The sequence below is a fragment of the Grus americana genome, chromosome 1 (genome assembly GCF_028858705.1).
Source record: "Grus americana isolate bGruAme1 chromosome 1, bGruAme1.mat, whole genome shotgun sequence".
Lineage (NCBI taxonomy): Eukaryota > Metazoa > Chordata > Aves > Gruiformes > Gruidae > Grus > Grus americana.
In genome coordinates this window covers 188977278-189039443 of record NC_072852.1, presented here as the reverse complement: position 1 = coordinate 189039443, position 62166 = coordinate 188977278, and the positions used below count along the sequence as shown (strand labels likewise).

Below are 62166 nucleotides of genomic sequence, written 5' to 3'. Positions count from 1 at the left end.
AATGCATCAACATCTGACAAAACAGTCTTTAGAAGCTGGGAAAAGAGGTGGGAGGAGTTAGTCTTATTCAATTTTATTTTTAAGCTAGAGTTGATAATAAAATATACTGATAATGTACTAAAATATACATTGATAATATTTGTGTGCTATATCAGCTTCCCTTAGTTATGCTTTTTTAGCTAGCAAGCTATAAAAACTGTTTGACGTTCTGTACTTGTGCAAGTCAGGACTACCTTTAGTTTCTTGCCTTCCACATAAATTCACTGTATTTTAGATGCTATTCATCGCTCCAATAGAAGCATCAATATTGCAGTACCAAATAACTGTCTTCACTTTGGTTTGTTTTCATGACTGCAGTGAGGGGAGGGGGGGAAACAAAAAAAAACCCCAAACCAAAAGCGCACCTCATGCACTAGGTTGTCTCACATATTCCTTTGTAAGCAGTGGCTGGAGTGCTGGGATGAAGTAAAAAGGACATAAAACTGAATTTGATGCTGATAGACCATAACTGCACTTCCAAATTTCCAGGTATTTTTATACTACTGATTTTTTTTAATGTTTTGCTTCCTGGTGTTTTTTTTATTTTTATTTTTAGCTGGCTTTGTAATTTTATGTTGGTCTTATGCAGTAGTTCTCCAGCTAGTCTAAATATGTTTGTTCATGATCCTTGGAGAGATAGCTGGACACATGATATAGATTCTCCAAATTTAATAACAGTAGATTTCAGTAATCAGCAGTTATCTGCTTAACTTTCATTATTAATATTTTACATTGCAAACAACTTCTGTAGTTTCCTCAATCTTTTGCCATGGTTATATGGGGAAAATTGTTGACATGATTGGGAAATAGTTAACAGACAATCCCTTTTTTGTCAAAGTTTGTGTGCTTGACCTTACCCATAATTTACAACCAAAACTCCAGATCAGCGCTAGTCATCTCTGCTCAAATATTCATCTTTGTGTTCAGAAAATTATCCAAAGCATTAATTGTGACTTTTTAATACAAATTGATAGTAGTCTTAGAAATACTCTACTGCTTGGTAGAAAGTATGGGAAGATCTATTATACATGGAGAGTGTGTATATAAGCTTGATCCTGAATGACCACTCCTTTTTGAGGTGAAGTGAGGCTAATTTATTGCTGGATTACAGTCATTTAATTTAAAAACAAACAAACAACACCCAACCCTAGCACAGAATTGCTAGGTTAGAGACAGATTTTTTTTTTAGAACTGCAGCCTTAAACGTGAGTTCAGAATCTTACTGTTACTTCAGAATAATAGCAATTAAAGTGTATAGTTTATTCTTGTAATTCTTTTTCCTCTATAACCACAGAATAGCCTCAATTAAGTTGAGTGAATTAACTGAATATCATAGGTTATACCTAAACTAAACAGTAATGCAATAATAGCCAAAAGGACACTGATACCTTTTTAAAGTAATATTTTGAAATAGTTCAATGGAATATTTTTTTTTTAAATATATACATACCATTCTAAAGGACTTTTAGAATTAGGAGGAAAGAGAATTCCTTAACAAAAGCAACCAGAAGGCAGAGGTAAAAGAATATTAAACTTGCATTTACTTCTAAATGTAAGTTTTAAGGATGAGCAAGAGTTATAAATTCCAATGTGTTTGCAGTATAAATATTGCAGTGTTGAGTAAGCATATGACAAAAATAAAGTGAAACTACTATTGTTTAAACTGGTGGGGGCGGGGGGGGAAGTAAACAGTGTATTATCAAGGCACAGCTACATATACTTCTAGATCTTACAGTTTTGATGTTTGAGAATAAAGTGTTTAGATTTCTTGAGAGTGAAATGAGATTATATCTTTAATTCTGTCTTTTGTCCAGATGAATTTAGTGTAAAAAAAAAAAAAAAGTATCTGCAGCAAGAGTTAAACTGTCAGCATGTTTATTCATACTGAATGGTGTATTAGTGGCACTGAACTGCGAGCTCCAAGAGGAGAGCTTTGCAAATCCAACAGCAGTTGTCAAAAAAGCTATCACTGCAAAGTGTCCTGTCTGCCATATGAGTAAGTTACTCTCTTCATGGAATGCACGGAACAGGACATGCTTGTCAAAACTGCCCCACTTCATACTGTGTCATCTGAGTGCAAACCCTGTCTCATTTCTAGTTTAAACTAAGCTAAACTGGGAAAACTGAGCTATGGACATGTACTTTCTGATGCCTGTGCTATGGGGAAGAGTAGCACTGGTGGACAAATAATAGGTTTTAGACTGGAACACTTAAGAGTCTTTCAGTATCTTTCACCTTCAGATTTCTAGTTTTAAACTGAAATAAGGTTGGGAAAGGGTCATAATGAACAGTGAAGTAATAACCTTCCTTTCATAGTGGGTCTGCGTTGCTTTGCATTAATGAGCAAGTAACACGAGCAATGGAATATGGTTGTGTGCAAATGGTGTACAACACTATCAATGGGGAAGATGTTTTGGCCAAGAAATATCAAGAGTACTGCTGGTTTATGATAAATGTTTAATCTTATGTTCTTGGACCTCTGAGACAATACACAATAGAAAGGCTGTGATTTGTTTTACTCCAAATCACTGAACTGTCAGATTGCTGGCTAGTGGTACCTTTTTGGATACAATATATTACATAGAATTTAAGGAGGTTATTAGTAGTTATAATAGCATTTAAGGAGCTTAGTAGTAGTTATAGTAGCCAGAAATTCACTTGCAGCTGGTTTTCATGGGGTCAGAAAGAGATTGAATTGGGCTTGGTGGTGTTGTAAACTCTTAACTATAAACCAATGAAAACTGAGTGTGATATTTTATGTTAGGCTTGGTCTCTGATAAATCAACTAAGAAATACTGAAATCAAGGAAAGGCTCCTTCCTTGATTGGGAACACCCCGATTGCACAAACATATGCACTTTTTTTTAAAAACAGTGTAATTGCTTTTTCTAACATCATTTCTGACTTTAATGTATATGTAGAGAGCCTGCTTCTATGGAGTTTCAGTTCTGCTTCTTCAGAATCCTTCCTTCTTCCATCTTCCTCAGCAGGCTCTTGCTTTCAGGGGCTGGGGGGAATCTAATGGAGCTGCCTGCATACATGATTCCCAGCTTTTATTAAGGTCTCCCCTGGCTGTCTCTCTCACCCACAGACCCCCATCTTAATACACAAGGATAGAGGTAGGAGAAGCACTTTGGTTAGCATGACTGAATTAGCTTTATGACCAAAACATAGGGGTACAGAGCTTTGTGCAGACACTTCTGGATTTCAGTAGATTTCTGACTTAGTACACTTTTTATCTTAGTCTTCCTTCTTTCATCCTTCTCCTGTTCTTCAACCCCTTCTCTCACATACAATGTCTTCAATTTTATTGGAAAACTTGTTTATTATCCTTACAGAGATAATATATTTTTAATAGCAATGTAGAAAATGTACAGTCATGTTGTGTTTGATTTTTTTGTTTGTTTTGTTTTGGGGCATTTTTGGTAGTAAAGTTTAAAAAAAAACCACGAAACCGACAACCCACAATCCTCTAATGCATGTAAGGTGTTGGGTGGGTGGAATTACCTGCGGGTTCTCTAACTACTATACTTACTGTAGAAAATACCATAATAATTCTGCCAAGTCTTCATTTCATGGTGTGTGTAGTTTAATTTTAGAGGGATTTACTTATGCAACAGAAAAAAAACCCTCCATGCTTAAGCTAGAAGCTAAAAACAGCTAGGCAATTGAAACAACAGTATCTAGTTAAACACACACAGTTTACAAATGAAGAATTTGGCCTGAACATACAAATGAGAAATGTACTTACAAAAGTATTAAATGTTGCAGCTGTCTTTTTAAAATAATTTCCTTTCAGTCTTTCAAGGTAAATTTACAAGTAAGAAGCAATATTTTCTTTTGCTGGAAAACATCTTCATATTCTTTTCCCAGAAAAGTTTAAGTAAATCTCTTGCTGCTGGCTAGCATTTTTGCTTGCATCTATCTTTTTCTTTATCTTTGCCTTCCACGTTATGTATATATGGTGGAGATTTTTCTTTACCTCTTCCTCTCTTGGAAACTGTCACAGCATACCTTTACAGTTAGGTTTATTTTGACTTTGCATTCAGGTATTACTTCAACAAGGTACTGGGTAAATTGTGCCTATATAATCTAGGCTGCCTATTTTAGCTGTCCAATTTAAAAAACAAACATAGGTAGTAAGGGGGGGGGAGAAGTGTAAATATATTTGTGCATGTATAAAATATACCAGAAATGGCTCTTTTATACAGTTCCCAAAGTAGCATTCATACCTAGATAGCTATATAAGAACCTCAGCGTTGCTGCAGCTACCTGTAAACTTACACTGGCAAATCTCAAGTAACTGGCTCATCTGTAGCAACAGACCCTTCTAGCAGAGATCATCCTGCTGTATTGTAGGAGCAAAAATAGGAAAGGAGGAAAGGAAAACTCACCAAACTTTACCCCTTTGTGGCCTGCCAGACTTTTTTTGTGCTTACAGATAGCCCTGTTAATTTACAGAAATTGTTTTATCATGAACTGACTAGAAGGCTCATTACAATGGAATGGAGTGTTTGGGTCTGGTCTGTGTGAGTAGCTTTTGTCTTAATAATTTGGTATAAAAACATTAAAGAAAGCATAAATCATGTTATCTAGGGAACCAGTAAAAGTACTGTATACAATTAAAATGCTGACATCATTGGGTTTTTTTAATATATTTTTTCTCTGAAATGAATTAATGCACTTGTAAATCTGTCTGCCCAAAAATTGTTGCAAGGGTAACCTGTAGAGGTAACAAACAGCTTGAGGACTGATACAGTACGTAACAGAAGTTTGTTTTTAAATTAGTTCTTATTGTCTTATATATGATAGCTGTCTTTTTCACATCAGAGGTTTCCAGATGACCAAAAGTTAGATTAGAAAATAACCCATACTTTTTTTTTTTGTTTTGAAGTAAACATCTGCATGATCTTTAGTTCCTCTAACCAGACGCACAATTGTCTGGTTCCCAGTTCATGTCCCATTAAGGTATTATGCATGGTTGACAATAAAGTCTAGAGCTTCACTGTAAATAAACAGTCAGCTTGGCAATGGACAAATGTTTTGTAAACATTTTGTAGTTTATTAATACAGCCCATGTCATACATGGAAAAAACCTAATGCTCAATAAGAGAAATCTATGTTCTGCTTTCAGCATATGTTTCTATTTCCTTGAAGTATGGTAGACACCTTGGCATAACGTAGCAGCACATAATGGTTTGTGGGTTTTGAAAAGGTGCAGGCCATATTGTGCTGCCTCAAAAATACAAGGATTTCATCATCCTGAAGAGAAATATCACTTATTAATTAATCTTGTGATGCTGATGTCTGTCATACTTTAGCAGCACGTAAATATTGGTGTTAAGACTGTAAATATCTCCAGTATTAACTGTGCTGCTGAAGTAAGGCTAGCCACTTCTGCATGCGAGTCATGAAAAAGGACATGTCATGTATTTCCTTATTGTTGTTATAATTTATACATTGATTGTTTATGAACATTTTCTTGGCTTTTGTTTGTATTTTCATCTATTCAGAAATATTTAGGACTTCATAGTGTGTGATGGTAAACATAGAACAGACATATATATAACTTTGAATGCTTTGGTTTACATGAAAGCTGAATTTATTAAAGGACCCATCTCAAGCTATACCTGTCTAACAAAGCTTTGGTAAGTGTGTTTATTTATATACATAAATTATAAAAATGGTGTTACTTTAAATATCAGTATTTCTTTATTAAAACTCTTTAAACTGTGTGTTCATTTTTACAGCTTTTTCTTAATGAATGGAACTGGGAAATGTTTTGTTATGTTTTTAGCAAAGCGAGCACATAAAGTATGTTCCAAAATTTTTAACAAAACTTACTAAATGCTTCATTTCTTATATCACTGTGTCTATAGACAGGTAACATTTTTATGGTTAGAAGTTTAAACTGTGTATCTGAGAATTTACTAATTTTTTTTCCTCATCTTCTGCTAAGATATTTCTCTTGCAGGGGAATCTTTCATTGAGATGATTGAAATCGCTGCAGTGAGAATGGAAATTACTCAGGCTCCTTTCCTTTTAAAAGCTGCATGCAAGAACTGTGTGGTGAGTCAAATGTAGACTAATGGTTATGTAAATGTCACTAATTTTAGATACAGTCAAGATCTGAAAGTGTGTTTCCTTTTAAGATTTTATTTTCTTCACTATCATGACTCAGTATCACTTGCTAATCTCATTTTATTAGTCCTGTTATATTTTACCATTAAAATACACATGCCTTCTTCAAGTAAGTGCTCACAGCTTCAACTTTATACATCATATAGATGTTTTGAAAGCTTATCTGCACTGGAGATTTGTTTTGACTTCAGGCTTCACATGTCTGCTACTGGTGCAGTTGCACAGGTACAAACATGACGTAGATGAATATGAATCCAAGTTGTTATAATTCATAAATCTGCATTATTTTACCATATAGAATTTCAGCCTGGTGTATGCACTGATAAAAATCACACTATTCTTGTCTGCCCTGCTATGGATTTGAACTAGTGAAGTTACTGATGGCTAAAATTTCCAATTTATTTCAGACCTGAGCAGTTCTCAACAATAAAATTATGAAAAGCTGTAGGCTATCTAATACTGCATAAATGAAACACTTCTGTGTATACATTTACCTACTACAGGTCTCTTAACATATGTGGCCTAAATGAGGCTGACTACTCAGAAAGAAGATGCTGTTTGGCTCAAAGTTGGATAGCTTTCTTGCTGAGGCTTCTTTAAGTAGCACTATGTTATATTTGCTTACCTGTAACTGCTTAATACTAAAAACCTACACATACATTTCAGCCATTTGAAAACTTAAAAATGCTTGGAAAGACCAGGCTCTGTGGGTTATAAAAGAAAAAAACATTATTTTTCCACTATTCCCCTGCCTTTAAAGGTCATTGATTTTTGTTAGCGTACTGTAGGCTGTGGTGCTTGCAGAGGGCCATCCATCCTGTTACTCTTGTAGATGCAGTATCTTAATGTATCTAGGCTTTTTCTCCAGGACTCGTATGACTAGATATGAATCTAAAGAGCTGGTCAGAAGGATTTGAGAGCATGCAACAAATAAGTCTATTTGCATGGCTTTGTTAAAGTCCAGTGGCCAAACCATTTGTTCCTGACTAACTGCATTGTGCCAGTGCAGGCCTTTGTGTGAATACTGAGACAGATTGCTTCCTTCTGGCTCACTGTGCAAACCCCTATAACTGGTACGAGGCAGGGGATGGCAGGGAGTGGGAAGAAGCAGAAGGGGAAGGGTTGGACTGCCTTGTTTGGTGGCCCTAGCAGCTTGTAACAGTTTAGTGAGGTGATGAAATACTATTTGAGCATTTACAGAACCAGAGCTCAACTGAGGAACCAAAGTTCTTGTCTGGATTAGGAAAATTATTTCAAGTGCTTATGAAGGCCTACTCAAATTACTCCATTCCTAAACCTTTGAAAATAATGCCATATTTCTTGCATGGTTCACAGTTGCCTTAAATAATATTAGCAATTGTATTTTCCAGAGGTTTACCTGCATGGGGGTGCCATAGCCGGTGGCTGAATGGAACTCCCTCTGCATTGCAGATGTGGGGTCCTAAGGATTGTGCCTGACGTAAGAAAGGAAGGCTAGCTGTCTTCAGTCCAGGTGCTTGTTTTCTGCTAGGCTTAGGAACAATATGGGAAAAAGATGCTTAATTCACATAAAAGGGAAAGAAAAGATAGGCCTGCTTGAAAATAAACTGAGACTAGTAGCTGTATAGGAGTGAAGACAACTAGTGAGAGAGGCATGTCTAAAAATCTAATGTTGAAAGGTTGGAGCTGTGAACTGATAGGGGAAGGATGGATCTGATGAGCTGGAAAATTGGAAGGATTGGAAGATTTGGGGGTTTTGTTTGTTTCTTGAAATTGGAAGAAGCAGCAGCCTGACAGAAGGGGTCTGGCCTGAGGCAAAGAGAACATGAGTCAGGCTTGGGGAAAGGGACTTGCACACCTCAGATCATTTCTAACATTCACTAGAGTGCTCTGCACTTCAGATCCAGAAAGGAATGCAGACTGCTAAGTAGTAGCTTTTGCTGTCATCTCTGAAATTGCTGACAATTTCATCCCCCTCACTGTATTCCACACAGAAGAGGGCAACCTTATTAGTGCTCTCAGCTACTTCATGAATTTTGGTCCTGAAAAGGAATCCCAAAATAACATAGTAGTGGAGGCTGGGACCTCTGGAGATCATCTAGTCCAAGCAGGGTCAGGCAGAGCAGGCTTTTTAGGGCTGTGTCCAGTCAGGTTTTGAATATCTTCAAGGATGGAGACTGCAACCTGTCCTGTTCAGACAGAACTTCGTGCATTTCATTTTGCACCTCTTGCCTCCTGTCCTGTCACTGGACACAACTGCGAAGAGCCTGGCTATGTCTGCTTTACTCTCCCTGACCCCCATCAGCAGGCATTTATGAACTTTGATAAGATCACACACACAAGCCTTTTCTTCTCAAGGCTGGAGTCCCAGCTCTCTTGGCCTTTTCTCCTCAAAGATGCTTCAGTTCTCTCATCGTCTTTGTGGCCCTTTGTGGAAGTAAATAAAACATTTCGGCTAATATGGGAATTGGAACTCAAAAGGGCAAATGCTTTTTTGGGAAAAAAACCCCAAAACAAAACACAATCTAATAACTTAAGTACTGTAAAAAGAATGTGAAGATCACAAAGTGTAACACTGAGAAGTTAATAATTCCTGCTTTAAGATTCTTCAATCTTTGTTTGCCCCCTTGTGTTAGTGTACTGTGAAGCAATCTTCATGATCATACAGAATATTTAATCTAATGATAGGATTGGCCTGGTGTGGTGCTGAGCCAGGTAAGATGTTTGTGGGCTGTGCAAGCAAGAAGCCTGGTGCTGCTGTAGGTGCTGCAGAAATTGGTAGCAAATTCTGTAGTCAATGGAACAAGACTGCAAGTAGAGGAAACCATGTCTTCATGGTTATGTCAAATGACAGTTCCTCAGAATTGGATGTGATGTTTATTCTTCTACCTTTATTCCGATATGATGCTAAACATGTTACCAGGCTGTTGTTTTCATAGGATTTGTATTCTTCTCTTCAGAGGTGTCTGACTTAAGACCCTCATGTCTGATGGAAATGCTGGCTCTTCACATTTGCAGCTGAGCTGCTTAGGAGTTGTCATTTGAATTAACAGACATAACAGTATTTTATGTCTCCTATCTTCTTAAACAGAGTACCTCCAACTGTTGCATACTACTACAGTTTCTACACCTACTTAAAATAAGGGTAATAGACTCTCATCTTGAAGGGCTGTTTGGGGTTTTTTTGGGGGGGGGTTGGTTTTGGGTTGGGTTTTTTTAAGTAGCTGTACTACAGTAATGCATTTCCTTATGGAATTTTCTATGGCACTTATTAATCCTGATCTCAGAGGAAGAGGTGAGAAATGTGCATCTTGTAAAGACCAGTCTGCAATCAACTTTTCGTGTTAGCAGCTCAAGCTGAGAAACCAAGAGTTTCCATGTTGTTGATTCATGGTCTGTTCATGCAGTCTTGTGAACTTCAAAATATTCTGATTTGTGTCCTGTCTTGTCAGTGATGCATTGTGGATATATAACTATTATAATTAAACACTTGTTTGTCCCATTTTTGGAATGTGGTTTCATGAGTAACACCTTCAATAGTCTGCAAAATCTTTTATACACTAAAAGTAATGATCATGTTTGAACTTTAGCACATTTTACAATAAATTTACCTATAAAGATCTATGCAGAAAGAATGAACTAGTTAAATTGTAACAATTAATTTCTTATGTCCATTGGCAAACAGCACATCTTTAAAAATGTAACGTGACTTACACCTGTGTATTTAGGACTTCTACAGGCCATTGTTCTTCAAATTTCAAAAGCGTTTTTCTTGGTGCTGCATATGGCACACTTTACTGAGTGAGAGTGGGTCTGTACTTGATATTCAGATATAGTGATCTGAAAATGTTTCAGCTTTTCTCTTAATCGTGGTATCTCATTAAGTATTGGGGGAAATCTCTCCTAATTAGGTAGCAATATGAGCAATAATGATTGGAATTTGAAATGTTTAGACTCTCTTTATGTTCTTCATCACCACATCCTGTCATAGAAGTCACAAGAAATGATTGATAGAAATATATCCAAAGTGGTGATCTACTATTTTACCACAATTTAACTTGAAGCAGAGCAGCAATTCTTCATATCAAAATCAACAAACAGAAGTTTTAAATGTATGTGAAGGAAAACTTATGTCTGACATATATGTGAATCTCCTTTCTAAGGTGGCAGTTGTGTGTATCAGAAGAAAATATTTAACTATAAACAGAAATATGAAAAAATTATGGCAAAAATGCAATGGCATGAGTGACACTGTTCATCTTTCTGTTAGGGGGCTAATAACACGGGGCTATTAATTTTTCCACTTTAAACAGTTTATTTCTGTTGGAAGTTATGTAATGGCTCTCAGGTGCAACAACTCAATACTTCTTTCCAAATTTGATTCAGTTATAATAGCTCTGTGTTAATGCATCAAATGAATTTTATCTAATATTGCTTCTGTCTTAATGTAAAATTTGAACCCTGTGTTCAAAAGTTCTGAAATTAACTAATTCATGATAGCAGCATTTATCCAGTTTGAATTTTCAATCTCAAGTATACAGTCCTCAGTAGCTAGAGGCTGGCTGACTTAGCTTCTGTTGAGAGATGGGAATAATATATATCCATAATGTTTTCTTCTGCTGTTTATAGTCATAGGAAACAGCTGTAGATAGAAAGCTTCACATTTCCCTATGGGTTTTTGCTGGGCAAGCATGTGGCTTTATTACCTATAAAGGAACCTTCTGTCAGCAGCTTTTACACTTTTAAGTGGATTTAAAAGTAAAACATTTTTGAATCTCTCATAAAACACTCCAAAAAAACTTAATAATTATAAAATTTGAACTATATAAGGCATAAATTATAGAATATAAAGTATCAAATGTATACATTGTTAGTATTTTATTGAAATAAAGGAAAAGCTTCAGGGATTATATGATTTGGACCAGCTAGAATAGTCCACAATAATATATGACTGTGGTTCTACAGTCCTGTGATTCTCAATCCAGACAAGTCTGAGACTGGCAGAGTCTTCCTGTTTCCTTCAGTATTAGCCTGGCTCTGATATTTCCATGGTGGTTTCACTGAATGACTTTGGGATAGTTTTTGGTAAGCTCCCACAGCTGGATGTCCTTGCTGTGTGAGCAGCAGCAAGGAAAAGTTCCCTCCACTCTTGAGGATGGCAGTCTGGTATTAAAGTTCATTTCTGTTGCTTAAACAAATGTAAGGAATATTCAGGGCATTCTTTCTTTCTTGATAGTCCTACAGACAGACTTTGCCTAGCTGCTCTTTAAATCAGTATCAAAGGGGATAACATCTTTGTCTACCTCATCTACAGAAGATTGGTATCTACATACGAAACTAACACAAACATGCTTGTATAGATACAGGTTCTTAGCATATGGAAACAGCTGTGCCACACCTTTCCTGTCATCAAGACAATGTGAGTCTCCCACTTTTCCAATAAGCAATATCTGTTATTTTCAGTGATATCAATAAATATGTAAACTATATTATCCATCTATGTGTAATGGAATGTCAGACATAAAAATAAGAAATTTCTAGTAGTATCAGACAAAGATGAACAAGAACTTTAGTGTTTTGGAGGTATGAAATCTGTTAAATGACCTCTGTGACAACCAGTTTTAGGAAGGGTGTGTGGATGGTAGATTATACAGTCAGAAAAAGGAGATTTTGCTGCAGATTTGATAACATCGTGTAGCCAGACAGCCCCCTGTTGGTTGTATTGTTGTGGAGGTTCCAGAAATTTATTGTGCTTGAATTCAGCAATTCATTGCACTCAACAAGCTATTTTTTTTATTCCCATATGACAAAGAGAAAATGGGGGGGAGGGGGGAATTGTGTGCATCTGTAAAAATTACCTTTGAGTCAAGTTTTATCCTTCTTGTGTATAAGATACATGTCAAAGCTTGATTAAATAGAGTATCTGCACTCAGTTTCTTAATGTCTTTATAGAAGCTTATTTTTAAAGAGCAGTGAAAATGTAGAACAGTACTTTGTCCTTGTGATCAAAATTTAAGACTAGCATACTTTAATGTCACATTTACAGCCTGGCTAATGCAAAGTATTTAGATAAACTTCTGCCAATAATGCAGGTAATAGATTTTAAAACATAAAAGTTTGTAAGCTAACAGTGAACTAGCCAGACATAGGCTCCAGCCTTATTTAATGACTGGGACTCTCCTGCAGGAGTGTCTGAGAGCTGCTGTTATTTAACAAGGTACGGTTTCACCAGGAGGCTTGGGAGTTTTTTTATTCATGTTTGCTTTGCTTTAATCTCTTCTTTTGTATGTGGCTTAAGCTGCTACCAGTGCAACTAGCTGCTTACTTCCAGTTTGTGTTTTCCCATGTGTAAAGACACCAAAAACCTCGTTCTTAAAAAGAAATGGGTGTCTAAAATACTGGAAAACTGAAGGATGCATATTAGGTACTTTGACTTTTTTTTAAGTGTTTGTAAAGGGAACCTAAAATCTGCCTCGTACTGGTCACTCTATATCCATGTGGTGACGGAGTGCTGTAGGTACTGTATTAAAGTATGCAAGCACTTATTTTCTAGAACCTGATGATGTATCCATGCTTAAAAGGCACTATTTGTGGTGGAAGTAGCTGACCCAAGGAAAGTTTCCAGGAAGAACTCTTATCTCAGAAGCACAGGATCTTCTGCTCTGAGATAAACAATACAGAGGTGATCGCTTTCTGCATCAAGTATGGCCTAGGTTATAAAAGCTCATCTTCATTTGAAGAATTTGATTTGTGGCTAAAAATCCATAGCTGTAACAGTAGTAGGGGAAACTGATGTGAGAATTAGTTTTCTACTACAACACAGAACAGAAGACTAGCATGATGTTTAGAAAGCCAAAGTGCTAAGACCTCCTTCTCTTTCTCATTTTCCCCTTTGGTACACGTTAAAAGATCGATTGTAATCAGGTGTCTTATAACAGTTGGCAAAAACAACAGAGGGTAAGAATATATGCTGTGATTGAGGGGGAATGGGAAGGACAGGGGCAGACCAAATTGCTGCTTAAAAATTGTGACCTACTAAATGACTACTAAAATCCATCAGAAGAGTTTGAGACTGGCTGAAGCAATCAGATGAGGGGACTCTCCCAAGAAACAGAAAACCTGAATTTCAGGTCCTTCAGAAGTCCAAGGGGATTCAAGGTCACATCTCCTGTTTCCAAAAAAAGTGCCCAGGGGAAGCTGCCAACAGATGCTCCCCATATTTCTTGTTAAATCAAGGCTATGTGCAAAAAAGAATAGAAGTCACAAAACAGTTTTGTCCAAAGATTGTTGGCAGTGATAACTATTACCGTTAGCAGATGAAAGCAAGCTGCAGGTAGGATTTCAAAGGGTAGTGGAATTTGCTTTTATTGGACTCACTGTGCAGTTCCTTGCAAGTTCCATATTCTTTTCCTAAGATGTTTCCTGAAGTAACAGTAAAATGAGCATACAATAAATATAAGTATCCATTAAAGCTCACTAAAGGAATACCTTATGTTTCCAGTAGATGAACACTGAGATAACTGAATATTTGTGAATTGCATCACAGACCTCTATTATGCCTGGGGTTTATTGCTAAAGAGAGCACCAATAAAGGGTGGCTTTAAACTGCTTTATGCTCCTACATCCTCTAAAGCTGCTGAAGAAGGAAAGCAGGGAGCAACTAGCAGCGTTAAAGAAATTCATGACTGTTCAACAACCAGCAAGGGGATTCACATCTTCCCGCCTTTACTGTCAATTATTTTCTTTTTTTTTTTATGTTTGAAGAGGCTTTTTCCCTTGTCTTGAGTTGGCATGTTTGTTTTTTGACAGGAAGGTTTACAATCTCCCTCCCAAGTTAGCATAGATAAGAGCCTGTTCCGGATGGAAGATTCAAATACTTACCCTCATCAGAAAAATTACATTTTTCCTCCTCTGAAGAAAGGTTGGTTACTTTGTTTCTAAATTAGGATTAAACTGTAGGACTGAGGCTCTTGAAGTATCTGTAACTTTTATTTTGTTCAAACAATTCTAGTAGCTTAGAACTTAAAAGTTACTTGCAGAGCTGTGATATTGTGATCCCGTTATTTTGTGCTTATTCAGGCATCAAGTAGCCTGAAAAAGGCACTACCTTACGCTGTGGAAGTATCCTCAGTCAGTTACCTCTAAAACTGCACCTTTTCCTCTTTAGCTCTGAGTAGTTGTCCAGAGCAATGGATATTTTTAATGGCAACTGACAAATTCTTAACTGCATCTCTACTTTTCACATTTATTTCAGAGTTCTTTTCAAAATAGCATCTGGTCCTGGTGATTTACAGTGTTTGAGTCTCTCGGGCTGCCAACAGGCTTTTCCTTTGAGACGTCTAGGCCTGGTGAAACTACTCCAGTTCCTCATAAAGCATGTCCTTGGGATAGGAATTTCTCTGTCACCCTCTACATTAAAACCAAATAATTTATATTGAGCTTCTTTTCCTTTGCTAATTTCTTTCATCCTCCTCTTTGTACTACATAGACAAACCCAAAAGACCTCCTGGATTTGAATATCTTTAAGAATACTTGGAATTCTTCTTCATGTGTGTGTTTGTGCATTTGTACACAGGCACTGCGTGCAGCCATTGGTACCCATGCATCTGATATTCTTGTATGGGAGAACGTGCAGCAGCATCTGTGGAAGCAATAACTGTGTCTTTGTGCGCAAGCAGCGTCAATCCTGCCATCCTTTTGTTCTACCCAGTGGCTACCAACAGAGCTTTTCATTAGCCAATGATATACCAGGTAGTCTTTTATTATTCACTAATTCATACTTATATTAATGCTTAAATGGCTGTTAAGATTGGGTTTAGTTTCAGAAATTGTAGCATTTCTGTTATTTTTTTTTTCTGTGTGAGAAACTGCTTTAGCCTAGGAGGAATTTGTATCGATGCATACCCCATGCACGAGTACGACCTCCCTAACATTCAGACACTTACTGTATAATGTAATAGTGTCAATTAGAGACTATCCACATAAGATACATTTTACTTGGCTTGATGAGCATCACATGAATCTTCTAAGGCTGAGCAAGCAAAACATCTTGCCTCAAGCTGTCACAAGTGATACAGCACCTGGCCTCTGGTTCTAGTTTGGCCTGAGCAGAAGCACTGAGAAAGACCAGAAAGCTCTTGCTGTTGCCATGTCTTGCCCTAGGCTATCAGCAATTCTCCTAACATGGCCAGACCTTGATTAGAGCGTGACGAGGAACAGGACATTTGCAAATCATCCTGATTTTTCTCCCTATACATAAAGTCTTCTGAAGTTAAGCATAGCTCAAACCTGGGAATATCAGGCTGTCCAATGATGCAGAGTTGGAATTACCTTGGATATCTCACGGTATGTGGTCTGCAGTCCCTGGATCCCTCAGCAGCCATGATGCTAAAGCAGAAATTATCAGTGACAAGGACACCAAAATTAATTTTCACAAGGTCAAATCACCTTTGAATCCTTCAGCTGAAAGCAGACAGAGCAATCCAGCACTCTACTGTTAAACTGGGCTCAGAATCACCCCTTATAAACCTCCATGGATGTGCAGCCTTCAGTATTGATGCAACCATTCTCTACTCCGCTGCTACTCAAAGATCATTTTCTGTATGTTTCTAGCATCATGTAGAACTAGTTCCATAGAAAATATTCCCGTGCTCAGTCAGAACCAGAAGAGGACTGAAAGGTTGTTCTCTTCAGTTGGACAGCCTATGCTAGGTAGAGAGGTCAGGAATGGTTCACACTAGGATTGCTTATAGAGATGGGAACTTCCTGCATTTTTCAGCATCTCTATATTCTCATTGAAGTTTCTGAAATGCCAGGGGTCCTTGGGTGCCATCCAGACCTCCAGCTTCAGCCTTCAAAGAAAGCCCATTGTTGCTGTGTCACCAGCTACCATAATATGGTCCATGTCCACATTCTCAGTTTCTCACCACAAGGCAGCTCCTGACTCATTACCTGCATCCAATGAGCACAAAGCCTTCAAAGATCCAACTGGCAGCTCAGTTTTACCAAATACCAAAACCATTAGTAAATGACTAGAACATTGTTTCAGGATAGCCTTCTCTAGAAGGAAAGCTGTCTCCAGTAGCAGCAAAATTGACACTTAAAACAAAAAAACAAAAAAGACCAAGTTTTACCTCTGCTGCAGAAGGACCTACTTTCTGAAAATGAGGATCCCAGACTACAAAGCCATATGAGCTAAATAGTGTATTATTAACTAACATTTGCAAATGCTATTTTAAAGTTGTAAGACTTGCTACAGACATCTAGGGAGGAATTCAGGTACGGTGTAGTAGAGACCATCAATGGCAATAACAATTTTTCCAGAGATGGACATCTTTATAAAAACAACTTCATGGGTTTTCTGAAGTACAAGCAGCTATTCAATGCTTTGTGTTCTGTTTGTATAGACAAGGTTGTGCTTGCTATTCTTAGGACCCCAAGAGAGTAAACACCAGCTCCCAAGCAGGGGCATCACAGAGCACAGGCTTTCCAACCCTACAGAACTACATGCCCTCCAGCAAAGCAGCACAAGACTTAAAAAGAAAAAAAACCAAACTACTTATGTGTAGCAGCTCACCTGTTTGTTTCATCAGTGTGGTGGAGTGCCTGATCTGGAACATTTGGGAAGTTTTTAAAGTTCTACTTTTTCCTTTCAACCCCCGAAGTGGTTTTACAACAGGTTAGTGCCTGCCAGCTGTCACAGGGACAGACTTGGGTATTGTATTTTAGTCACTCATTGACTCCGTTCTGTCCCAGGGCATTTTAATGACAGCACGTTAGATCATCAGTAACATCACTTTTCCAAAAGAAGAGAAAAGAGATCCCACTCTATCTTTTAAAAAGGGAGGGGGAAAAGTTGTTAATGACTCAATTCCAGTACAGTGTTCACTTTGGCTTGTCCCAGATCTCAAGATATGTAAATACATATGTCTGAAAGATCAGATACGGAGTAATGTTTTGAGCTAGCGGGTCTTCATCACCAGGTTAAAATGAGTTTTCAAAACAGTTATTTCCACATTGTTATCCACCCAGCCTGAAGAAGCAGTGTGGTCTTTGTAGGAAGAGTCATTGCTTCCAGTAGAAGATCTGCATGCTTGTCACCACTTGTTTCAGAAGAACAGAAATCTGCATCTTCATATCCTGAACGCTCCAGATGTGAACTCTTACGAACTGTCATTAGATCCTCCACTTGTGGCTCTTTCTTGGTGCTGAGGCTAGACAAGAAGTCAGTATAGATCCCTCCACAGAATATGGATGATCAAACCCATAGCAGACTCACGTTCCATCAGCCTTGTACAACTTCATGTGATGTTCAGCTTTTCTATTCAATCCTAAAGCCTACCTCAGAAGTCCAGCGAGAGCATGTGTCAGGCTTTCAATATCGAAGTGGAAGAGACTGCCACAGCACAGCTTATAGGGGAAGCTATAGCCAATGGACACACAAGTGTCCCTGTGCCTGTTAGTGCTTTTCCAGCCAAGGTTCTACAGAGTATCTCTGAAACGAAAGATGAGTCTAGCAAAAAGATGATCTGCCCATCATTTTCCACATGTATCCCTAGAGATTTTGGGACTGCATATGAACTCTGGATTGCACTATCACACTTCAGTTATCAAAGATAACTGTTACTGAGTAACAGCAGAAAACATCGTTAGCCTAACCAAAGATGGGAGAAGCATCTCAGCTACATCAGGAGCCATGCAGTTACAATTTTCATTTACAATCTTGACATGGCCATTTTAATCATTTAAACCATTAACATCCTCCAGGGATCCACAGTTTACTGAGCCATCTTCAGAAGATAATGTTTTGAACAGTCATAGGTAGCAAAGGAAAATTATATGGCATAAGAATCGCCTTTCGAAATGGGGAAAACATAACATAAATCAGTCTGGTCCAGAAGAAGATACATTTCCAGTTTATGGAAAATCAGGAACTTACTAATAGTGTTAATGCTCACCATGTTGCAACTGGAATTGAAAGAAAGGCCACCAGCAGGATGTATCCAGTAATGATTCAGGAGGCTTCTAACCCTGGCACTGCCAGAGCAGTGCTGATATTCTCATCTTCAGAGTTTGTCTATTTTGCCACCAAAAGCTTAGCTTCTGTTTCCAGATGTGACGTAGCAACATGATTAACGCATCTTATGTCTGGATCCTGCAACGTTTCACTTCATAGTGCAGGTGCAGAAATGACCTCCAAGAGAGAAATTCTGTTCTTTGGGCATGCAAAATATTCATGTAAGGTGTTCTGCAGATCTCCTTGCCTAACACATTAGAAAAAAATAAAATGTTCCTATAGCCTGATGAATGTCTAAGTCTCCCATCTAAGCCATTCTGTGCCTTTTCCCCATTCCTTGAGCTGCTATTGCCCACCCGTTCATTCACCCCTATACGATCTTCTGCTTTTCCTTGTCTGGTGGTGTTGAAATTTCTGACAGCTCTGTTAACTGTCCTCCCTTCAATACAATAAGTTGTGTCTCTGGTTCCACAAAGGCAGCAACTCTTTCCAGCTAAATTTTCTCCCTTAACTCCCTCTCTGTAATGGGAAAGAAGTGAGTTTGCCGCCTTGTGTGGATCTCTGCCTGCCCTTAACATGTAACCTTTTCCTCTGTTCCACCAGTGACCAGGCTGAGGAGCAAGCTGAAGACATAGTAAAAAGATGCAAAGATTAAAGGATAGAAGGATCAGCATGCCTTCTGTTTATTGTTGAATACAACATTGTAAATAAAATGGTGTGTCAGCAATTATTTTATTACTCAGTTTAGTTATCACTGGGGAACAAAACCAAAACCCATAGACCAGTCTTTTCAGAAGGCCCTCAATAAAAGCTACAAACTGCCTTTGAAACTCAAAGAAAATTGAGTTCCTGACTCCAAAGTACTAGTAAAACCTAGACTTGATGTTTCCAATCTATTGCCTTTTTTTTTTTCCAATGGAGAATCAGGATGGAACAATGTTGTAACGTTTTAATTCTTCACAGTTTCAGCAAGCACTCTGCTAGCTGGTGTAGCAGAAACTTGCTTAGAAAGCAAAGCCCTGAATTCATTCTCTACAGCAGATTTGTACACATTACTGTTTCCAACCTTCAGGGCTACATTCATCATGCTTCTGACCAGAAAGAAGCCACCAATTATTGAACCATTGCATTAGAATGGAAACAGAGCAGGACTGGAGGAAGAATTCTTGGAAAAATTTACACATCAGATTGCACTTAGAGATAAAACTTCCAGGGTTTATTTCAGCAGAAACTACATGATGGTCTAGAAAAACAACATTCCCCCTTTTTTTAAATAGAACTCAGATTTATTTGTATTTTATGCGATGACTAGTATTTACATCTCACCCACCCATTTGAGAATATTCAGGGCTCCAGGCGTATCTCCAGCCAGTTCCAGACTATTCAAATCCTTGTTGGTCCATCCATTTACTAGTCACAACAAGGCCTTCTGTGACTAATTATGGCCTGACTGCAGCAGGAGAGGCAGCTTCAAAGAATGGGAATCTTCAGACCCACTAGCAGTTCCCTTGGTTCCCAAATTCTTTATTTATGTGGATTACATTGAGTTGACAGATTTAACTGGGCTGTTGAAGATACGGTCAAAGAAGCAGAGTCACTCCCTTCCCTTTTATTGTTTTCTGAAGACATAAGAGTCATACGCATCTGTCACTACAGAGAGGAAGTTCCCCATCACTGGACTTGATTTGGGCTTTTATATGCTGTTTCAGTAGCATCTGGGAATAGATCAATATAATATTTGGTAGGGAGTTCTATTTCCTTGTGATGCACTGTAAATCTTTTATTGTAGATACTCCCACTGTTTATTGTTGAAAATCAATAAAAATAAACCTTGTAAAGTTAAAGCCTGGCGATGGTTCAACACAAATCAGAGGGAAGGAGTAAGAGGCAAAGAGTCTCCCTCCCCCTCTTGGATAGCTCCCAGCTTGTTTCCCAATGAATATTCAATAACACTTTCCAGCAATCTGGGAACAAATTTAAAAACAAAATAAATAAATTCCAAGTTATGAACGCTTTGTTGTGATCTCAAACAGAACTTCTGACCCACTTTGGCGGCTTTCTGGTGCTGAATTCAGCTGTGTGTCACCCAGGTTTTGTGCTGGATATACCTTAGACTTGTCCCCTCCAGAGACACATCAGCCTTGTTCAGCTCAGATTAAAGGAGTTATTTTTAAGAATTGGAAAACTGGAAATGAACCAAAATAGGTAAAAAGTGGGAACAGCCCAATGTGGAGAAAAGTTTCTCCAAAGTCAGAACAAAAGTTACTATCCCTGTTTACAAGCCTGTAGAAGCAGGGCAGGATGCAATTACTCCAGCATCATTCTTTCACCCTGTGGCTATTAATTCCTCATATACAGCATCTTAGGATGGAGTCTTCTACTATTTCCATGAGATCCAATTATGCAGGGAAGTGAAAAATTGTTAGGAATTATTTAGTAAAGGGGAAAACTTCCCAGTACTACGGCCAGCACTGACAGATCAGTCTTTTTTGGTCTAAACATAGTATCAATTGCAATAGCTTTATTTAAACACCTGTTCTGGATCAATTATACAATCTTGTGAGCACTGACTGCAGAACCTGTAAGAACGCAATGACTGTACTTCCTAAAAGAACAAAAACCCTCATGAATTGTCATATTGAAATCAATACCCCAAGAACATGAAGGTGTTTCACATCAGACTCTCTTCTTCCTCGTATCAGCAGGTTACTGAACAATTCACCTGTTAAATAAATGACATGTCCCCAGAAGAGATAAGGATGTAAGAGAACTTCCCAGTGTGTGAAGAAGCAGACAAAAAATTACTTAAAAGCACAAAAATGTAATCAATCACTACGAAAGGAAGTCAACACAGTGCAAGAACAGGGGAATGGAAAAAGGGGTGTCTCTATCCTGTTGGCATATCCAACAAGCACCACAAGCCTGTATTGATAAAGCCCTTCATAGTCTTGAATATAGCAATACAGGATGAAATCCAACTATAAAGGAGGGAAAAGTGACTAAAATAAGAAAGAACAGGTAAGACAAATAAGGTGGTGTCTTTCTGAATCATCTGCCTTCTGCAAATCTAGCAAGCTATCACCTTTTTTCAGACGATCTACTTCATCCATGTAAACTCCGGTCCATGGAGGACAGAATGATACTGTTATCCTACTGTTTAGTTTCCTTTCCTTCTAGTCATCTTACTGTTCTGGGATTCCACTCGTGTGTGAAAAAGCAGGAGAGAGCTCACCGCTTGTCGTGAGTGCGGGGCTGCCCCCACCCCCAGCAGTACAGCAGTCAATTTCTAGCATCTCAAGCAGTGGAACAGTTTGCACATTTTTGTTGAATCCAAGGAAGACTAAAAACGCAAATATGGCAGTTAAGTTTACTGAAATCAGCAAATTTTGCACTTCCTAGGAAAAAAGAATTCTCTTGAGAAAGTTGGCAATGACTGGAAGAAGTGGATCGTGTCAGTGATTACAAATTCCAATTTCATTGGGAAAAAAAAGTTAAATATTTCAAAATCCCATTCCTATTAAATCAAAAATAGCGATAGATGTGAGTGATCAGAGCTCCTGGTTCTGTCATATGTGAAAGCATGACCAAGTCACCTACAACACACTTCTAGTCCAGCAGAGATTGTATTGTGAGATACTAGAGTTGACTTGCCTGCCAAGATTTGGGTGAAAGTACTCTGTTTCACTCATAGTGTAGTTTTGACCAGAAGGCTTTTAAAATCACTCAGGCTCGTAGCTAATCTGGGCTCCCATCAGCCAAGTTCACTTCTACTGGTACAGTTGTTATCTCCTGTGGAAATGCACCAGTGCGAACCACTCTGCTGCTGGTACACCACACGGTCAGCTCTCTGCGGCATCCCTGCCTGTTTGGGACCTCAGGAGGTTCTTGTATCCTCAGGAGCTACTTGTAAGTAACTGCCTGTGGGATACACTGCATACCACCCCTAAGAGGGCACAGAAAAATTGTCATCTTGGTTCAGCAACGTTTTACAGTAACATAAATAATCTTGCAAGTTGGAGGGCAGCAGCTACCCCAGCCAGCTGAAGGTCTTCCTAGTAAATTGATGCTACTTCTATATTCATCTGCAAACAAACACATTTTCATAGAATCACAGAACAGCCCAGGCTGGAAGGGACCTCAAAAGACCATCCAGTCCAACCTTTTGTGTGAAAGGGAGCCCAGGTGAGATCATCAAGCACCCTGTCCAATCGCATCGTGAAAACCTTCAGCGATGGGGACTCCACCACGTCCCAGGGAGGTTGTTCCAGTGAATAATGGTTCTCACTGTAAAAAATATCTTATATCAAGACAAATATGAACATATTGACATTATTGTCCAAAAAATCCTGTTCAAACTGAGAGCATCCAGGCTTATGTTCCTCACCATTTATCCTACTATATAACCTGCAGGACATGCAGTCCCATTATCACATTATTCTCAACCCAGAAAGCTCTAGAACAAGCAGAGACAACCTCATTGTTTCTGTTGAACTTCTGAACTTGAAGCTAAAATGCACTAGAGTGGTAGCAAAAGAGATGTCCCATAGTGGCACCACCACTCTGGGAAGATCCGTATCATTGAAACCCCTAAGGGCAAGAAACAGATGGGCGATTCCCACCACCCCATTTTTAAGTCCTCAAATAAAGTAGTAACTTTACATTTTAAAGCTAATGAAAAGCCAGATCTAATTAGTCAGCCAAGAAAGCGCAAATGAGCTCTACTTGGCTGTTTGTAACTCTGGAAAGATGCTGTTTTATCAACAACAAAAGTCAGATTCAGATAACGAATCCTTGAAGTTATTGCTTGCTATCTTCTTTCCCTGCCTTGAAGGGAGGACAAAAGATTCTTAATTTATAAGGCCTCATTAACTTTCCTCTCCTGGCACCTGAGCTAATTTTGGCATCTTTACGAAGCATTGTACAGGGTTAACATTCCAAGGCTTTTAAAGCCACTTCTGCCAAGCCTTCCTCCTAAGTATGTTTTGCGCTTAACAGCCATTAAAAAATCCTTTGTACAGTTTTGTTTAAAATTGCACTAACTCTTCCATCTGAAGGACTGTTTATCACATTTTCATTCTTTTTATAGTTAAAGCTCTAAAAATTAAATGACCCTTTGTTCACAAAGACCTTTGTCATTTAATTCTCAGCACTGAAGAGCAGCTTAATGCCTTTGGAGTGGGAGGAGAGGACAGAGGAGTATTCTGCAAGAGACAGTAACACGTTATTTCATGGTCACTACTGGTGGCTTCACAAAGCCGCTTTCTCACGTCTGGAGCCACACAGCAATACAACCTGGGATGTTTCTGTTACGTTGCTTTCAGCTAATGGCAGGAGAATCAGTCTACGCGTATCTTTTGAAAGTAGAGGCAGTATTTGATCATTGAGGTTTGCACTCCTCCTCCAGCCACTTCTCCAAACTGTTGGGATGACAGTTGTGTCAAGCTGTATTGTCATGTACTTAAAATCTCCTTACAGATTAGCACAGAACATAAAAATTATTTGGTAGGAGGAACGGCTGATCTTTTTGCGAGTCCTAATTTTAGCCACAGAGAAAAACAAACCCCTTGAAAACGCTGGAATCTGGTCCACAAAACCCGTATTGAATCTGTGGCTCTTTTATTTAGAGTTGAAGAGGGTGGAGCAGTAAAAGGCAGGAAAGCAATTTTTTTCCCGAATACTTGGGAGAAAAAAAAGAAATTGTTTGTTTGTTACTTCCCTCAATAGTTGCAGTTTCAAACAACCCAACAAAAAAGGCCACTAGTGCTGACACAGCCCTCTTCCACCTTCAAAAAATGAAAGGAAAAGCCTTTATTTCCCTTTCTGCACTTGGTTTCTCTTTGCCTGTGCTGCCCCGGAGCTCCCTGGGGTTTGGTTCACCATGACGGTAAGGCTTGCTGGCCTCTTCATCCTTTCAAAACCGTAGCATTCGACTTTTTCTTCACTGGAGACTGTCCTGGTGCTTATGAGGCGAAATCCATCTTTGAGTAAAGTGTCAAGCAGCAGGCCTAGCACATTAGTACCGTTAATCAGCTTTCTATTATCGGGCTTTATGGAAACATACCTAAAATAAGAAAAAGGCAATTACAACACACTTTAATTACTTATTGAAGGATGGAAACAATTTTTTTTAAAAACAAACCAGGTCCTCGGACGGTGCCAGTCAGCAGAATTGCAAGGGTTTACAGAAAGCAAGGTTCTGGATTTTTTTTTATCCTTTGAGGACAATTTAACTCTTTCCCTTGTTGTAAGAACAGTAGTTCTCAGTTCATCCAGGTACATGTTGGGGAAGAAGCATTTCTTTCACCCCCACACCAAAACTTACTTTCTTAAGAAATGCTGTGATAACCTACATCTCATTTCATTTCATGGAGCAGAGGTGAATGGCACACTCTATTGTCCTGGTTTCAGGTGGGACAGTTAATTTTCTTTCTAGTAGCCAGTATAGTGCTGTGGTTTGGATTTAGGATGAGAATAATGTTGATAACACACTGGTGTTTTAGTTGTTGCTGGGTAGTTGTAGTGTCTACACCCAGTCAAGGACTTTCCAACTCCCCAGGCCCTGCCAGGTGCACAGGGAGCTGGGAGAGCACAGCCAGGACAGCTGACCCAGCCTGGCCAAAGGGACATTCCCCACCACAGAGCATCATGCTCCGGATAGAACTGGGGAAGCGAGCCGGGGTTGCTGCTTGGAAACAGATGGCATCAGGGGTTTTTATTTTCCTTTCACATGCAGTGAGCAGTTGCATTTGTGCATCACTTATATTATTGTTATTATTGTTGTATTATTATCATCATCTTCCTTTGTTATCCTATTAAACTGTCTTTATCTCAACCCACAAGGGTTTTTTCCATTCTCTTCCACATCCCCTTGGGGAGGAAGGGTGAGCGAGTGGCTGTGTGGTGCTCAGTTACTGGCTGGGGTTGAACCACGACACCTATGCAGCGCTGCAACAGTTTTTCAGGTAAGAGTAAATGACGAAAAGGACAGTGAAGTCACATTCACCCCAACAGCACCAGTTTTCATTACATAGGATCTCTCTCTACAAACAGTGACATTTATTGCAAAGTTACCTTGTACAGCAGGTCTTGTGGAAACAAGTATGAAAATCATTTTCACATGGCCTCAAATAATTTTACTTGATATAAAGTACAGTTTAAGAATCTATCCAGACATTTTGAGGAACAGAAGTCAGGTAAAAATACTATTACAAAATACATAAGCTGACAGGGGTGAAACTGTTCCACAGTTCACAAGAAAGTACACCAAACTTCATGGAAAGCACAAAAAAAAAAAAAAAGGTGAAACAGTCCATATCACTACAAAGACTAAGCCGATAGAAATTCAGCAGGCAACGTAATCAAACTCGACTTGTTTCATTACTCAAGATAAGCTTTTCTATTGATCTGCAGAGGAAAATTTTTACCAAGTCTGGAGAAATAAAGGAAAGAAACAGGAATATTTTCCCCACTACTTAAGTTGCCGTAACCTACTCAACCAATTGTCAGTCCATTAAAATTAGTAATACATTATAAAGTTCAGGTTTGGCACATAGATCTATGTTGCTTTGCAAATGCAAAGTAGTTTTTCTTCTACTTGGTTAGCTAAAGAAAGCTAGAAGAAAGATAAACTTTATTTTTTTTTTTTTAAATAATCAAAAGACTGCTGTGTTGATTCATATATTCAGAGAGAATAACCCTTTTGGAAATATTTCAATGAAACTTCCATAAAATTCCAGGTGTTCTAACAGCCACAGAGGACAAATTAGGTTATATTTTCTTATACAGTAAGAATGTGTCTCCATACAACAGAGACATCCAGCAAAAGCTCGTTTAAAAAAAATGTACGTTGTCATTAGAATACGATACTGCTATCACAAAAATCACTGATATACAGTAACCTTAATAAAAATAGAACCTGGCTCTGAATTCAAAGAAAGCCCACTGTGTAGCATATAGTTAATAACCCTTCTCCCTCCCCCCAATAAAAGGCTCTACAAAAGCCTTCCAGTCCCTGAATTGCTATCTTAGTTCCACTGGTGTTTTTAACCCTCTTTAGCCATTCTCTTTTTCTTCTTTTCCATACGAAAGTCTTTTGGACCATGAGCTAGTGGAGATTTTAGGCTTCCCCAGTAGCTCACTCCTTATTTATTTTCTTTCCTTTTACTCTGTCTTTCAAGTCTTCTAGAAGGTCATTGGTGCCGTGAAATTCTAAAGCCTGGGACAGTGAGTGAGGAGGAAAGGGCAGAGAGAGAGAGACTCAACAGAACTCAGAAACAAGCATCGAGAACAGTATTTTAGGAAGTTGAAGAACAGGCAAATCAGTGTAACAGAAATTAAACTGGGTATTTCAGAAAAACAAAAAGATAACATTAAACTAGCAGAAAGAAGGAAATATCTCTTTTCTCTCAGACAGCTGTCCGATAGTTTCTTTAAAATGAGCTTTGCTAGCATGTAGCGTGTACTTAATGAACTAGAAGTCACAAAGACATTTCCATAATGAGCAGGGAGGATACCTGGCCACAAACTGGTCACCAGCAGAGTAGTCAGTACCACACTGAAAAACCATGTCGTGATGAGAAGGTCTTTCCAAAGGAAGTGGAACAAGTGGTTTCTGAGAAGGAAAAGGACTGTTCCAGCTCTGTCCTGACTGCTGCCCTGTAAACACAGAGATCTGTTCAGCCAGTGTCTTAACGGTGGTACTGCAGGAACCAAAGATCCGGAAAAAGGCCTGCATCTCTTGGAGAGAAAAATGCACTTCCAAGATCTCCAGCCTCGGCTTCAGCAAGTGTTCCTGGCTCAGGAGGTCGGCCAGAGGGTAGAGCTCATAGAATTCTGCTTCTCTCTGCAGCCTCTGATAGTCTGAGAAATCAGTAGGTAAGGAGACCTGGAGAGTCCTCAAGAAGTCCATGATGTAACTAAACAAAGTTGCATCTCTGTCCACAAAAAACTCTCCATTCACCAGTTTGAACTCCTGGTCATCATCGTTCAACATCCGTGCTAGCCTGGACTCGGGGAACTGCTGCAAGGTAGAAGCCCGGGTTACAAATCTCACACCTCCCACATTCAGAACGACCACCTCTTGGTTACTCATCGCTACCTCAGCCACTCAAGAATTGTAACTCTCTGATCTATGTGTTTGTGACTTGATCTTTCCTAAACTGCAAGGCATCTGCAGCTGCAAGAACAATTCAGTGCTTTTAGCAAGTGTTTGGAGTGAGGTGTGGAGCAGCAACAGGACTCCCAGGCAACAAAGATGTAAATATCATGTACAATAGTTTTGTTTGCAGGGTTTGGTTGCTTGGAAACTTTGATCCTTGGAATTTAATGTTTTATTTTTGAAATTAACAGCTTGCAAGGACTACTAGAAGACAGTGAATTGACTGTCATAACTTATTAAACCTTGAGAGAGGCCAAGCACTACCCCCAAAGTATGGCACACATTACATTTGTTTCCCAGAAATGTCAACTAAATGTTTTCATTCTATATATCGCTGTTCATAGGATCACTGCAAGAAGAGGTTAGATGTGCTTCAAGCAATCTATTTCAGTATCGTATGCTCTTAAAGAAGGGCACTTCAGAGAACTCAAGCTTATAGTTCACTTTAAATCACTGGAATGCTCTGTTCCAAGGAATCATCCCATCTTTTTCTTGGAATTACGATCTGGAGAGATAAAGAGGAAGAGGAGAGAAACTGCTCTGCCTGCCACCTTTGCAGGGCTAGAGCACAAGCTGCCTTCCACTGCGCTGAACTGGTTACATTAAGGCCACTTTTTAAGAAAGTGTGGCTTCAGAGAAACATGGAGCTAACACGACAGCTCAGATACTCCAACAATTTGATGCTGGAAAAGTAAACTGCAAAGTATGTACTATCTTGCAACTTGTTCCTCTCTTACCAACCTCAATTGATTTCTCTTTACCCCTAGAATTCATCCTTGCCCTGAAGATATATTTCTGTATAGAACTTGTAAACAATAACCAGTATCTACAGTAACCTGAATGCACAGGATAATTATAACATTTGGTTATACAAAAAAAATACATATATCTATTTCAAGTGAGAAGTAACATCCTCAGATAGAAAGCGGTTCCAGAATGTGAGTGATGCACTCTGTGTTCTGCAGTGGAAGGGCAGTCCTCAACAAGTCTCTCAGTACAGCACTCTTCTCAGTCACAGCTGTTCTTCCTCTTTCCAACCACCTCCCAGTTAGAAAGAATTTTTTTTTAAACTATTACCTTTTAGGAAGTGACACTTTTTATCTTATTCTACAATTACATTAACATTAAACTAAGTACACAGTTTGGCCCTATATTTTGGTAAGAAAAATGATTTACAGTGAATCATATTCCCATAATCACCACTGAAAGAAGAATCCAGGAACAATGTGTTTTTCAAAGCTCCATTTCATCTTCCAGTTTATCAGTGCTCAAACCACGTGAGCAGTATGAATGTTTTAGAAACATTTTGAATCTTTTTAGTTTTCACTGGAAGTCTTAAAAAACCAATTAATTTTAAGAAGTTCTATGTTTTCTTCACCAGATCTCTCTTAGTTCTTACATTTCAGTAGGGACTTCACAACAGTTTATATTTGCACACAAACTGTGCAACATTATCCAGTACGACCAACGTATAGTTTTTACACTTTTCTCTTAGAAGTGAAGCTCCATCTGTCATCTGTTCCCAGTAAAAGACTGCATGATCTGCTATCTCCACTGTATCTGCCAAATAGGACAAGCTAATTGTAAAGAATTGAGATTTCCAGCCCTGGAGATTGTCAACGACTGACTCCACGAAGGACATTCTGGTGACAGCAAGAATAAGCAAGCAAATAAGAGAGGTCACTATAAATCTGCGCGAAAAGACTGAGGGAATCTTGAATTTCAGAGTGGTGTTTTCCTGAGGCAAGGAAAGTTTGTCCACATCGATTAGTTTTATTCCATTCCACTGGCTAGTATCGAAGCTCTTCATTGTAGGGCTGATGTCCACACTGGAACAAGGTAAAGGGGTTTCTTTGAGCACCTTGATTTTTTCCCTGAACTCCTGCATCTGTTGCAGAAATATAATGGGTTCAGACACGTCTTTGAAGGCCTCCGCGATGTTAAAAGCCATCCGTTGCTCTTGCAGAATTGTGTTCAGTTTATTGATTTCTGGATCATATGCCTGCATCACTGCAAGCTTCATGGTCTCAAAGTCAGAAAGAATCTCATTTCGTTTCTGCTCCAGCGTGTGCTGCAGCTTCTCGAAAAACTCCTTCACTTTGTCAGAATCTTTAGTCAGCATCTGCAGGGCTTTCCTCTTACTGGTTTCTAAGGTATCCAGCCGCGAGAGGGCATCTCCACAACGCCAAGTTTCAAAGCCCTGAAACAGGGTTTCAAAAGCCCGCTTCTCCTGGGAATAAGCTTCTTCGATAGAACAGAAAACGTGCTTTGTATGGTCACCACGGGTAGCACAAACCCCACAGATCAGCTGCATGTCTGTCCGGCAAAAAATGTTAAGAGGTTGCCCACTGTGCACTTTGCATACAGGCATTTTCGGAGTTACTTTGATTTTGTTATACTTCTCCACGATACCTTTCAGGGAATAGTTGACTTGCAAGCTGTTGACTCCAGTAACGGGAGTTTCCTTCCTGCATGTGGGACATTTGAAAGGGGACGGCCTCCAAAGCACATTCCGCACGTTTCCCTCAAGAATTCCTTCCAGACACTTTCTGCAGAAATTGTGTGAACAGGGCAGGACACGAGGATCATCAAATAGGCTGCAGCAAATGGGACAGGTGAGATCTTCCTCTAGGAGCTCCATCATATCCTAGGAAAGAGCAGAAAGATGGTAACAGAACTTAGAAAATTTATTTCTCCTCCAGGGAAACCATGCAAAAACCAATCTCCATCTGAGACATGGCTCAGGGAGAAAAGGATCTACGTTTTTTCTCCAGTATCCTTAAGAGAGAGCCTCAGCTGGGTTCTTGCAGCCGGTCCAGTCAGCTGTGGTATCTGGCCGCCAGATGGCGGGCACAAGAACAGCTCAGTGTCCAGGCAGAACCAGGTTTGGACTCTCACCTAGAAATGCTGGAAAAGAAGGCTTGCCAAACCCAGCAAGGACTCTGAATGAAAATAACTCCTGTACTCATAGTAACAGTTCAACGCTCACATCTTTCCTTACTGATGCGATACCCAGAAACTGGATTTTCGCAAAAGATAACCAGCCAATATGCCCTGCTAAGATGTGATCACTCTCTGCTTGCTCAACTCATCCAAAGCTTGCAGTTTCTAACCTCATGCACCACTACTGACAGAAGGCAGTATTAAAGGTGACTGAAAAAGCCCAGCTTCAGAATATGTAATGTGGGCTCTCTGCTCTGCCTGCAAAGACAAAGAGGAGTGACCGCTCACTGAAAAAGTTCACTTTTTTCTCTTGCTCCTGCAGTATTTTTTAAATAACCAAGTGAGCGTGTTATCGTTGAGCTACTCAGCACAAAGCTGAAATACTTCAGAGAACAACTGCCCATAATCCTTGATAATTCATCATGAAACAAAACTGTTAACCATTTTTACTCATCCACAATCTCTATTTCCAATTCCATTCTCACAGCATTCATGCCTCAGCAAGTTCTTTTTGTGGACGGGACCTAAAGGAGGAGGATTTATCATATCCTCCTCTGTACTGGAAAGTCTCGGTGAAGAGACCCAGCCCAATACCCTCCCAGTGCCTCTAACCAAAGCCAAGTTCTCAGATGCAGACACCTTATAATTTACAGCATGCTCTAAGAAAATAAATAGCTACTAGAGACCAAAATGGGGGATGGTTTGTATTAGCCAAAACTCTCAAACACTTAGTTTTGAGCTATAATTAGAAAGATGCTTCCCTTGATAAATTCCTTCCATATTATACAATATGTGTTTATACATATATGTAACAAAATTCCTTTTATAAATTAAAAGATGTATTGCAAAAAAGAGCATCAAAGTAGTCCTGTGACAGTAAGGCATACAAATGAGCTCTTTTAATTAGTTTTGATGTTATTACTAAGGTTCCTGTCCCCTCAAAGAGATATAAAGTGGCAAATGTGGGAGCCAAGAGGAGAGCTGGAAGGGAAGATCCATGCTGCACAGGACAAGAAGAGCAATCAAATCAGTACCAAGCAAAGATAACCACAGGGAAGAAAGGCAAGGTCAGTTCTGAGTTTCTTTCACAAGAGGACAGATAAAGTAAAAGAGCCATTCTTGAGAGGTATAAGCAAACCTCCCATGCTGCGCCAGTGACACAGGAAGGGTATTCCCCCTGCCTGTTTGGTTAAGGAGAGTTTGAAAAAGTTGCCAGCTTTTCTACTCATCCTCAGGACTAAGGTCATCAGGCAGAAGGCAGCCACCATAACAGCTAGGGACAAAGCCCCAGAGAAACAATCTAATGACTCCATTTACCACCTCAGGTTTCCTATAAGACCGCAAACCTCATTCACAAACTTCATTTTTTGTGAGAAGAAAATAATTTTGAAATGCCTCTCAATGCTAGATCAAGGTTTCTGACTGCTAAAAAGAATGGGATGACAGGAAGAGGATGATTTTGCCCCCATACTCTTGAGTCTTCCTCTTTATGAATAGTTCTCTCTTTCCAACTCGTACTCACAGCTTTTAGCCACGATAGCAGCACAAAGATCAGTTTTGCCCACATTTTAAGATGATAACAACTACAAAACTAAAATGAAAGTTCTCCATCTTTTAGTAAATGGAAATTCACAGTGCAGAAAATGTTTGCTCCGGTCCACCTCCTTTACCAGGGAGGATTTTACTTCTTAGTGAGGGAGTTGGAAAAGCAGCTTTGCATGCCCGACAGTGAGGACTGCAAACCACTGCAGAAAACGCTTACTACGACACGTTCCATCAAAATTGCAGGACAAACATTGAAGGCTTTCATGCTCCTAGAAATACAAAAAACATATACAAAAAGGTTTCATGATCCAAATAAAACTGTCCTGGTGCATTCCAACCCCACTTATCCAATTAAATAATTATGCTTTATAAATATAACTGAATTTCAAAACCATTATGACATCATTAAAAACCTAGGATTAAAAAAAATAAAAAATGGGCACGTTTATGAGCTTTTTTTCCCCCCCTCTTACACCACCAGTAACAGCAAACCAAAAATACTGAAAACTTGTATGACTGGTTGGGACAGATGAACGTCTGCCTTCTTTAGGACATTAATTTCAGAGAGTACGTTGCCTGTGAATTGCAACATCTTTGTATTAGTAACTTGGTATTTGCATGAGGAACTACAGCAGCATTTCAAATTCTTCACTGGGAATTTTGCTGTGTAATTTCTGATCCAGGTTTGGATGGTCCTGGAGGTCCCCACTCATAGCTCACAGACCAAAAGGCACAGCAGTGTCTTCCTTCACCTGAGCTACAGAAACTCTCTGGGTACAAACCCAGATGTCACCCATCAAAAACAGCAACTTGCACAGTTTTATGATTAGGAAGAAAAATGGCAAAACAAATCAAACCATAAATGCAAAAAACAACCACAGTAGCTTTTTCCCATGCTCCAGACAGAAATTCATCTAGCGTTATTCTCAGCACAGAGGTTGGGTTTATCAGCCAGCAGCAAACTGAAAGCAAACCCAAAATTTCACTCAACTTCAAACAAAACAAAAAGATAGCTCTTGAATTACAAGTTTCCTGCAATGGCGTGCAAGTATTTTAAATAAAACTTGACCGAGTCAGGCTGCATTTCCACACACAATTCAGTAGTTAGGAGAGGTCCTGTCTCCCTTCCTTTGCAAGGGCCCTGGTCCTTGTCAGGACCTCCTAGGAGCAATTTCACCAGCCTTCTGTCAGACTGCTGTGTTGAATCAGCCCAAAAAAGGGTCCCATGCAGGAGGAAGGGAGATGGGAGCTCCTCCTTCCAGCAGCAATGATCTAAACTCTGTTCATCTCATCGAGAGCAACCACAACTTAATGGAGGGGTGGCATAGTTATTTTGACATGGAACAATTGACCTCCAGGTGCAGTAGGTATCCAGGCAGCCAAAAAGAGTAGAGGAAAGTGGCCATGCTTTAAACCTGTTATTTCACGGCCAAAGTTTTTTCCAGGAGTACCAGGTAGATCCACCACGTTCAGCCTTCAGAATGTTAGAAAGGCCTGGAGAAATAAGCAGTTCTGGTTCAGTGCAGTTACAGCCCCAAAAACACGGTTTCCTCCACACGGTTTGATACCTGCGAGCGCAGGACACAGGGGCAGTACCAACGCGCACTCACCTCCTCGTCCCTCTGCCCAGGCAGAAGTTCTCTCATTGCTTCAGGTTACAACCCCTCTCCTGCCAGGGAGGGATCCCCGACACCCGCCTAAACGATGGCATTCCCGCCAAGCCAGGCCACACTCCCCAGCCGCCGGCCATGGCCTCCCCGGCGGTCACCGCCGCTCCGCTGGGCACCACTGCTCGGGGGAGGGCGGTCCTCAGAGTCACCCTGAGCCCCGCAAAGAACGAGCCAGCAGCGGGGTTTATGCGGGAGGAGGGCTGCGAGCGAAACCGACGGCAACGGCCCCGGCCCCGGCCGCAGCGTCCCCCCGGCGGCCGGAAACAGCCCGCCGCGCCACCGCCTCACAATGCCGCGGCCTTCACTCGTCCAGCCGGGCCTGCCCCTCCTGCCGCCGGCGCCCCCGGCGCGACCCGCGCCGTCACCGGCCCCCGCTACTTACCATCCCGGCCCGCGGCTCCCGGAAAGGCCGGGGGAGGCGGAGGGAGCGGGCTGCCTCGGCTGCCCACACCGCTCGGCGCCGCGGCCGGTCCCAGCCGCCGCCCCCCTCCGAGCCCGAGGCTGCCGGCCGCCGCTCCCGCCCCCTCCCGCCGCCCGGACCCGGGCCCGGGCCGGCCCATCGCCCCCCCTCTCACCTCGGCGAGCCGCTGCAGCACGGTCAGCTGCAGCAGGCGACACCGAGAGCCGCCATCCGCCGGCCGCCCCGCCGCACGCCCCTCCTCGCCGCGCCCCGCCGCCGCCGCTCGGCCCAGGAAGGGTGGGCAGGCCCCGGCCCGCAGAAGCGATCGGGCGGGAGCTGCTGCCCGCCGGCCCGGACGGGGTGCGCCCACCCACCTTGGCCAGCGGCCCCCGATCCGGCCGCGGGGCAGGAGCTGCTGCGGCTCTTCCTCCTCCGCTTGCCTTGGAGCGGCAAGGAAAGCCCCCGAAGCTGCCAGGAGAGAGGACCGGGCGGCCTCGCAAGCCAGGCGGTGGATGCCACTTGTCTAAGCCGATGGCCGAGATATGCAGCCCAAACCAGGCTGCCTGTTCCTCTGCCGAGATATTTACGGGTTTCTGTTGTTTATTAACTCTGCTAAATTAGACTTCAGACTGCAGCTCACAGGCGCGTGTTGCGCAGCGTAACAAGGAGTGCTGCTGGGTGGCAATCCTGCTGAGCATCTTCCACCTCCTGAAAGCACTTATTAAAATAAATAACAACATTGTAGCCAAATATCCTTATGTGCTTTGTTAAAGGATGGAGATGCATTCCTGTTTGCTTTAACACACTGGCCATACCGTTTCCTTCTGGTGATTCTGTTGGAGAGTAACGCGGCCTGTCAAACCCACGCGGATCTCCGGCAATAACACTGACTAGTCCCAGGGACGCAGAGCAGGAGGGATCCTGCAGCCGCCTGGGAGGACTATCTAGTTACAGGACTGTGAAACTGTCTGAAAGTGCTTAGGCTGTGGAGAACCCTCGTGATTTGTATCTTTTTTGCAGTCCTTCTGTTAGTTCTCAGTCAACAGCTCTTACATTGAAGCCAAACTGAACTTACTTTTGAATTAGGTTTTGTGAAACACTACATCAAAAGCTGTTCCAAAACGTGCATACTCTGCCTCCTGCATCCCTGTCACTCCCCTGCTCTTCATTCACCCGCTGCAGTCACGTCACTCATTGCACAGGGGAGACTTCACATTCAGGACTACCCACACAAGTAACATCACAAGCTAGACTGTATTTCTATCAAATGAAGCTCCCTCATGCACCTGACATCTTTCTTCCAATTGTTTAGGAATATAGATTTTAAAAGCTGTTCAATAACATGCAGAGGCTGTGGCTCCCCGATTTTCTGCAGCCAGAAGAGGAAGAGCTCTCCTCTTCCTCGCTTTCCCTCCTCCTGCCTCCATCTGAGATGGCCTGCCCTCTCAGCTGAACTCAACGGGAACAGTTAGACCAAGGACAAGTATTTTTGAAAATCCTCTTCAAAGTGCTCACACACTTGGGCATTTCACCCACTCTCTACTGGAGTGTGGTCCCAGAAGGTGGAGTTGCTGGACAAAAGCAACCAAGACCTTTAGGTACACTTCAGTGGCCTGCTTGTTTCTTCTTAATTGTCCGGCATCTTCTTTGCTATTTATTAAAAACAAATAATTCCAGGTAGTTTCTGAAAAGTGATGGCTTAATCCATTCCTCAGCTACCCAGATTGTGTTCAAGCGACATCCCAATGCTTGCGGATTTATGTTTTCTAAGTACCCCTTGTCTGTGCTTACCCAACAGTCATTTTTATATCAAGAATTTCCTGATTCTACTAATCTTCTCTTTAATTTTATGGTTAAAGAAATTAACAACAACATGGCATTTTAGATTCCTCACTCATTATAATTTCATATATTTCTCATATAAATTTTTCTCCTGATATATTTTTAGGGTACATTTTATTCTCCATTAATTCTTTGGGCTGGTCCTACTCTGTCTCCTTATAAATGAAGAAGGAGCTGTATGGGCATAAGAGTGGACACCTGCCCATGCGAGATATCTCCTTTTCATTGGGACCATCTGGAAATGCTCTTGTCCCTCCTTGCTTGGGCTTTCTTTTGTCAAAGATGAAAGCTTAAATTTCTCGGCAAACACAGCATGGGATTTCTTTGCTTGGTACACAGAGACAGTGCTCAGCCAGCCACCATGGCTGTCCTGAGCGTGATAAATTCAATTTGGGCATTTTACTACTTTTATCTGACTGATAGAGTTGTACACAACTGTTTTACACCCATGTTAAAGTGCATCTTTCTATATTCTTTTTAACTCTTTGTTGTTTAGAGTTTTTTCAACAGCAGTTTGCTTATGAGCATGCATTCCCGCAGATGAGAGCAGAGAGTGTCTTCCCAAAGCAGCAGCAGAAGCCATTTGTTGAAGCTTCAAAGAAAAGTCCTGGCTGATGGAAAAGATCTGTGGCAATATTTCCCTATCTAATAACAAAACAAAAGGGAAATCTAGGCTCAAAGGAGAGGCCTGGCTTGAAGGAAACTGTTAGGATAAACGTCACTTACCATGGGAGGGCTGAAAATACATGGGTAGGAGTTTGGAATGAATTATAAAATAGTGGAAACTTCCAGCTTTACGAGACAAACACTGTGTCTGTTGTAAGACAAAGGAATAGCGCTTATAGTCATCTTTAAACTACAGAGAGAACCCAGATTGTGGCTTTTCTACTAAGCGTTACGACAGGAGATTTCTGAGACTGAAGCTGTATGCTGTGGTTCTGTCAGGGGCCTCAGAGCTGACTGCTACTGCCTTCCCTGCCTGTACCAGCTCGCCACCCTCGGCAGATGCTTTACTGAGCTGATTCAACCTGCTAAGCCAGCAGAACGTTATTCCCTTTTCTTTGCCTGGGTTAGTTTTCTGCTGATTTAACGAGCTAAACCAGTGCAATGCAAGATTAGGCAATCAGCAGGTCTAACATCAGAGGAGTGAGGAAAAGAGGAACAAGATTTTCTTTTCTGTGGAAGCAAGCCATTAAAGTGACTCAAGCTATAACAGGTAATTTTACCCTGAGAGGTAGATTCTCGGGAGGTTAAGCCAAGCCGAGACTGTGCTACTGGCAAAAGAGATAATTCCATCCTTTTCCCTTCCCTTAGTCATGCTTTCCTGATGCCTCCTCTCCGCTGGCTCCGACATTCATGCGGCCACATGTTAGGCTAGATCCGCTTGCCAACAGCGCTGAAAACTAATCCAGTTTGTAAAAAAAAAAAAAAAAAAAGGAAAAGTTTTCAGCGGGATTGATTTTGGCAGCCAGCTGATCCCGCAGCCGAACAAACACCAGTGCCAGGATGAGCCAGCGAGAGGGCCTGTTTTGGTGGCAGCCTGCACACACGTCAGCATAAACCAGAAGTGCCCCCACATGCCATAATTTCACAAATGCTTCCAGCCAGCTATTGCCAGCACTGCTGCCAAAAGTAACACAGCCTTGCCCTTCGGCCACACCAGCTGCTCATTCCAGGCCCCAGGCACCCCCCGTGCTTTGCTGGAGAAGATGTCTAACACAAAACTGGATAATAAATGTAGCTGGAGTTAAAAGCAGCTTTTTTGGTTTTTTTTCCCCAGGTTTGTATTCCCCATCAGTAAGGCGCTTCTGAGGCCATGCTACCAAAGACCTGTCAGATTGTAATTGTCTCCTAGGGTGAAACACCAAAGAAAAGAGCTGAGTTGAGGGCATTTTCCAGTCTTATCCTTGGCTGCAAGCCTGCCTTTTACTTCCCACTGAAGGAGGTTAAGGCTTCACATCCCGTTGCAGAGATGTTGGAGCACACACAGAGTACACTCCGGCATTGGGACAGCGACTTCTTGAAGCACGTTGTTCTATTCAGCTGTGCTGGTGTGAGCATACCCTCAAATGGAGAGAGACAAATGTAACATGTACGATGTAGTTGCTGTGGGGACCTAAATATGGAAATAAATCTGCAAGAGCTTTGATGCTGATAGCAGCTTGGTAAGAAGATGCTGTAAGATAACACAAATAAAGGAACGATTCAAAAGCTCAGTGTATCGAACACCTTCCTCATGTATAAACGTTTCACAACTATATCATATCTGACTACATTTCTTTTCAACAGATACATCTGGACTATATTAAACACTCCAAACGAGGGATCAGAGAAAGCAGCTTCTTGTTAGTGTTCCATAAAAGCTACTTTTAATACGCATTGTAGAAATACCAGGCATTAAAAATCCATGAAGGATCGTCAGTGATTGAAATGATCAACTGCTGTTTTGAGGTCTGAATTTCAGAGACTTGCCTTGACATCTGCAGGGTCTCCGATGACTATTTTAGCACTGAAAATTTCTGTAGTTTTGCGTACAGAACTTTGACCCACATGGTTAACTAATATTTAACACTTTGCCAGATTTTCCTGCTAGGCGGGGGGGAATTGATGATTAATTCAGTTATCTCCTTCACGTAATCCTATTTATTTACAAAGAATGTACAGCCACGTCCCATTTCCTTGCACGCAGAGGAAGCAAATGGGAGGGAGGGCTGTGCAGCAGTCCAAGTTTGCTGCTCTAGCCAGGATGCCTGCCCAGAAGAAGCTGTCCCTTGGCTTTTTCTCAGGGCCATGCACCACTGCTTCTCCCACTGTCTGCTGGCTCTCGCGTGGTGTTTCCGGTCCCAGACATGCACACAGGCAAACACAGCTGCAACCAATCTGTGCTGTTGCTGCCGCATTCGCAAGCAGTCCCTAGAGAAATATCTCTGACTTTCCCCAAATTAGTGCTTGCTCATACGGGTTAGCTCATCTTTAGCGCTTGGCCATGTAGCCCTGTGCCGTGGGCAGCGGTTTCTAGTTTTTAGTTATCTTACGCCATAAAAGAACTGAACGAAGCACAGCCAGCGTGTCTGTCAGTTTTAATGAGGTTTGTGATTGCCTATAGATCAAAGCTCTGCTCTGGTGGGTTTTGCTTATATTGCATAAAGAGGAAAGGAGAAGTGACCTCCAAAGTAAATAGAACAATGAGGAACAAAATTAATTTTCATATACAATTTCTTCTATGACTTGGCAAGCATCAGATTAACTGTACAAAACAGAAGACTTCCTACAGAATGTTAATCCTCACAAGAACACATTATAATGAAGATTTCAAAAGTACAAGCACAACCTGTTTTTCATCTGAGACCTTGTCTGTATCATCTTCCAAACCACAGGCCTGACCCTGGGAGTGGAAGGACTGCTTTCAATAAACAAACCTTGATTTTCCAGTCCTGCACCATCATTTACTTCTGTGCAAGTTGCATGGAGATGTTACTAAATCCATCCCAGCATATTTAATAACGACTCCTTTTCATTGGTTTTCACAGGTGTAAATGCCTCCACAAAGCTCATGGCAGCAGAGAAGCAAATCCCAGCAGTTTTTACTAGCAGGGCAAAGAGGAATTATTTTTCTGAGAACTGATTAGTTGTGTTGTATTACATGCTGTAACAACAGGAAAGAGTTCCCCTCTTCTGCAAATTTGGCAATATCAGGGAACCTTTCTGAAACATACTTGCCCGCACCCAGTAGATCTGCTTTGCAGGGCTAATGAGAGACAGTTGTATTTCGTGAATGAAGCTCTGAGCTAGAGAACAAAACAAGTCAATGACCATCATTTTCGTTCAGCAGGAACTCCAAATATGCCTGCATTTGTGAAGCGGATGGGACTGGTAATTTTCCTGTTCTTCTAACATGGTTCCCAGACAAAATGTCTCTGCTGGTACTGTTCAAGGAAATAAAGTTAAAACCCTGTGAGTAACAAACATGTTTAGGCATGCTGAGCATAACTTTGCTTCCAGTGTAGGAGGGTCCTAAATACTTGGCCTCCCCAGTGAAAGAAATGCACATTCAAGAAAGGCAGAAGCTGAATTAACCCTTCATTACCAAGCACAATTATACTTCTAAATATCGTAACCCAGATCTTTATTTCCTTGGGGCAGTTCTGTGTGCACTGTAAAAATTTTGGTGGTCAAATATGCTCTAAACAGGCTGATGAGCACAACTTACAAATACAGTATTATCCTGCTGGAATGGCTCACCTCATCCTCCAAGAAAGGCACACGAATAAGCTGTGCTTCTTACCAGCTGACCAGCTGACTTTTGCCTTACTTCCACTGGGCCAACGTTGTTATCTGCTTGATTTTGCCCAGCACCAGAGGCTTTGCTCAGGGCACGTGTACCTCTTCGCTGCTGTTGCTGCACAACGCATTGTGTCACTGAGCTGTCACCAGCCGCTGTCACAGTGCTCGGCAGCCTCCACACCTGGAGGGAGACAGGAAGGGCGCACGGATGAGAGCTGCACTGACCTTGGGCCCCCGAGGCTTCCTGCCCTCCAAGCGCATAGGCACTGGTGTCAACGTGCTCCAGAGCAGCACCAGCAACTTTTCCGAGCTGTGGCACACACTTTACCCACAAGTGCTGCAGTCTGCTGGCCTGCAAAAACAGCCTCTCAAGTTAAGAAAGCAGTGGAGCGGGAAACCGGCAGTAAGGCAGAGCCAGCTACTGCTCCCCAAAGCCCCATCCCCTTGAGCCTAACTGCTTTGGCAATGCTGGCTTAGTGTGGTGAGATGCATTTGTTTTCCCAGTGCTCACTTTGGGGAAGAAAGGACTTACTGGGGCACAGATAAAAAAATGGGATGGGGAGTCACTTGGAGGTTGAATCTCCCTCTAAGTTTTTTTTTTTAAATTATTTTTTAAATATGTTAACATTTGTCATTTAGCATTTACTGTAACAAACCCACAGTGTGTGACAGACAATAAAAATCCCACAGTGACTTAAATGGGACTAATTATGTGAACAACAAGCTACCAATGAGAATCCTGATGCCCTACATACGAAATAAATAAACATCAGTTTCCACCTAATATTTACTTCTTAGAAGTTCAAGACTAATCCCATTTGGCATATTTTAAGGAAGTGAGATCTTGACCCCAAATGTTTATGGGCTGTAACAGTAAGTCCAATAAAAGAAAGGAAGCATATTTTAAAGCTGCTCTTAAAATCAGATTGGTTTTAGGCACAATTTTGAGAAAGACAGCGTTTCACCTCATGTTTCAAGTAAAGGGGTGTGACTCATACAGCCCATCCAGGCCAATAAGATATTTCTTGCTATCAAGATTTCTTTTAACAAGGGTTTTTGAATATCCGCTTAGCCCCCACCCCTGACAGATAACGTTGTACCATATGGGTTACATTAGTTGCATCATATTATATATACTGTAATAAAATGCTGAGTTTTCTAGGTGAAATGCAGCAAAACAAGACACCAGATGAAAATGAGAAACAACAAGTTGATCCCAAATTGGTTTGGAGATAAATAAGCCTTTAAATACATGTATTTAAATGATCTGCTGTCTGCAAAACATTCTAGATCAGCAGTTCACGGCACAACATTTATTGGATATTTTTCTGTAGATAAATAAAAATGTGAAGTAGGTACAGGTGGGCTTCTATAGCCATGTTATCACTATTTACTGTATTTGTTGGAGCCCAGTCTGTGGCCTCTGTTGTGGATGCTGTGTTCTGTAGGGACAGTTCTAGGGTTTTTGCTGAAGAAACACTTGTGTAACCTGAAGGCCACAAGTCAAGCTACAGCTTTTTAAATGACGTGGCATTCTGCCTCCACGAAGGGGACACAAAGCTGGTCCCACAGTGTGCTTTGCAATAAAATGATAACTGCAATGATAGCATGGCTGGCTTTTCACTGTAGCAGTCTCTTGAGTTTGACTGTAAACACTCTACCAAAGCTTTTGAACAGATAAGAAAGTACTCCAGAAACAAAAAAAGTTCAGAGTTAAGACTTACTAGCCGGACAGGTCTGGAAGATGAGGAGAAAGGGCAACACGTAGGGAGCAAATACCACGGAGGCAGGCGGAGAGACCCTGAGCAGGCGAGGCAGCCGGCCCGCCAGGCCTCACTGTGTGAGCCTTTTGCTTCAAGTTCTGTCTCTTTTGACTTTTCCAAGAAAGAATTAAAAAAAAAAAAAAAAAAAAGAAGATAAATGTGGTTCTTGTTACTTGGAGCCAGGAATAACTGACCAGTAAATTTCCACGGAGTTCCTTCCCACATGGCCCAGCACTGTGAAGTTCATTGACATGATACCTACCGTCTGCCCGGGACACCATCAGTGTCCTCTTTTATATATATTATATACATATATATATATAAAAAATTGTCCTTTAGGTGGCCGTGCGCTGAAGCTACAGGCAGCCGGTGGAGCGCAGTGCTGCCTCAAGCTACTGCCACATTCAGACACTGCTGTGGAGAAGGAGCAGGTTTCCGGCTGCACTCGTTTTAATTTAAATTTTCACTTCCTGAGGAAAGATAGGGTTTTAATAGGATTTTTTTTTTTTTTTAAACCGTACTCGATTTCACAAGACCGCCCGGGAGGGCGCTGCCCGCCATGTCCTACCGCCTCCCGCCATGTCGGGCCGGGGCGGGCAGCGGGGAAGGGACTCCCGCCCGCTCCACCGCGCGGCGCCACCTCCCGCCCGCGAGGGGGCGCTGCGCCCGCTCTCGCTCCCCTCTTGCCCCGCTGGCCGCCGTTTGCGTCTGCGCGGCGCGGCGGGGTCCGGCCAGTCATGGCCGTCTCCGTGTTCTGCTGCTTCTCTTGGTGCAGGGATGGCGGCGTCGGCCACATCCCGCTGAAGGAGATGCCGGCGGTGCATCTCGACACGCAGCGTATGGGTAAGCGGGGCGGGCTCGGGTCTTCGCTCGCCCCGCAGCAAGGCGCCCGTGACGGGCCAGGACCGGGGGGGCGGGCGGAGGCTGAGGGGCGGCGGCGGGGCGGGCGCCTCCCGGGTGGGGAGGTGGCAGGCCCGGCCCCCCGGGCGCGGCAGGGGGTAACCCCTGAGAGGGGCGGGTTGCCGGGGTTATGTGTCCCCGGGAAGCTTGAACGCGGAGCTGGTAGGGGATGTTTTAATACGGTGTAACCGTATCAGCCCGAGGGGGCGTGTGCGCCTGGCCTCAAAGTTTATCCTGTCTCCTCTCAGTGAAGCGCGCTGGGAAAGTCGCTTTTTGGCTACTTCGTTAGAAGGATTTGGCAGTTTTCAGGAAAAAAAAAATCGATTGAAGCTCATCAGCTGAATGAGTATTTGGGGGTGTGCCTCAGTCTCGGAGAGGATGTCAGGGGGCAAGGCTGCCTGATGCGGGCTGAAGATCTTGGTCAGGTTAGGCAAGGGATGGTGGTTCAGAGCAGAGTGGGTGAGTTACGGCAATGAAGATGCAGAAGGAGCCAGGCCACACGGAGCCTTGTCCATACCACTCTTTGCGTGTCATCCATAAAACCTACCTGGGCTTTGTTGAGGAAAGAAGTGATCTGGGTCAGCTGCAGCAGAGCCAGGGAAAGAGCTGGGAGGAAAGCAGTGTGGCCAATCCAGGGTCCAGTGCTCAAGTGCAATTATTAGTCTGTTTTTATTCAGCTGTATCAGCGGACCTTTGCTGTCTCCCATGGTCTTGACCATGACAGCAGTGCCTAAAGATGAAGTCTTCCACTGGAGAAGGAAAACTTAGCAGAAGATTTTTTTCTCTCTGTATTGGCAGGCATGTTTCTAATAAAAGGATTTTTTCAGAGAGTAATTAAACAGCTTGCAATTCCATCAAACATTTCTACCCGATGTGCCTTTCCTTCTCTTTGCAGATTTTTTTTTCGACAGGGTACAGGGCTTTGGTCTCACAGCGAACCGTTTCTGACTAAATTGTAAGTTATGCTTCTGATGTGGCTGAGCAAAGGTTGTAATCAGCATGGTGCCGTAAAACCCAAGAGGCGAAATTAGAGCAGTGTGTAGATGTTAAATAAATAAACCCTAGTTGAAAGATGAACTAGCCTGTAAACAGCCTTCCTTTTCTTAGTTCAAAGCGTGGCCCATCATCATAATTCTCACAGACTAATGAAGCTCTTACTTGGGGCAGAAAGAACAAAAACTGTTCTCAGTCTTTAGGGGTTTTAAGGGCTACTTCCAGACTTCTAGAAATGATTTGAAGTTTTGCATTTTTTTTTCTTCTTGCAGGAACAGATGTCGTCATTGTTAAAAATGGCAGAAGAATATGTGGCACAGGAGGCTGCTTAGCCAATGCACCTTTGCATCAGAACAAGAGCTATTTTGAGTTTAAAATCCAGTCCACAGGTTAGTCAGCAAAAATGTACAACTTTAAACTTGGAAGGTATGTCAGATTGCCTGCTGGCAGTCATATGTCAAATACTGAGCACGTGCATCTTTCTAATTGCATCCTTGAACTTGTGAACATTGGAGAGTTTTATAAGTTGTCATTGTGTAAAAGGATTTCTTTTAATTTTTGTTTTTTAATTGTGGCTTTGAAATATTAAAAAGAATGGTGAGTATATTACTAAAGGAGTGTGAATGCTAAAACGCTATATTGTTTTGTATGCTGTTATATGCATGTTTTTCAGTTAGCATATTTTAGAAATGTTTTTTGGTAAATGCGTATGACCACTTAAACCACTGTAGCTGTGAAGGTTGGGGTTTTTTAATAGTGTAGTTTATCCAGCAATATTTGTAGCTATTTGTCTACCTTCATTTGCTTTTAACGTGCACTGTGTTTACCCAAGCAAGGGTAACACTCCTTGTGCTACATTTTGCTCTTCAAATTGAATGTGCAGCACTTATTCTGATACTGCCTTATCAAGAGGAGCCTTTCAGCACCCTGTTTCTTTATTTATTCTGCACAGATCTAATGCAAGGCAGATGAAAGTGAATGAAATTTGGAAGCATTATGCTTTTACTAATACAGCCAGCTTCACTAGTACAGAGTACACTCCAGGCTTGCCTGTATTCTAACATTAAAAATCAGCCTATATTTTTAAAAACAGACACTGTGAAAATGAAGCTGTTATTTCCCTAAGTGTGTAGGGGGAGGGAAGAAGAAGGGAAGTGTTAGTCCAGAGACAGGCCTTATGATACCAGGTGGAGCTTGAACCCGGCACTTTTTGGGTAAGGGTTGTTTGCATTCAGTTTGATTGGAGTGCAGGCAGTGTGAACACAGATCTGTCCAAAACACCTTGCAGTCAAAATGGTTGTTTAGTTTTAAACTGCATGTAAACCCCAGCTCAGTCTTAACTTGGCAATTTTAGTATCCTTTCTGTTGGGGGGAAGAATTCACTGCAGCTGTTGTTCATATATGGTCATTATTCACACAGATACAGTGCCCATGTTCTTATACTTAATTTGAGAAACACAGGAAGTAAACTCTTGGTCCCTGTGAGCTGTGTCTCGTGTATTCCTGTGCCCAAAGGCAGGAGAATTGTAGATCATTTAGCTTAAAAGTTTGATTCCCAGAAGTGTCCCTGCACGATCTATTAGGGGTCATCCGTGGGGTCACTCTGACCATTGGAAAGTTTTCTGAAGTCTAATCTGAATCTTGTTCACACTCTTGTCCTTTTCATTCTGGGCATGTAAGTATTATAATAAATTGTTCTGCAATTTTGTCTTTTGAACTGATTTTTGTATATTTTTGCCTCATTTTAGTCTTCTGTATATTAAACAGTTCTAGGTTTTTTTCATTGTCTCCTTATAGATGATGTTTTTACACTTCTGTTTGGATTTGTTGTTTCTTCTAGAATATCTCTAATTGACCTAATTTGTCTTGAGGTGTGATGCTAAAAATGGATGCTCTGTTCCAGCTGCAGCAGCAGTAGATGCCCTTCATCTACTGTACATACGATACGTCTGCTTTATACATGCCATACATCCAGAAGTTTTTCACAACAGCAGGGCACAGATTCACACTCAGCATGTGGTCTGTGATAACCCCCAAATTATATTCTCTGAACTGATCGCCAAGCCACTATTGTATTTGTGCCACTTACTATTCCTACTTACCTGCTGTTCTTCGTAATTCAGGAAAAGCAAACGCATTTTCCTTATTTCAGATGTCTTAAACAATTTGTCAGGATCATTTAAAACTTGAGAGGCCTCTGAAGAGCTTGCAGTTCTGTCAGGTTGGTATTGGCAACACATTTAATAAGCACATTGTTATGTTATGATTTGACAGGATGCTGTTGATGAGTAGTCCTGGAATGCAGTTTTCTGACCCGTTGTGCATTTGTAACTGTCTAGACCATGTTTTCATAATTTGACCATTTCAATGCTGTATGAAGTTCAAAAGCATTACCAAATCAAGATCTATCATATTTACAGTTTCTTCTTTTTCCCTAGGACTAGTCTAACCAGATGAAAAAGAAAACAATTGTGTTGTTCACAGATCCATGCTAGTTGGATTTATTTTTTATATCCTCCTACAGTCTCAGAGTTTGTTTTCAATATTTTTCTGGGGATAAAAGTTAAGCTAAGTGGTTACAATTCTCTGGATCTTTCTTTTTCAGAATAAATGCTCTTTATTTTCGGTCTCTTTGTGAGACTGTAGTAGGTCTGGCCAGGATGGAGTTAATTTTCTTCGTAGCAGCTTCTATGGTGCTGTGTTTTAGATTTCTGGTCAAAACAATACTGATGACATAGAAATGTTTTGGCTATTTCTGAGCAGTGTTTGCACAGCATCAAGGCATTCTCTGTTTCTCACTCTGCCTCCTGGTGAATAAGAGTGAGAGGTTGTGAGGGGACATAACCAGGTGGGTGATCCAAACCATTCAAAGGGATATTCCATGCCACATAATGTCATGCTCAGCAATAAAAGGGAGAGGAGGGGATTTAGGAAGGTTAGCCATCTTTTGCTCGGGAACTGGCTGGGCATCGGTCTACCTGTGGGAGGTAGTGAGTCATTGCCTTTGCATCATTTTGTTTTGTTTTCTTTCTTTTTTCCACTTCTTTGCTTATTAAAGAATTTTTACCTTTACCCACAATTTTTCTTGGTTTTACTCTTCCTTCCCTCTTCCTCCATCCCACTGGGGACTGTGGGAGGAAGCGAGTGAGTGGCTGAGTTGTGGTTAGTTGCCTACCAGGGCTAACCCACCATAGTCCTGATATTTCCAAGAGATACTTCCTGGTACTACCGCCATGGCACTAGTTAAAAACACATTCTTTATGCTGTCCTGCTTCAGTCAAATAATCTTCAAAATAATGTTGTGGGTTTTTTCTTACCATGTTAATGTCACATTTTAGGGATTTGGGGTATTGGTGTTGCAACCCAGAAAGCAAACTTGAATCAAATTCCGCTTGGTCAAGATGTCCATAGCCTGGTGATGAGGAATGATGGAGCTCTCTACTATAATAATGAGGAGAAAAATAGACTACCAGCAAACAACCTTCCTCAGGAGGGCGATGTGGTGGTGAGTTTCTCAAGGCTTCTTTCTCTTCCCCAGCTATTCCCAGATTCCTCTTATTTACAGCCCTGTGGTCAGACTGGCTGTTTCAGTCAAATTGTTCGGCTTTGAATCTCCCAGTTTGGAAAGTGCTGATACAAACTCCTGTTGTATTTGAATGGATCAGCAGCCCGGATACCAGTGGACTTCATTTTCAGCATTGATATGTTTCTGAATGAGATAGACTTTACCAGTGTTTGAAAAGTAGGCTCTAATGCTCTGTTGCAGTCTGGTTGCAGTATCTACCTGAAGGATAATTCCCATCACAAGGATCCTACGTTGTTTGAGATGGGACCTTCCTGAACAGATAATGTGCTGGAATGCAATACATAGCTCTGCACCATGCCCAGCTGAACTCAAGATCCTGTAGCTAACTGGTTAATGATTAGAAGGACAGAGCTGAGCAGAGATAGATCCTGGGCAACAGATGAATTGTATTTTTAGCCCAATTTTTGTAGGGAAGGAGAGGTATTAAGTGAGGAGGGGATAATGCTTACTGGGAAAATGATTAAGAATGAGATCAAATCGTAAGATTTTTTTTGTACCTTTTTTTTTTTGTACCTTACTATTCCAGGTTTCCCAAAACATCTTTAAGTGACTTTGTTCAAAGAGTTGTATTTTATTGCTGTCATTTTCTCAATGCCTGTTACAAAAATACATGGGAACAATGCAATGAAATTTAGACCATTTATCACCACTACTTTTTCTTGCTGGGTAACCTTGCCTCTATATAGCAATGGTTAGAAATGTCATCTTTAGAAGCCCCAAACAGCTACGGTTGACTCCTCCACCCTTTACTCTCAGATACTATCTTATTATTTTAATCCCCTTCTGAAATTGTTTTTTTTTGAGGGTTGCAGACTGTTTCAAGGTTTGGTCAACCTATGTAGTCTGAACAGCTTCAACTAATCACAAAAAAGTAGCTGATGTGTTCTGCTAACTCCCCAGTTTTCATAAATTTCAATTTCATTTGTTCTGTCACGAAAATAGATTTCTGAAGTAGTGTATGAGAACACAAATTGTCACACTCAACCATACCACAGTGGTCAGAAAAATCATTTAGCTAACAAGTAAGTAATTTATTACCTTGTTTGTGTTTGCTTTGTGCTCTGTAGTCAGCATATTTATAGCGTTGTGTATGAAACCGTAGTCTGTTGCTGGCAGGGAAAATGAGCTGAGAGAGGTTTCCATATGGAAGTATGGACAGATAAACTTAATTCACAGCATCACTATTTTCATGAGATGGTATAAACAAGAAGACTGCAAACTGCTCAATATTCAAAATCATGGAAAATTTTGTGTTTCTTTAACATGGTGAATAATAGTCTGGAAATTTGTTTTGTAAACTGTCTTTAGTAAGATGCGGTGTGCAGTACTGTGCTGCATCCAAATTGAATGAGCGTTAAGGAATCCTGGGTATTTGAAAATATAAATGTTACTGGTCATTTATTAACTTCCAGTCCTTTGCAAGAATATTTCAAGTGAGGTTTTCTTGGATGTTGTGGTTTGCATAATGGTGTTAAAATTTGCCTGTGGCTAAGAAAGCTAAATTAAGTAGCAATCTTATGTTTATAAACTTGTTGATGCTTTTTTGTTGATTTTCTGTACTTTGTAGGGCATTACATATGACCATGTGGAATTAAATGTATATTTAAACGGGAAGAACGTGCATTGTCCAGCTTCAGGAATCCGAGGGACTGTCTATCCAGTGGTCTATGGTAAGTCAGAGATTTTCAAACTGTTTCACAATATCGACAATATTTTTGTACCAAGTCTGTCTTGTGAGCTATGTATTCTTCTCACTTAAATGGAAACACATCAATCATTTATTTTTGGCAACTACAACAATAAATTTAATGAAAATGCAAACCTCGGAAAATAAAAAAGTTTTTTTTCCACCTATTTTGTAATGCTGCTTAGTAGCTAGGAAAAAAAGCACTGCTTACTGACTGCTGACAGTGTCCACATCCAACAAGCTGGGGAGTTACTGCCCTCAGTCTAAAAATTGCCAGGTAAAAAAACCTGTGAAGCAGATGAAAAACAGAAAAACAACAAATTTGAAGTAATGTAGACTTGTGGGCTAATGTGATTTATCTCTGAAGCTTGGTGTTTATGCCTATTAATTTTACATACTTTATAAATGTATTCAGTGTTAAATACAAATAGATACTGAATTGCTGTTTGTATTTTCTTCTGGAATTACTAACTTTAATGCAGTACTAGTACAGTTGTGTGCTGTATAGTGGTACAGCTCTTTGCTGCTATACCAAATTGACACCCAGTTTTGAAATCCAACAATTGGTGAGCGAATTGTGGTAGCTGTTTTGCCAGCAACCATCAATACAACACAGCAGTTTTGAACAAGAAACAAATGCCATATCCAATTAATCCCTGCATAGGCAGTTTAAGAAAGAATTTATGAATTATGGAAGCTGGAAATTGGCCAAAACATGTGTTAACAATTTACTCTTCCAGAACTTGGCGGTGGTTTTGTAGTTCCCAAGTAGTCAGAATTCTGTTTAACATGTCATCTGAAAGGCAGCACTTCCCCTAGCTCAGTCCATAATTAACGTTACACTCTGGATTGGCTTGTCACTTACAGCAAATGACAACTGCTCATCGGATTCCCTGTGTTACACCTACAGCCATCTCCAGTTTATCTTTATTCCTGTGTGAGCTTTGTCTAACTAGTAACCTCTTCCAAAATCGTTTTACTCTTGGGATACCATTAGCTATGTGATGTCGATAACTACTTCTTTTCTCGGTTAGTTCCTAATGAAGTGTTGGCATATTCCCATTTATATCTTGATATTTTTGTAATATTGAATTTTATGAACAGGAATAAAATACTCTAGATATGTTGTAGAGCCTTTGAAGTCTATAAACGTAGCTGACAAATTATATCATTCCAAGCTATTAGAATAGGAATTGGATTTTGTGGTCATTTTGTGATGTGTTCTCAAGCCACATGATGGCGCTGCTAAAATGCTGTGGCAGACAGTAGCTGCCTCGCAGCACTGTGGGATCTCCTTGTGCAAAAAGCTTCAAGAGCAGCGGGAAAAGGGTTGCTGTGTGGTAATTCGTTGTTGCATCTTCCCCGTATTTCGGAACTGGTGTTACATAGCATGAAGAATGCAGGTTGCTTTCAGAAGACATGTGGTGGCATGTTAGCCTGCTGTAAATCATCATCTTCTCTGACTAAAGTAGTTCCGTGCCTGGGGAATGCTGTGACCTTTTATTGCCAGGCTCTTATTATCATCTTCCACAAGTGGGCATAATTTCATCATAATTATCATGTCTCCCACATACAGCTATAACAGGTGAAGCCTGCAAATTGCTTTTGCATGGTACTAGCTTGGTATAGACTTTAACTATAGATGTCCATAATTTAACGTGAACTACTTCCAGACATGTGAAAGGATTTGACCATAGAGAAGAGAGTTTCTTAAGCCTTTACCCTATCCATAATTCAGACTAGAACTACAGATATCTTTTGAAAAGAAACGTGATAGAGCAGGCAAACACGGTGTCAAGCCTGAGAATGTAAAACAGAAAAGTGGAGTTAAAGGTTGTTCCCTACAGCAGCTGCACCCCAGGCACTTTTCGGAAATGAGATGTAAACACTGTATAAGTACTACAGAACTGTACAAATATATTAATTGGAGTTTTAACTGATCCTAGGACGGAAAAATTAATATTTTGGCTCTGAGATATCTAAATTCCAAACCAAAATACAGAGATGAAGCTTTTCTGGTTTGATCTAATGTTGCTGGTGTACCAGATTCTTCTTGGAAGAAGTTGTCTTTGAAAGAGATCTTGCTTTTCTAACAGGTTGGGTATTTCAATTTGCTAATGCAATACAGGAAAGCTTTACTCTGAAAATCCTCAGCAGTTTCTTTTTTATATTCTACATTGAAGGTAGTAACACTTGTGTCTCAGATTATGTAGGGTGTCCAAAACTGGGAGAGGTACTGTAGAACACCATTAACTTCCAATTTAAAGAAGCAGTCAAAGCAGCTCTCTTTGGATCACATGCTAAAACAGATGGTCTGACACCAAGCATTGTGGACATCTGAAACCTTGTAAACCTCCAGAAAAATCATTGCAGACAGCTGACACTCCAGCGGAATTAGGAAGTGGACAGAAAAATACATATCTGGTAGCATCCTTCATCTGTAGATTTCCAGAGAAATAGAGTAGAAAATCTAGAGGGAATTGCCTGACACCCTGCTAACACTCCCAGTGCAATCAGAGGTTGATTCTCATTGACTTCACCAAGGACCGTTACCAACTAAAGAAAAGAGAGATGATTTGCTCTCCTTGGGTATGTCTGTAGGGCTTTAGCAATTTTCTTGAAGAGATTTCTTTTAATTGTATATATGTAATTGATGTATTGCACAATATTCTTCATGGGATGAGCACAGTATATAATCTAGTAAGGTGGTGTAACAGAGGATGAAACCTTAAGTGTTCCTTCCCTAATTCCTTCTGTCTGGTTCTCTTCTGCAGTTGATGACAGTGCCATTCTGGATTGTCAGTTCAGTGAATTTTATCATACGCCTCCACCAGGGTTTGAAAAGATCCTCTTTGAGCAGCAAATCTTCTGAATGTCTTCGTACCAACAGTTTGCACCCTGCACTGTTACAAAAGCTTTGTCATCTTAAATAAAGCTTCACGTTACTTTTAGGAAGCACATCTGTATTTTTAGTAATTACTTGTGACTGTTGTCTGCAGAACTACTATGTTAACTGCAACACCAGATAACTGTGTTGCAAATACAAGATTTCTAACAATGTTTTGTGGTTGAAAATGAGTGTTTTGGGGCAGGGTTTTTCCTCTGATGTGTACTTGATGCATAAAGAGACTAAAGGATATTATTGACATCAGTATTACATTCAGTATTTTGAACAAACTGGAGCTCTGTAAAGCCAATAGTTCTTATGCATATGACAGGTATGGAGATGGATAGTTCTCATGATTTTTTTTCTCCAGCTTTTTCACACAGGAGTTATGTACCTCATTTAAAGGAAGCACTGTGTTTCTAGTCTGTGATTTGGAGTTGTGTCCCAGTTATGCACAATGGCTATTAACTCGATGGCATAACTAGCAGCTAGATACTTTTTTTTTCAAGATGTAATTTAATCCATTCCCTCAATTTTAGACCGGCAAATATAACTTATCTATTTCTCCTAGCTTTTCATTTGCTTTTATTGTGACAAATAATAGGACACTTTCTAGTAATACTTTTTTGTTGAACCTTAAAAAGTAAACCTGAGCACTATCTGTGTTTCTGAGGACCACCATGCTGTGTTACTCTGGTAGCAGAGTAAGTACAGATCACTCAACTTGGGTATGCAAAGAGCCAGGTGAAGGGTATGAGATGTTATGGTGAAGCCTTACATCTAAACTGTAAATTAGATTATTCTTTTATGGGATATCTTATTTAATTTCTTTGTGAATCATTTATAAATGATTAATGGCTAAGACATTGTTCTAAAATGTGATGCCCTTGAATATAAATTGTGAGATGCATTTTTCCCTTCTTGTCATATTTAATATAGTTCCTAGAATAATTTTTATTCTAAAGAAAATCTTCATACTGGATATTTGATTTTTTTTGTTGTTTTGGCTCTTCCTGGGTTAATGCATTTGCATAAATGAATGATTTTATTTAAGTATTTTTAGAAATTACCTGATTCTGAAATTTTCAAATATAAACAGCTTTCTCAAAGCCTTTCACCTTACGATTTTCTGAATCTGTCTTTTCATTCCGAGTGGCCCGTGTTTTCCTTCCTTTTAGCCTTCGTGCCACATGACAGTGTTGGGTAGAACTCTTCAGCCTGGCAGGAATGATGCCCTTGTCAGCCTTATCATATAAAGCTTGGGAGATTAGAGTGCAGTTTTATCGTCTCCCCTTGAAATCTGTTCTGCTTTGCTGTGGTCAGATACGTAATCCAAGTTTAATGAAACATTCATATGTTTCGTTTCAGTTTTCCCAGCAGATGTTTTGAGCAGTTTCCCCAGTAGATGTGGGAGCAGCTGTCCTGGCTAGGGCAGGGGCTTCTGCGGTGGGTTGATGCCAGGCACCCCCCAAAGCCGCTCTGTCACTGCCCTCCTCAGCTGGGCAGGGGACAGAAAATACAACAAAAGGCTCGTGGGTCGAGATAAGGACAGGGAGAGATCACTCACCAGTTACCGTCACGGGCAAAACAGACTTGACTCAGTGAAATTAGTTTAATTTATTACCAATCAAATCAGAGTAATGAGAAATAAAACCAAATCTTAGAACACCTCCCCGCACCCCTCCCTTCTTCCCAGGCTCAACTTCACTCCCAATTTCTCTCCCTCCTCCCCCGCAGCGGCACAGGGGGACGGGGAATGGGGGTTGTGGTCAGTTCATCACACGTCGTCTCTGCCGCTCCTTCCTCCTCAGGGGGAGGACTCCTCACACTCCTCCCCTGCTCCAGCATGAGGTCCCTCCCACAGGAGACAGTCCTCCACCAACTTCTCCAACGTGAGTCCTTCCCACAGGCTGCAGTTCTTCACCAACTGCTCCAGCATAGGTCCCTTCCATGGGGTGCAGTCCTTCAGGACCAGACTGCTCCAGCGTGGGCTCCTCTCTCCGCAGGGCCACAGGTCCTGCCAGGAGCCTGCTCCAGTGCGAGCTTCCCATGGGGTCACAGCCTCCTTCGGGCATCCACCTGCTCCGGTGTGGGGTCCTCCAGGGGCTGCAGGTGGATATCTGCTCCACCATTGGCTCTATTGGACATAGGGGAAGCTTCTAGCAGCTTCTCACAGAAGCCACACCTGTAGTCCCCCTGCTACCAAAACCTTACCAAACCCAATACAGCTTCCACACAGACTGAGCTTTAGATGGCTGATGCAGCCCTCCAAGTCCCAGGTTGCAGGGAGTGCCTGGGACCTCTCTGAGGCCAGAGAGATGATCTTCTGTCCTTCAGGAGTTGTGCTGTCTTGGAGAAGTTGTGCTGCCAAGTGGAGGAGTTACAGGAGGAAGCAAGCAGGCTACACCACATCAGAGAAGATGAAAGGGAGATAGACAGGATCTTCTCTGAGACTTAACAGCTTGAAGAGCAAAAGACCCCATCTGCAACAGAGAAGCAGGCAGTGTCTACCTTGTGCTATCAGGGTAAGCAAAACCTCTGGAGAAGGGAAAGGATGGAAGGCGGTGACTTCTGGCACCAAGAGGAAGGTTCCTGCCCTACCTAAGAGCCCTACCTAAGAGCTTACAACTACAAAATAAGTTCACTGTCCTCAAAGTTGAAGAGGAGCCAGATGTGCCCTCAAGCAAAGAACCTGGTCTACCTAACCCTAAACCATGCAAGACTCACCAGGAATAAACAGTGAGTCATTTTAATGGGTGACTCCCTGCTGCAGGGGACAGAGGCATCCATCTGTCAACCCAACCAATCATCTAGAGAGGTTTGCTGCCTTCTGGGGGCTAGGATCTGGGATGCTGTGGAGGAAGGTCAGGCCACAACCTCCTGCTGTTACTCCACGTGAGTACAAATGATAGTGCCAGGGGAAACCTGGACAGTATCAAAAGTGACTACAGAGCTCTGGGGGCAGTAGTCACTGGTGTGGGGGTCCAGGTGCTGGTCTCAGTCCTGCTGGTGAAGGGAAAGGGAGTGAGGAGGGCACAACACTCTACTCAGCACTGGTGAGGCCACACCTGAAGTGCTGTGTCCAGTCCTGGACTCCTTGGTACTCCTTGGAAAGAGTCTGAAGAAGGGCCACAAAGATGAAGGGACTGGAGCATCTTTCCCATGAGGACAGACTGGGAGAGCTGGGGCTGTTTTGCCTGGAGAAGAGAAGACTGGTGGATTTCATCGGTGTATATAAATGCCTGAAGGGAGGATGAAAAGAATATGGAGCCAGGCTCTTTCCAGTGGTGCCCAGCGTCAGGCTCAGAGACAACGGGCACAAACCGAAACAGAAGGCTCCCTCTGAGCATCAGGAAACACTTTTTACTGTGAGGATGACCAAGCACTGGCACAGCTGGGCCAGACAGGTCGCAGAGTCTCCATCCTTAGAGATATTAAAAAGCCATCTGGCCATGGTCCTGGGCAACTGGTTCTAGGTGGCCCTGCTTGAGCAGGGCAGTTGGACCAGATGACCTTCGGAGGTCCTTCCCAACCTCAACCATTCTGTAATTCTTGAGGTGATGTTGCTATACTAGTTGACACATACCATAATATTTCTGTAATAAAGTTTGTCAGCTCTTCAAACTTGAAATTATTGTATATACATACATGCACACACACATATATACATATAAAAAAGGAAAGGGAAGGTGCATGTCCTTTTTCATTTTGATATCTTTCCACAATGCCTTCTTCAACAGTGGTTCTTTGCCATGAAAGACTGCTGAGATGAAAGTACTTCTTATGGAATTGTATTTCATATGTTTGTGGGGAAAGGAGGAAGTATTTAAAGAAATTCTTATCACTATATCTAACTGCATCCAGCAAACAACTTTTTTTTGAAGTTTGCTGTGTTTAGGAGTATTTAACAGTCAAAGCTGCTACCTAGAGCTTAATGTAGACTTGCTTTAAAATACAGAGAAGGCTGTCTTCTTCAAAGCTGGTGTTTGGAACAGAAAACATTTTATTAAAAATAAAATATTCAAAATAGCTGCTAAATTCACAAAAAAATATGAAAGCATCTGCTTTTATAGCTCAAAGTTGCTCATTGCTCATCTTAGAGTAAGATGCATTTGTAATACCATGTAATTGTAACTACACCTTTTGTGTAAAAATCAGAAAACTTCTTGTTCTATAACTGGTGACACAGGGAAGCTCTATAAATTAAGGTGGGTGGGTGTGAATGAAAGATTTTTACCATCTATTTATCAAAATGGAAAGAGAGCACAGTTTTCACCTGAAAATAAGTTCTGTGGTGATAGTTAACTCCATTGCACAGGTAAGAAGATAGGCCACAGAAATATTAACCTGCATCTCAGCATGTCATTTCAGCATCTGGCAATAAACCCAGATGTTTTCCCAGATGTGTTCCCAGTCCCAAGTTTGCCCAAGTTTGCCCAAATAAATGAGATGCAATACCTGTTTCTGAAAGTTGCACTAGAAAGCAATTTTCAGCTAAGGTTTAGCAAATTCATTTTAATAAGAATGATTCATGCTTCCCAGTGAAATGGTTGAGGTATTTCCACAAATTGTTTGTCCCCAAATGTTTTCTTATTCTTTGAATGTTATAATTTGAACACCCTATCTCTTCGAGTGCAGAACTTTGTCTTGACTAATCCTGTATGTTTTCTGAGTCCTTTTGAGATTGTACTGTGGCAGCAAGATACAAAGTTTGAGCCAGACTTTATCTGTGCATCCACAAATCAATAGAACGGACAGGGCACATAATACAGGTTGCATACAGATCAGTTGAGTTGTTATTTTTATAATACTGGAACTGTTTGTGGTGCTTTGGGGATAGATGAAGTCAGGTAGTACTATTTCAAGGAGCTTAAAATCCTAAGCAGATACTATAAAGCTAGAAATGCCTGTCAAGAATTGCCTGAAAAGGTACTCTTCCACAAAAGAATCACGCCAGGATACGGTAACATTGGTGCTCTGCAAAGAGAAACTTTGCGGTGTGCATTGTGTCCCTTACATCCCATTGAGAGCAGTTCTACTCCCAGGCCTACCAAGAGTGTTCAGAGATGGCAGGACGGGCTATTCAGGTGCAAATGTTCACGAGCATACAGACTTCCATGAGCATTCATGCTGGTTTCCCTTTCTGCAGACTTTCTTGGAAATGCACTGTTATGCATACAGTTGTGTGCAAAAACAATAGAAGGAACAAGGTCCCAGTAATTTCTTAACTTTATCTGAGTCCTTAGATTATTTTCGTAGTACTCACTCATCTTTCTTATCAGTTTGTGTTGATGTTGCTTTGTATACTTACAACCCATCAACCTCGTGGCTGACATTTCACAAAGGTCCACAAGCGAATCAGCAAAACAGATTGTTACGTGTCTCTCTGAATCCAGGCTTTAAGGCCCAAGGATCCAGCCTCCTCAAGATACCTGATGTGTTAAGAGCCAATGTTGCTTTTGGAAATGGGGTTAACTATTACCTCTTACTGTAGCGAGAGACCTGGTTGCATAAATATGTTCAAAACTATGCCGCTAAGGTATTTGCAGGAAGCCTGTGACAGAAGATTTGGAACAAATCTAAGTGCCTCTTCACTGTTCCTTCCCTTGCCTACTTCCACAATAAACTACTTTTCAGGTTATTGACGTCTTGGATATGGATTTCTAGACAAAAGCTCAAAGGGTTTAGGGAGAGCTCTCAGATGTGCAGTGGCAGACCCGTGCTTTCCTTGAGTCCTTCATGTAAGATCTCTGTTGGGGCAAATCTTGGTGGCCTGAATGTTGAATTTTTGCATGTTGAGTATTTGCAAGAACAAAGAATTGGTAGGACCAATTCCCTCCTGGACTGGATTGTACGAGAGCCTTATTTTTTATTTTCTTTCTTTTTTTCCCCCCATCCAGACATTTTAGCTTTTCCTAGCCCCTTTTCTAGCCTTGTGTTGGACCTAAGGAAGCCCACCTGATCTGGCTGCCAAGATGAGTCAGCAGAAGAGCTCTTTATCTGCCCACGTGATCCAAACGTCTGACACTTCCAGGGAAGAGGAATAGTTGCTTAGACACCGGAATTTCCTTTGCTGCAGTCAAGAGAGGTGGGTAGGTCTCGTGGGGAGTCATCCGAAAAAATGCCAGAAATTAAGTGTGAAGAAGTACATGAAAAAACCTCAGGTCACTTTTCCCTAATTCCAGAACATGTCAAGAAAAAAAAAATTTGTATCTTTGTGTATATGTATTTAGGTTGCATTTTGCCTGCAATCTTATTCAAGATAACACAGGGAGAGCAAAAATAGAAGCCAAGTCACATCCATGGAAAATTCTGGCACGTTTAGCAGACAAGACAGTTCCTAGCTTCAAGAAACATGAAGACTTGAGTCATATTTCTTGGATGTGCTCATTATATTGGCAAGCAGTACATGTTAAAATCCCCATTGTTGAGAAATCTAAATTCCCTTTTGCCTTAAAATATCTGTACTCAGTATAAGATGGCTTATGACCTTTTCGTAAGTGAAGAAGTATTATACTGAATGAGTAGTTCGGTGAGGATTTTGCATGGAAAAAGTGCAGCTCTTGGCCAAAGTAAACTCTGGCAAAATCGAGATAAGCTGGTGGAAGTGGCTTGTTTCGTGCAAGTTGGTAGCATGCTCCAGACAAAGTCATCTCTTCCTGTATGTAGGATGGAAATAGTGCTTCCCGCTCCGGGGCGGGGGGGACCCACACGTCAGGAGAAGACATCTAGGGAGTGCGAGGCAGCCGGGGCTATGCTCAGACTGCTTGTACCCTAATGCCTGTCACAACTCCATCTCTCCATTGTCTGAGGAATCAAGTCTGAGCAGTCTGAATCACTCATGACTAATTTGAATGTAGTAGTTATAACTCCTAAATTAAGCTCCCTGAGTAGGGGGTGTGAACACACCTTCAGACGTTACTGTAAAGGGAGGGCCATCTAATTATCTTGGGAGTCTGTATTTTGCCAGAGATATCTTTAGGAGAGGATTGGGCTGCTTACAGTCTGTCTCCTCGCTTCTCATCTAATTCATCATCTTTTCTTCATCTGCTCTAAAGGCCCGTTTTCCCACTAGCATTAAAACAAGTGATATGCCAGCCATTTATTTGTCACAGGCTGACAATTCCCAAATTCTGGGAAACTTCATCTGCTTAAAAAGCGATGGTCAACATGATCCCGTCGGCTAAACACCCTGCTGGAGACGCATGTCGCAGTAAAAGAGCTTTGCTGATGCTGCTTGAACGATTTCCTCAGAGTGAGCGGTAGTGACAGATGGCCTTTTTTCCTTTTCTCCACGTATTGCGGGAGCTTTTCCTTGCAGAGCCATGCTGGTTGGGATAAGGCAGCAAACCGAGCTGCCTGGAGGCTTCTCAGCAGCATCAGCACATTGAAAGTTGGGGCTCCGGGGAGAGGAGCCAGAGCCGGACCAAATGGTGAGGGAAAACCCAAAATCCTCTGCATTTGCTGCGTTTGCTGCTGCTGCTGTCCTGGTAGGGTGGGAAAGAAAAAGTCAGTGACTGTAACCGGTGGGAAAGCACACCTCTCCCACTCCAGCAGGGCTCTGGTACAGCTCTACCCTAAATATTTTGTCCCAGGTCACACAGGAAGCCTGAATCAGGTGAACCAAGCTAGCTGTATCGGTGAGGAGAGGGAAGTGCTGGTACCCCCAACTAACATGGTCATGCAAGTGGGAAGGAGCTTCTGGACTAGTGAGTGTTAAACTGTCAGAAACGTTGCTGGTAGCTGCATCGCTGCTCACTGCATTAAGGAGGGTGTTGCCCTGATAAAAAAAATATTCCAGTTTTACTGAAATAGCTCTGTCCTCGCTAGACGTGCTTTGCAGGATAGCACACTGCTATTCCGGCACTGCTAGAGCCGTCCTGTTGATGGCCTTAACGCCGCTGCTATTTGTTCTCCTCTGTAGAATGGAAATCATAATATTTCTATTCCCTCACCCTTTGTCTTCGTCCTAAGAGCCAGGGATGTCAGATCCATCCTGGGGAAACGGCCAGATCCCCCAGGTTCGGCTATCAATTCAGCTCTGCATCCGTCGTTCCACAATGAGCCTCCCACTGAGGGCAGTTGAGGGGGAAGGTAGACTGTGACCTTGTGTAGCAATGAACTGCTTAGCCGTGCTTTATTGTTTAATGCCTTATTGTTGCTTTCAGGATTGCTCTGTAAGAAAGTAAGTTCCCTTTTAGGGCCATCTCTGTTTCTGCCCTTTGTTTCTCTTCCTTCCTTATTTTCCTGTCTCTGAATGTAGCGACGCGCATGATTTATACCAGTGCAAACCCTGTTGCGTTGACGTAGAAGGATCTGCAGCTGCTGGTGTTAGCCTGACTGGTGAATTTCTTGGTGGCTTGGACTTCTAGAGCCTGGAGTCATTTTGCACTACAGTAAGTTATGCTGCAGCAGTCACTGCCCTGTTTCTCTCTCATTCTGCGTGATCTTGTCTTCGTGCAGAGCTGTGCTGGCCTGCAGCCAGGCTCCACTTCTTTGTGTCCATGTGCTCCAGAAAATATATCTAACATGTTCTCCTAGTTAGCTCGATGCCCTGTCTAGTCACAGTGCTTTCACCTGGTCCTGGTTTCCTTATCCTCTGAGGAAAAGAATAAGCACAAGTACCGATTTCTCAGCAAAACTGCTTTGACCATGTACAGAGATGCTACCATTGCAATGACCTCCCAGCCAGTTAGCCTCTGCCCAGTGTGGGCTTCCTTTCCCTCTGCCATGCACATGTTCCCACTCGCATCGCATTAAAACGAGGACAGCTTGCTCTAGAAACATGCTTACACAAACCCAGGCGTGCCGTGGCTGCGTTACGAAGCACATGATGTATTCTGATCCCATGAAGAGGCTGTTTAGACAACAGCATAAATCCGTAATTGATAGAAATTCCACAGTTTCTGTTCGGTATGTCTCATCAAGGCCTTTTGTTGTTGTTTTAATTGGGAGAACTTTAGTAAGGCTTTTTATTTTCAATCTGTATGAGTGTGAAAGAGGTACCTTTTATCAGCAACCTTTATCTGTGCTCTCTCCCAATCTGTTATCAAAACCCATATTGCAGCAAAATACGAAGGCGAGAAAGCAGTGCCCTGCTCAGCACAATGTTCAGGCACTAAAAATTAACTTGAAAATTGCCTAAAATGGATTGCAAACCAGCATTAATTACACCATGACCCTGGATGGTGCCATGAGGCAATGGTTGGTTGATGCCAGCTAGAGTCAGTAGCAAACAACTGGCAGCAAGACTGCCTTTTTCCATTTCCCAAGTTGGAAGAACTCATTGGCTTATTTACATTGATGGCAGCATGTAAATCACGCAAACCTCTTCACCCAGGCTGTCAGTGGGGCAGGATCTGGCATACACTTGTCCACTCAATATACCTGTGGCCCAGAGCATTGGTGGTTCTCGCTTAGGACATGATGCCTGAAGGTGGCTCAGGGCATCCTGAATTGCCTGACTCTCCTTTTAACTACCAGTAGCTGCCCCATGTTCTTTGAAATCACAGAACCACAGAATGGTTTGGGTTGGAAGGGACCTTGAAGATCATCCAGTTCCAACCCCCCTGCCATGGGCAGGGACACCCTCCACTAGACCACGTTGCCCAAAGCCCCATCCAGCCTGGCCTTGCACACTTCCAGGGAGGGGGCAGCCACAGCTTCTCTGGGCAACCTGTGCCAGTGCCTCACCACCCTCACAGTACAGAATTTCTTTCTAACATCTCATCTAAATCGACCCTCCTTCAGCTTAAACCCATTACCCCTTGTCCTGTCACTACACTCCCTGATAAACAGTCCCTCACCGGCTTTCCTGCAGGCCCCTTCAGGTACTGGTAAGCCGCAATTCGATCTCCCTGGAGCCTTCTCTTCTCCAGGCTGAACAACCCCAACTCTCTCAGCCTGTCCTCATGGGAGAGGTGCTCCAGCCCTCTGATCAGCTTCGTGGCCCTCCTCTGGACTCACTCCAACAGCTCCATGTCTCTCCTGTACTGGGGCCCCCAGAGCTGAGTGGAGTACTCCAGATGGGGTGTCATGACAGCAATGCCATGAAGACGACTTTTTTTTTTAGATAAAATGTCCGTATCGAGTGAAGCTGAAAGTCTGCTCAGCCCCGCATGCAGCCTCCAGCACACTGTCCAACAGGAGCCATAAAACAGCAGCCAAAAGTAGATTTGTAGACCACAGCAGATGGCAGGTGTGTGATGATGCTTTCCTGAACACGCTGTAATTATACAACACTTGTGTCGTGCAAATCACAAAACAAGTCTCAGCACAAGATCTGAGATGTGAAGGGACCCCCTTGCCCAGAGAAGGAGCCTGGCTGTTAATGAA

General features: G+C 41.7%; 3 protein-coding genes and 1 long non-coding RNA gene across 10 annotated transcripts; 2 read left to right on the top strand and 2 right to left on the bottom strand.

Annotated features, from left to right (window-relative positions):
- Window positions 1-5419: 5419 nt before the first annotated feature.
- LOC129196746 (uncharacterized) lies at window positions 5420-25006 on the top strand. 3 transcript variants are annotated; one of them, XR_008574212.1, is made up of 5 exons: window positions 5436-6107; window positions 9446-14079; window positions 14734-14909; window positions 17190-21192; window positions 23322-25006. It is a non-coding gene; the product is annotated as an uncharacterized LOC129196746 (long non-coding RNA). The 3 variants fall into 3 exon arrangements; XR_008574216.1 differs by lacking the exon at window positions 23322-25006 and having other exon boundaries at window positions 5420-6107; window positions 11519-14079; window positions 17190-21623; XR_008574211.1 differs by lacking the exon at window positions 23322-25006 and having other exon boundaries at window positions 18778-21623.
- Window positions 23756-27265, bottom strand: KCNRG (potassium channel regulator). Its single transcript, XM_054804639.1, has 2 exons — window positions 26688-27265; window positions 23756-24235 (listed from the first exon to the last, which is right to left on the bottom strand). The coding sequence occupies exons 1-2, from the start codon at window positions 27263-27265 to the stop codon at window positions 23983-23985; spliced, it is 831 nt and encodes a 276-aa protein (XP_054660614.1). The 3' UTR covers window positions 23756-23982.
- A 1160-nt stretch (window positions 27266-28425) lies between these two features.
- On the bottom strand, window positions 28426-34681 carry TRIM13 (tripartite motif containing 13). Of its 4 annotated transcripts, XM_054804604.1 has the most exons (3): window positions 33872-34043; window positions 33430-33607; window positions 28426-29978 (listed from the first exon to the last, which is right to left on the bottom strand). In XM_054804604.1, exons 2-3 carry the CDS (start codon window positions 33463-33465, stop codon window positions 28746-28748), a joined length of 1269 nt encoding a protein of 422 aa, XP_054660579.1. In that variant the 5' UTR covers window positions 33466-33607; window positions 33872-34043; the 3' UTR covers window positions 28426-28745. The 4 variants fall into 4 exon arrangements, with proteins under 4 accessions (XP_054660579.1, XP_054660606.1, XP_054660597.1 ...); XM_054804631.1 differs by lacking the exons at window positions 33430-33607; window positions 33872-34043 and adding an exon at window positions 34264-34681; XM_054804622.1 differs by lacking the exons at window positions 33430-33607; window positions 33872-34043 and adding an exon at window positions 34065-34220.
- Window positions 34682-42485: 7804 nt separating this feature from the next.
- Window positions 42486-52953, top strand: SPRYD7 (SPRY domain containing 7). 2 transcript variants are annotated; one of them, XR_008574537.1, is made up of 6 exons: window positions 42486-42621; window positions 43944-44060; window positions 47010-47176; window positions 48200-48279; window positions 48825-48927; window positions 51719-51735. XR_008574537.1 is itself a non-coding variant. In XM_054808424.1 (5 exons), the coding sequence occupies exons 1-5, from the start codon at window positions 42516-42518 to the stop codon at window positions 51814-51816; spliced, it is 591 nt and encodes a 196-aa protein (XP_054664399.1). In that variant the 5' UTR covers window positions 42486-42515; the 3' UTR covers window positions 51817-52953. The 2 variants fall into 2 exon arrangements, 1 of the variants encoding a protein (XP_054664399.1); XM_054808424.1 differs by lacking the exon at window positions 48200-48279 and having other exon boundaries at window positions 51719-52953.
- The last annotated feature ends 9213 nt before the right edge of the window (window positions 52954-62166 follow it).

Coding starts and splice junctions, on each gene's coding strand:
- KCNRG (XM_054804639.1), bottom strand. CDS start 27,265: ATGAGTAACCAAGAGGTGGTCGTTCTGAATGTGGGAGGTGTGAGATTT. Junction 24,236..26,687: donor GGTGACCAGTTTGTGGCCAG/GTATCCTCCCTG, acceptor TTCTTATTTTAG/GTATGTTTCCATAAAGCCCG.
- TRIM13 (XM_054804604.1), bottom strand. CDS start 33,465: ATGAGAGAACTTCTGCCTGGGCAGAGGGACGAGGAG. Junction 29,979..33,429: donor CTGGGCAGAGGGACGAGGAG/GTGAGTGCGCGT, acceptor GCTCTTTCCTAG/GATATGATGGAGCTCCTAGA.
- SPRYD7 (XM_054808424.1), top strand. CDS start 42,516: ATGGCCGTCTCCGTGTTCTGCTGCTTCTCTTGGTGCAGGGATGGCGGC. Junction 42,622..43,943: donor TCTCGACACGCAGCGTATGG/GTAAGCGGGGCG, acceptor TTCTTCTTGCAG/GAACAGATGTCGTCATTGTT. Junction 48,928..51,718: donor TGTCTATCCAGTGGTCTATG/GTAAGTCAGAGA, acceptor TCTCTTCTGCAG/TTGATGACAGTGCCATTCTG.